The sequence below is a fragment of the Cornus florida genome, unplaced genomic scaffold (assembly GCF_030987335.1).
Source record: "Cornus florida cultivar Cherokee Brave unplaced genomic scaffold, ASM3098733v1 CherokeeBrave_3.0.0_Hap2_Chr11, whole genome shotgun sequence".
Taxonomy (NCBI): Eukaryota; Viridiplantae; Streptophyta; class Magnoliopsida; order Cornales; family Cornaceae; genus Cornus; species Cornus florida.
Genome location: NW_026775581.1, coordinates 84,805,581 through 84,877,669, shown reverse-complemented (window position 1 = coordinate 84,877,669; position 72,089 = coordinate 84,805,581). Strand labels below are relative to the sequence as shown.

Here is a 72,089-nt window from a genome sequence, read left to right as displayed (position 1 = left end):
TTTCTTGTCTTTTTCCTTTCTGATTTCTTAGCCATTTACCTTTTCTTTCCATTTGTAGGACTAACTTTGGGATTTAACAGCAGATCTTCACCTTCAAGGTCCAATCCTTGAAGGTTTGGCCTTCCGCCCATTTGCTTCCTCCCACCCTTAATTCAATTACATGAATTTTAATGTGTTAGTAGAATATATTACACATATGTATGTATATATAATTATATATGTGTGTGTGATTCTATCTGTGTAATATATACATATGAGATTTATTCTTAGATGTTATAAGTGGATTTTTACCGTACTTAGAATGATGATGCTTGTATATGGATGGTGGTGGTGATAGAAGATTTCACCACATTTTTCGCTGATTGATTTTTTATTTTTTATTTTTTTGCATGCAAGGGTATCTGGGTTTAATGAAATGAGTTGCAAAGGTTAAAAATGTAATTCGTCTGAATAGGTCAGTCAAAAGGCAATAATGTCGATTCACTGTGTTAATGTGGCGTGTCTTTGTTAACTTCTGAGAAGAAGAATTCATTGTTAAAAAAGAGGCCAACTTTCAATAAATTAAACTCGGGTGAGTGTAATTAACTCTTTAGATAAAATACTATCACAGGTCTAAATAACTACCAATGTACTACTGCAAGCTGAGGGTGCAGAAAAGTTTGGACATACAAAACTTGAGTGCAGTTATCATCCAGATGAAAAATTAAATAAGCCCCAATAATCAATAAATTATTTAGTGAAATAAAGATCATACAAAATTCTGTCGCTCTCTCAATAATTTAGTGAAACAATATCCCGGTGGAAGGTGGGAGGCTGCTGCTCAATTTGGCTAGTTTTACTATGCTACTAGACTACAACTTTTGATGGAGAAATGAACCGAACGAAAGCAATATATATCTATATATTTGTGTAAAACCTGCATCTTTGGTCCATATTCAAAGGATGTCAAGATTACCAAATCAACATTGGCTATTGTCAAAGCAAGTGATCTGGTGAAATGTCATAAGGTCCTTCCCCAGCTGCACATTGTTTTGGAAACAACTAGTTACTAGTTTGGCAATTGGGTGATGACGTCCGGAGAAAAGCCCAGTACAACAAAGAATTGTTGTTCACCTCGGAAGTCAAGCTTCATCATCCGAGTTGTCAAATGTTATTTTTGTAGCTTTTGGGGCATCTGCTGCAATCTCTCTAAAGTGAGCCCCATACAGCTTAGACTCTGCAATGAGGTAAAGATTCAAACGTTACAAAGTGGGGAAGTGGGAACTGAGTGGACTGCATGAATAGAATTGCTTTCAGATTCACTGACAATCTCAGGAAGACAACTAATTGAAGAAGATGGCAACCAAAGCTTCAGGCTTTAGGAATCTTGCACTTCATGCATACAGAGATCAGATCCAACACATAGAGACGCATAAAAAAACAGCACATGCATGAAAGACTTGCAAACACAAGCACAAATATATGCTCCCAAAAATAAAATTAAAAAAGAAGAAAAAAAAAAGGACGAGGAGAAGCAAATATGTAACTCATATTCCTACTAACCGTAACTGCACCAATATGAGGATAACAATTTAGACTAGTTCATGAACTCCAGACTTCTCATGCATCTAACACCGGATCATTAAAGTAAAGCTTAAAATCCTCAGTACAGTCTGACACTTGATTAAATGGAAGACACAAGCTCAATTAACTACACAATTAAGCTACAACTTTTCATAATAAAAATGAATTTAGAAAAGCTTGGCTTGCTCTTCGAAAGCTAGAAAATCAAATGTATCTTTGATCTGTGGACACATGGAAGAAATTCAATTTTCAAAATGAAAAGTGATTACCAAGAGTGGTTTTAGGAAATGACAATTCTTTTCTAAAAAAATATCTATCTACATCTCAGAAAAGTTTGTACGTCTATCTGTGAAATTTCAAAGTAGAAATCAAACAAATGATAGAATAATACGTTCCCTAACAACAGCATGATCCACACTATTCTGAACAGCCAAAGGATTTATATATTTTCTTAACTGGGGGAACACATAGGTGGACAAGCATGTCAAGTTATAATCAACTCTCAAGTTCCAACACACCAATTGTTAATTGGAAACATCCATGCAGAACCAGCAATTCAGTGGAGGATATCAAACACATTAGCAGAAACAAAATGTAGGACAAATGATGCATTTGAAGTTAGAAAAGAGTATGATTGTAAATCATTCTACTTTTGCCACTATTATAAAAAAAAAAATTGGCCCAATATTCAAATAGAAGCATCTTCATCATCAATGCTTTAATCAAATATGAATGTGGTTGGTCATGTGAATTCTCTTTTTTCATACTTTTCTATTGCAAGTCGTCTCAAATATTGTACTCTACTTTTGTAAAATCATTGTTAATAATTTCATCTTATTTTGATTGTGGTTGCCCTATGTCTCTTACCTTCCATGTAAACTAGTATTTCCCTTCTTATTTGTGCATTTATAGGTCTTCATTATATACGTCTATCACAGCTAAATCTACACTCCCTTATTCTATATCACTAATAGGAGCTACTCCTAATTTTTTTCCCATCTATTTTACTCACTCTACCAATCCATCTTAAAATCCTCATTCCTGCTACATGAACGTGTAGCTTCTGTTTCTTTTTTAAAACCCAACACTCTGCTGCATAACATAATTGTCCCAACAACTGTTTCTATAGAATTTCCTTTTAACTTACTTGTTATTCTTTTATTGCAAAAAATACCACTAACCTGTAACCATTTTGTCTAACCTATCTATCTCGCCATCCTTCTGTATTATTGATCCAAAATATCGAAAATAGGTATTTTGGATAATCTTTCGGCATGAAGTGTGATTATTATATTATTAATTTCTGATTACTTATTAAATTTATATTCCGTGTGTTGTGTTTTAGTTCTTTTAATGTCTAACCATGTTTAATCCAATGCGTTTCTCCACAGTTCTAATTATATTGCTGTGGTTTCTTTCGAAGTGTCTAATAGCATTGTCACCGGCAAAAAACATGCAGCATGAAATGTCACCTTTTACATCTTTTATTATTTCATCTAAAATTATTGTGAAATAAGTATTACACTTGGTAACGATTCTTGGTGTAATCCCAAGTTTACTGAAAATTCACTAATCTCACAACCTATACAGCGAACACCAATTTCTGTGTTCGTATACATATCCTAAAAAATCTTTAACATCTCTATAGGGATATGTTTTTGTAAAGCGCACAAAATTCTCTCTCAGAGGGATCCTATCATATGTTTTTTAAAGTACATAAAAATCAAATGTAGATCTTTTTGCTTACTCCTAGATTCTTCAACTGCTTGTGATTCCTTCATCATTGTTTTATCACTCTTTCCTATAGTTTAATTGAATCACTCATTTTTTTAATTTTCTATAATGGCTGCAATTTTGTATATCCTATTTATTTTTGTAAATTGATACTATCATGCTTTCCCTTTCACTCATTTGGCAACATGCTATCTTTTATAATTTGGCTGAAAAAATTTGATACCTACTAAGTTCCTACCTTGCACAGTTTTCCATGCCACCATAGATATGTTATCACAGCCACCCATTTTATTTTTGTCCATCTTTTAAGTGCATCAGCTACTTCCTTATTGTTGATTGTATTTATCATTCTTACATTAAGTTCATTTCCTTCCACCTCTTCTCTAGGGTGTTACTCATTTAGTAGGTTTTGGAAGTAATTTTTTCATATAACTAATATATCGTTCTCTTGAACGAAATTTTTTTTTTTCTACATCCTTAATACATTTAATTCGATCCATGCATTTACGTACCTAATATCTACACTCTGACCATATATATATTTTTTTTGATAAGTTACACTGCCAATATATAAATAGTTTTTTCACCCTCTTGTATACATTTTGTATATAAATCAGTTAATGGATTTTCTTCAGCTTTATTTACTATCTTCGTAGTTTCAATTTTAATTTTTTTATATTACAAATAGAGCAGCAAGATAATATCCAGGTTTTTAGAGGATAATCATGGTCAACAAAAAATGTTATCATATATAGCGCTAGACATATAAAAACATGTTCATCAAATGTTCTATCATTTCCGTATCTGTCAGTCGCCAAGTTATGAACTATCTCGAAAACATTTGGTTATTGTTTATATGAGTTCCAACTTGGATGAAGATTTGCATATATGTTTTGAACATGGGACTATTGAAAATAAATGCATTAGAAAAACTCTAGACTTCTTGTATATGGGTATGTGATGGAGCTTGTGATGTCGAATGTCTGATTATAGTCAATAGTTAGAACGACCAAGTGACTGTTGTAAGCGACTCACAACAATCACATGGATTACCTAGAAGGGATGCCTCCTATAAAAGGAATGCCTTCCAGGATCACATGACACATGCAAGGGAATGGTTGTTGATGAAAAAAAATATTTTGATTCAAAAAAATGGATATTGAATGAAAATGAGATTGGTTATGCAATCTATATTACTATACATTGTTTTATTTAACTGATAGTATGAATATCTATTTTATTGTACAAACTAGTATGAATTCGGAACGCAAGGTCTCTAACTAGGTTTCTCCAATCTCACCCTTCTCTACGTGCCTCACTACTTCAAAGTTTCTCATTTGTCTTGAAAGTCTTCACTTCTTCATTTACCAAAGAAATGGACAACTTTGATTGGAAGGAATACCAAGTGTCAAAATATTCCATAGAATTTCTTCCAGCCATGAGCCATGGTATAAAGCTCTTTATTTCTTTGAATGGTTAAGTATCAATATCAAAGCCTCGTTCGAGACAAAAAAAATATATAATAAGTGTGTTTATTTGAACTTTTGGAAGAAAAAAAAAATATCCCCAAATCTGCTCCACAATTTCTCCTTTTCGGGAAATGGTTCTCTGTACGACTATTATCTCAAGTCTTCTCATATTGTGCAAAACACTTAATTTTATGGTCAACTTGTCTCTAAAATTAGGTTGCAATATTAAGCCCAGTTGCAATGACAACTCGAGTGCATGTTCCCTATTGAAGGACCAGACAGAGAGGTTAGAGGCAATTTATGAATTTAGTAGAGTAGTGAGAGAATGAAAAAATTAATGGACTTCTAAGTACGTAATTTATGAATTTGGTAGAATAGTGCGAACATCTATAGCGAAAGGGAATATCATGGAGTGCATAGGTTTGTGGATAGGGTTCGGTGCTCGATATTTTCTATTATTGTAACATTTCAACACGAACAATATAGGTCGGGTTTGCTTTATTTCTTCCTGGTGAATCTTTTATCTTAATGAGCTTCTTAACAAATGTAATGACCCGGTCATTTTTCGTCCTTTCCTTTTTATCAAATTTTACGGATAAATTTTTTCCGTTTAATTTTCTTTTTCGAGTTCTGTTTCTCGTCACTTGGTATCGTCTCGAGTGCTTGGAAATAGTTTCCAAGACTCTTTCCTTTGGATTGACAACTTCCTTTAAGGACTGAGTCATTTCTACATTTTTACTTTTTGGACACTATTCACTTTTCGTCTTTTACCCCGTTTGTCACTTTTTGGCACAAACTCACTTTTCATGCTCAGAGTTAGTTTTTGACTTCACGTACCTTCATCCTAAGTGGTTTCCACGAAATACGTATCTTTATTTTTGTAGAAAAGTTCTGGTTGTTCTCAGTGTCCATAGGGGTATGGATGCAAAGTTCTTCAGAAACATTTTCTTTTCTTAGGGGATTTTTCATAAATATCTTTTGGAGATATTTTATTTCGGGGGTTTTTAAGAAAATATCTTTTGGAAGATATTTTCATTTGGACAGTTTTGCAGTTATCCCTTTTTGTAGGGACTGTTGTGCAAGTAATAAAAGTTATTACAAAATACCTCATTTTGAGCCTGGATCCTCATACAGGATTCATTTTCACATTTCTTCGAGTCGTAAACTCTTAGAATTTCCTCTCGGTCGTTTTCCCCCAATTTTAGGGATTCTGACCTCGGTTGCCACCAAACTTGTTCGGGGCATATCTCTCTATTCGGAACTCGGTTTTTGACGCCGTTTCTTTCATTTTTCATATTTTCTCATTTTGATTCTTTTTTGTTCACGGGGTTTTGCCATTTGAGAGCATTTGCTCAAATTTCACTTTTTCGGACTCGGCAAGACCCTTTCGAAGCACTTTTAAGGTTTTACTATAAATAGAATGACTTAAAGACAAAAATCACTTTTTCAGCCATCTTCTCCCTCTCTTAGCCGGCAACCATGGTAGCCCAAGGGGCTGCCACCATTCTTTCTTCTTCTCCGCTATTTTCCCTTGGTTATTTGCTTCGAGCCTTAATGTTTATCAAAGGCCTTAACAACGCGCCTTTCCCCCTTATTAGAATCCATTTCTGACCATTATTTAGCTCGAGTTTCGAGTTCGGATTTGGATTTTCTTGGTACCTCAAAGGTTAAAGTTGTTCCTCTCATTGTCCCCGACATAACCTGGGAGTATCGTCGGATTTGAGCATTTTTCTTTCGGTGGGGATTTGAGATTTCATCTCAAATTGAGGTAGGGGATGTCATAGGTTTATATTTGAGTTGTATTAATGATTTTAGAAGCTTACACAACTTGTATGCATGTCTTATATTAATTTGAGAAATTAATAATTAGTTAAAGCTTGCATATAACTCACTTTAGACTTGGTATATGTGATAACCCGAATTCTTCTGATTTTAAATTTATATTTACCAAATTTGTAACGAACCCAAAACTAATGCCAAGAATTTTTTTTTTTTTTTAAAAATTCGGCATAACCTCCCCTAAAAATGGACCTACCGCAACCTGTTTAAATGCATATTTAACCTGTCATGCAACTAATTTCTGAATTCACGGCAACAAAAGATAATGATACAACCTACTAATCTAGACAATGCTTCAAGCTAGGATTATCCTTCCATTCATCAACAAGTTACTTATCATCAAGTTCGCATCCCATATGTCATCAAGTATCATAAGTGTATTACATGATCATGGTTCTTCAAAAGAAATTTACATCATTACACCTTTGGAATTTTAAAAAAAATGAGGGATGAACAAAGGAGTAGTCTATTACAAAATAACAAGGAAAATGCTCCTCTAGCAACTTTCAAAGTTGGGGTGGATTGTCATCCACCGGTTCTTTTCCAAGACCTGAAAAAAAATATATAGATATAGGGGTGAGCATATAGCTCAGTAGGTGACACTTAAGACACAAATCTTGTGTCCTTGTGAATTCAAGCAAAGCATAGGCCAATGGGAGATAGGGATCATACAACGTAGGGGATCAAATACAACATACAATTCAATTCCAATTATAAACAATACAATGCAATGTAATGAAATGCAATGCATGTCAATGACACTCCCCATTTTCATTCTCAAACCATTACTTTCAAACGTTAATACAGCCCGCCCTTTGGTAACCCCGCCGCGACACGAGAGGATGATTGGCTAGTGTCCCTGATCCTTGGTAACCCTGCGGCGTCATTATGGGGCCCAGCTAGCTCAACCACACTAGGGCGACTCCCTAGTCCCCTCTAGGCTATATTAACCTCCGGCCCGTTGGTAAACCCGGTCGCTGCGGGTTTATCAAAACCATTTCACAAAAACTATCATCACCCAAAAATTCCTCATTTTCATTTCAAGACAAATTCTCCCATTTCATGCATCCCAATGACATGTCCATGAATGTACATATAATCTCAATATCATGACAATGTGAAATTTTGGCACAATACAATTAAGCATGGTCTCATACATCACTTTCAGCAAGTTTGCACATAGTAGACATAAACTCAACACATAGGCAAGCTTTTCACATAATACATCACATGTGCATAAACATACATTTCTCTAGACAACATTAAAATAATCATTAACACAATTAATCCCCAAGTAAAGCATGTTAGCACATAAAAGAGGTATAATTCATAAAAAAATACCACAAAGCCATCATCTATACATGCTTTTCACATAGACAAGTCATAACCCTAAGACATGAATTTTTTCTAAACATCACTTACACCTTATTGAAGCAATTAATTCCCAAATTTAGTATGTCTAGCACAACAAAAGAGCATAACTCACAATGGAATAAGAAGAGAGTGGATTAAGATGCCCCTACCTCAAGATTGCACCAAAACCCTAGAAATGGGTCTAAATTTTCGAGTTCCAAAGAAGGCTCAAAACTAGAAATTGCTTGCATCAACGCGTAGAGCTAGTCACACTCGTCGTTTTGCCTCAAACGGCACCTAAATCCGGCAAGTAATGAAGATGGAATCAAAGCTTGAAGATTGGAACCAAAAAAGAAAAAAAAAAAACAGGAGTTTCTGGACGAGAGAGATGACCTTGCGGGAATGAGAAAAAAAAAAAGAAAGCAAAGATGGTCTTATGACCATTTAAATGATTGTTGGTCCCACCCATTAACTTTTCTTTTCTCTTTTTTTGTTTAAATTACACCACACACACACACACACAAAAATATATATAATAACCACCATACCACAACTAAAAATAATTTATTAAAATAAATGCTAAAGAACAAAATATTAATAACCCAAAGTCACCAATAAAAATTAAATAATCAATCTCTAACAACTAAAAATTATGAGATAAATTATATTTATCTCATAATTTTTAGTTGTTAGAGATTGATTATTTAATTTTTATTGGTGACTTTGGGTTATTAATATTTTGTTCTTTAGCATATATTTTAATAAATTATTTTTAGTTGTGGTATGGTGGTTATTATATATATTTATGTGTGTGTGTGTGTGTGTGTGTGTGTGTTGATGGAAATGGGTGGCTGCCGAGAGTTGGGGGGTTGAGAAAGCAATTGTGACATGTGGGTTCTGATGGAGTAAGATTTTGGTATTGGAATGATGTGAAGATATGGAAGAAGCATTATTATTTTTGACTTATTATATTTGATATTATATATCTATATATATATATATATATATATATTGTATTCTGCCAAATGGAGCTTGAAGACTTTGTGGCCAATAAAGCTTTTGGACTTCATTTCCTTCACGTGGGCTTATTGGGTGAGATTGTATTCCTTGTCTGTGAAATGAAAAGAATTGAAAAGGGTGGGAAAGGTGATTGTGATGTGCACGCGGGTCCTACTAGGATTTGTTGGACAAAAATTTCTTAGGCTTTATTTTGTTCACGTGGGTGTGGTCAAGAAAAGAAAGAAACAGTTGGTGAAATGATGACAAAAGATAAGGATGGGGTGGTGGGGTCCACTATGATGATTTCTTTTGACTATTGCAATTTGATAATGGTACGGTGTAGTGTGAATTGTGTGTACAATTTGCCAATATATTGGGTGCATTCTTGTGACTTGGTGAGCAAACAGAGATAGTAAAGTTGAGACAGAGAGAGTGAGCCGAGAAGAGTGAGCAGACAGAGGGCCGCGAGTTGCAGATATGGCTGGAGCTTTGAGGCTTTGATGATTTAGTGAGGATATTATTTTACAGTGCAGGGTTCTCTATACCTTGAATGGCATGGGGAGGTTTTGATTAAATATTTTATGAAATGTTTTTATTAAATGCATATGTATTAAATGTATATGTTTATGTTGTGAAGCTGTTTTATTAAACCTCCATGAGATTCTTGTTATGGTTTTTTCTACTGGGACTTTTTGTCTCACCACCCTCTAGTTTCAGGTACCGAAGATGAACGGGAATGGCTAGAAACGGGCTTAGGATGAAGAGTCGGCGTGGAGGATTTATTTTTTTATTTGGAGATTTTTTTTTGTATTTTTGAGAAATCTGACTTTGTATAAAATAGGGCATTTTTTTATGTGATCCTGGATGTATTTTGATGTATTTGTATATGAATAAATGGAGGATTTTATTGGAATTATCGGGGCGTGACAAAATGGTATCAGAGCTGTACCCAGCCGAAAGTGTGAGTGTAGTGATGATGTAGACGGGTGTGAGTGGGCGAGTGTGTAGCACTGGGGAGCTACCACTCGTAGCCGGGTGTGTGTGGGCGGATGGCGTTCACCGGCAGCTACTGCGATGGTTGGTTAGTGTGGTTGGGCAGGTAGCCCAGATTTCTTATTTTTTTAGTGGGTGGGCGGGTGACGCATCGACGAGCTACCACAACGGTTACAGAGTGTGTGGGCGGGTGACTAGCACTGTCAGCTACCACAACGTCCTACATATCACTGTATCTCACATCGCCTGGGTTAAAGATTTATGGATTATTGGTGTTTTCGGGTTTACGGACTGTTAGATCTGAATTTCGAGGACGAAATTCTTTTTAAGTGGTGGAGATTGTGATAACCCGAATTCTTCTAATTTTAAATTTATATTTATCTCATAATTTTTAGTTGTTAGAGATTGATTATTTAATTTTTATTGGTGACTTTGGGTTATTAATATTTTGTTCTTTAGCATTATTTTAATAAATTATTTTTAGTTGTGGTATGGTGGTTATTATATATATATTTGTGTGTGTGTGTGTGTGTGTGTGTTGATGGAAATGGGTGGCTGCTGAGAGTTGGGGGGTTGAGAAAGCAATTGTGACATGTGGGTTCTGATGGAGTAAGATTTTGGTATTGGAATGATGTGAAGATATGGAAGAAGCATTATTATTTTTGACTTATTATATTTGATATTATATATCTATATATATATATATATTGTATTCTGCCAAAGGGAGCTTGAAGACTTTGTGGCCAATAAAGCTTTTGGACTTCATTTCCTTCACGTGGGCTTATTGGGTGAGATTGTATTCCTTGTCTGTGAAATGAAAAGAATTGAAAAGGGTGGGAAAGGTGATTGTGATGTGCACACGGGTCCTACTAGGATTTGTTGGACAAAAATTTCTTAGGCCTTATTTTGTTCACGTGGGTGTGGTCAAGAAAAGAAAGAAACAGTTGGTGAAATGATGACAAAAGATAAGGATGGGGTGGTGGGGTCCACTATGATGATTTCTTTTGACTATTGCAATTTGATAATGGTACGGTGTAGTGTGAATTGTATGTACAATTTGCCAATATATTGGGTGCATTCTTGTGACTTGGTGAGCAAACAGAGATAGTAAAGTTGAGACAGAGAGAGTGAGCCGAGAAGAGTGAGCAGACAGAGGGCCGCGAGTTGCAGATGTGGCTGGAGCTTTGAGTCTTTGATGATTTAGTGAGGATATTATTTTACAGTGTAGGGTTCTCTATACCTTGAATGGCATGGGGAGGTTTTGATTAAATATTTTATGAATTGTTTTTATTAAATGCATATGTATTAAATGTATATGTTTATGTTGTGAAGCTGTTTTATTAAACCTCCATGAGATTCTTGTTATGGTTTTTCCTACTGGGACTTTTTGTCTCACCACCCTCTAGTTTCAGGTACCAAAGATGAACGGGAATGGCTAGAAACGGGCTTAGGATGAAGAGTCGGCGTGGAGGATTTATTTTTTTATTTGGAGGTTTTTTTTTGTATTTTTGAGGAATCTGACTTTGTATAAAATAGGGCATTTTTTTATGTGATCCTGAGTGTATTTTGATGTATTTGTATATGAATAAATGGAGGATTTTGTTGGAATTATCGGGGCGTGACAGTATATGGCATGGCCATGAATTAATCTTTGCTATATGTTAATTTGGGATGATTTAAATAAGTTTTCAAATCTAGAGATTTAGTTAATTTAATTTGATTTAAATTATATATAATTGTACTTTGCTTGTATTCCATTTTAGACTTGATATATGGCATGACCATGACTTCATCTTTGTTATATATTAATTTGAGATCATTTGAATAACTTTTGAAATCTAGAGATTTAATTAATTTTAAATTAATTAAATTCTATATGATGATATCTTACTCATTTTGCACTTTTGATTTGATATATGCAATCACCATGGAATGGACATTGACATATATTAATTTGAGAATTTTTGGGTAACTATTAAAAATTAGTAATTTAATTATTTTTATGTTAATTAAATTTCACATGTTTATATCTTGATGTGATATTTGCAATCACCATAGATTGGACATTCACATATATTATTTTGAGAAATTTTGGAAAACCAAGATGGTGCACTCCGATTTGCCCAATAAATCACCCAAACTCTTGGATAAACTGAGAATTTCAGCACCATCTCCGTTTCAGGCCACCGATTTGTCACCGATGTACAATTCAGCGTACTCAGCTTACAAGCACAACAGCTTCTCACTCGAATTGCAGAGAGAATCGATTGCAGAGACTTAGAAAGAGCTTCAATAAATTGTTTCTTACTCGAAACGATTTGGAAACTTCTTGCTGAGATTAAAGATCTCCATTTGCTTATGGATCCAGACAATTTTCTCTGATTGAAGAACCAACTCGCCCTCAGTTAGTTCCGTCACCATTCCTCTCCGATGCCAACGTCGATGTCGCAGTCAAAGAGCACTCCGACTGCTTACGCTTCATCGTCTTCAGCTACAGGTGGGACTACACCATCGAAATTCATTACGGTGTGACCACGATTATAGTCAGAGGCGATAGCAGTGGCAGTGGCGATGGGATGAAATTGTTGTTGGATGAGCGAGTGGTTGATATGGGTGAGGATGTGAGACTGAGGAAGGCTGGGTGGGTAGATAAAAGAATGTTTAGAGATAGAAAAAATGCGGTGTATATTGAATAATGGTAGTTTGGTCATTTTAGGTGGCTAATATTTTTGAATGAAAATATAATATTTTATTGCGGGGCGTATTAGACATTTTATATCACTTAAGGCAATGTTTGGCTCCATATCTATAAAATGGGTGTCATTGTTCAAAATTGCAAACCTGAGAGAACAATTGGATCACACTCTCCCCTAAGTTATAGATGGGTGTCTTTAACCCAAACTTCGGGGGTGTGAGTGCAATTTACCTATAATATATTTAATAAAGGGTTAATTACAGTCACGCCCCTTAAATTTTTCCTATTAACAGCCAGATGAAAGTTGGCCTCTTTTTGAATATTCACACCCCCTGTCAAAAATTGCTGCCAAACATCCCTTAAAAAAATATAAAAAGATGTTAGAACCCTTCAATAAAAAACAATACTTGCCTTAGGCCGCATAAGAAGGAATATCCTTCTTATGATAAGGTGGCCCAATAAAACATCAAAAAATGTTAAAGTTTTAAAAGAAAAAAAAAAATTGATGACTACACAGAATAGAAACTAATCATTCCCTCTTTCTCTCTCACGCAAACAGAATTACTTCTGTCTTTTGAATCTAAAATCAAACAATCAAAATTTAGAGACAATAAATTCTAAACCTATAAATTAATTTACTGGTCTGCACCTGATAAATTACCCTTGGCAATATCACTACCCTACCACTACTCTCTTTCCATCATAGGCCCCTCACATGCTCCCTATATTTCTCTCTCCCCTGCCACTTCTCTCCACCACCACATCCTCTCTCTTCTACCACATCACCCCTCCCACTCTCTGTATTTCTCCCTTCCCTTTTGTTCAATCTCATTAAAAGACAATTTTACTGTAAGAATTCTGAAATCCAGAAACCCAACTTCGATAATTGACTTCCCCTCTCTCTCTCTCTCTCTCTAACTTTCAAGATGTTATCAATGAAGTTTTTTTTTTTTAGGAAAGGTAAAATGAAATAAAAAAGAAAAGAGATAAGGGGATCATTATCAATGAAGTTGTTTGATGGATTTGGAAGATCTCATGTTGAATGGTGTTCGTTGAACATATGCTTGTCCTTCACTCCTCATGTTGAATGGTGTTTATATGCTCGTCCTTCTCTAATGCGCGTACACACACTCATACATATTACATTATATATATATGCAATATTGATTATAAACACCCAGGATGAATAACTGATAATGAACTATGAGAGAAACAGGATATTGAAAAGGTTAAATAATCAACGAAATAAGTTAAATAATCAACGAAATAATATATGCAAGTTAACAACAGAACATGAATAACTTTGAAGAACTTTTGATTAAAATATGGAACTTACAACTTTGATCTTTGAATACAACACTTTTGTTCTGAGCCGAGCTCCTTGGATGAAGTAAAACTAAAGACTTAAACTTAAAATTTACAATTTGAACTGAGAACTTTTGAAACAGAAACTAAAATCTAAACTTGAGAATGAGCCTGCCTCCAATGTCTTGAGGAGCTGTTATTTATAGGGCCTCCAAGGAGCCTTAGGGAGCTTTGGATTCCTTGGAGAAAAGGATGCAGCAGGAGGCCATGTGCAAAGCCTGAAAGGCTGATTTGAGGTGATGTCTTCTGAATGATGCTGGAAGCCATGTGCAAAGCCTGAAAGGTTGAATTGAGGTGATGGCCACTGAATTGCCTTGGATTCCTTTTTTTGAAAAGCTTGTCTGTCATGAACACCGAAAGGTGCTAAAAGCCTGAAAATGGAGAATTGTTGAATAAAATTTTAAACTGTAGTTTTTGCCCTTTTTTTTTCTTTTTTTTTCTTTTTTTTTTTTTTTTTTTTGTCGCTATGCAGCGACATTGAATGACCGAGGTCAGAAACCTTTTTGAAATGAAATGATGATTTTTGAGAATATTCTTTACTGGCGCTGTTGGGTAAAAATACCAAAACAGTCATCTTTATTGGGTTGGGCCAGATCTGTTTGGGAACCATGGAAAGAACCTGAGCCTTCACTTCTGTTGGAGCCCAATTTTGAGAAAGCTATGGGAATGACTTGGGCTAGAGCTTCCATGAGGAAGGCTTCATACTCATCTTGGGATTTTGCTGAAGAAAGCTTTGCTTGGGCCTGGCTTTGGATAGGAGGAAAGCCGAAGACTCTCCTAAGCCTAAACATGATATTGCAGGGTGCTTTGAGAACCATTCAGAAATTGCTTCTGGAGTAACATCTCTGATAGAGAATTGGTTCCACCATTTGACTTTGAAAATCCTTCTTAGAAGAGGAAGATTAGAAGGGGTTTTGAGGATTTGGAATTGCCATAGAACTATCCATGACAATGCGAAATTTGCAAAAAATAAGAATGATTTGGGAAATTCGGAAAGCTCAGGAGGAGCATGGAATTTTTCATTGAAAATTGAAAATCCCTTGGACACCGTTTCAGGGATGATTTCTTGGCAGGGACCAAACATATGCCACCAGTCAATGAACCATCTGGGGACATTTAGATTGAAATTCTTTTGGAAAAGGATAAGCCAGGAATGGCTATAATCCTGATTTTGGAAATAAAAGATATTGTACCAGGCATCCTGATAGTCCCAGTAATTGAAAGTTTGAGGGTTGCGAGGCTGAGAAAATTGCCTCGGAGCATTGATGTTTTTACCCCAGGCTGCTGGAGTAAGGACTTTTTGAATGGTACATGTGGTGTGAGAAATGAAAGACTCATCACCTGGTTTTGAATGAGTTCGAATTTTGATGGAATCAGTGTCCACTAAAATAAACTCATAAAAATTTTGTGTTTTCCGAAAATCTGATGTTGGATAAAGAAAACCTTTGACAAAATGATTTTGAGAAAGTAAAACTGGGTTTTGGTTAAAAAGCTCTTTTTCAACCACACAAATGGTTAATGAATTTGGTTTTTGAAAATAACGAGATTTTTTTAGAGTGGGATTGTTGATCACCACTTGCTGTGAAACAGATCTTGAGGAAATTTGTTTATCTGATGCTGAAGAAATTGCAGCATAAGTTTTTTGAAGGGGAGGAAAAACTGGTTGTTGGGATTGTAAGTATTCTTGGATGGGGTTATACTGGATTGGGGACATCTTTATGACATGTTGGGGAATTGTGGTTAGGGCTGAAAACTGGTTTGTAATTAATGGAGGTGGACTAGCACACATAACTTCTTAATCTTTCTCGACTTTATCATACCAGGTTTTTTTTGGAAGGGTTCTGAGAAGAGGATGATTGAGCATATGCATCTTTTGTTTTGTGGGGTTTTGTGCTTGCCACTGAGGCTCCTCTACCTGTCTTGGGAGGCATAGTAACCACCCCTAAGCTCCTGTTTTTCCCTGCAAAAATTCCCTAGTGACAAAATCAGGAAGAGAATTGTTTTCTCCTTTTATATATTCAATATCAAAGTCAAATACAGAAAGAATAGCTTGCCATATGGCGAAAATTTGTTTTGAAGCTATGTTATGAACATCTTTCTTTAAAACAGTTTTTGCAGATTGGCAATCAACACGAACCAAAAATTTTTGATTTAGTAAGTCACTTTGAAATTCTGAAATGCATAAAACTATAGATAAAATTTCCTTTTTGACTGTAGAGTAATTTTGTTGTGCTTGGTTCCATGTACCAAAGGTGAACTGAACTAGTTGTTTCTTGTCACCTGTTTTCTGTTTTAGGATACCTCCATATCCTAATTCAGATGCATCAGTTTCCACAATTTTGAAGGCTTCTGGATCAGCAATAGATAGGCAAGAAAGGTTTTTTGCTTTACTTTTAAGGATTCTGACTGTTTTTGTATGCTCATCGGACCATGGGGGAGGGGATTTTTTAAATCTTTAGCGTAGTGGAGCACAAAGAAAGGAAAGATCCTTAAAAAACTCAGAGAGATAATTTAGGCACCCTAAAAATCTTTGAAGCTGGGTTTTGTCTTTAATTTCATCAGGGAATTTATCAGCAAATTTGATGGATCTGTTGATTGGGATGACAGTTCCTTGGTGGATCTGGAAACTTAAGAACCTAATCTTGGTCTGAAACAAAGTTAACTTTGATAAAGAAAGGACTAATCCATTATGCTTGATGGTTTGAGCAAAGACATTGAGATGTTTCCAATGAGCATCTATAAAAGAAGAAAATATTAGTTTATCATCAATATAAACACTTGAAAAATTCGTAAGATGAATAAAAATATCATTCATAATTTTTTGGAATTCTGAAGGGGCATTTTTTTATCCGAAAGGCATCACATTCCATTCGTAATGGCCAAAAGGAACCGTGAAAACTGTTTTGTATCTATCTTTTTCAGCAATTTGGATTTGCCAAAATCCTGACTTGAGATCAAACTTTGAAAAAACGGTTGCATGAACGAGACATTGGATTAGGTCCTTTTATTGGGCAGGGGATACCTGATCCATTGAAGAACTTCATTGAGGGGCTTGTAATTGATAACTAATCTGGGAACATCTCTTTCTATTTCAGCATTCTTTTGGACATAGAAAGCGGCACAACTCCATGGGGAACGGCTTTTTCGGATGAGGGATTTGTTTAATAATTCCTGTATTTCCTTCATACAGTAATTAAGAAGTTCTTGACTCATTTGGCTAGGACGGGCTTTGGTAGGGATATCCTTTTCATTGAAAGATTTTTCATAAGGTAATTCAACAATGTGTTGTCTTCTGTGCCAAAAAGCGTTTGGGAGATCAGAGCAAACCTGACTTTCAAGTCTTAATCTGAACCTTTGAATAGAGTCTTGGAGACTTTTTTGACTGAGTCGTTCATCAATCTGTGTGAAGATTAGTTCTTGTTTGAGAAAGTCTAAATGCTTTGTTTTGCTTTCAATCCTGTTGACAGCGGGGAGGACTTGAGTAACATAGGAATCCTTAATGGTATTGAGATCCTTGGTGTCTATAAGATGAGCAAAAGGAAAGCAAATTTCTTGTCCAACTAGACTTGTTGAAATGCCTTGGCTATCAACTTTGAATGGGTAAAGAAGAGAAATAAATGGAGTTCCCAAAATAACAGGGTTATTGAGGTCTTTGACAAGGATGAAAGGTGTTTTAATACAAAGACCCTGATTACAAACATGGCTTTGGTTAACTTGTACTGAACAGTGAGTCGTGAACCATTAGCACCTTGAAGCCGTTCTTTGGTTTTCTCAAAGTATTTCGTAGGGACAAGTCCTTCATTGATACAATTGAGATCAGCACCGGAGTCAATAAGAGCCACTGTATGAATGGTATAGCCTTTGTTGATGACAATTTTTAGATTAACATGCCATTTCTGAAATGTTATCTGGGTCAGAAGGTTGATGTAAGTTTCATTGTCCTTGGTGGGATTTTTAGAAACTTGTTGTTCAAGTTTTGCAAAGGACTTAGGTAGTAAGGCATCTATCTGGGATTGTTGAAAAAGGATTTGGCTTCTGAGGGTAAGAATATCATGAGCAGTGGAATCTTTCAAAGCCTTGCCCTCTTGCTTTAGGAGTGAAATCTCTTACTTGGTTTGTTTGATTTCTTTATGAAGATCTTGAATCGTAATTGGCACAGAAGACAACACATTGTTGAATTACCTTATGAAAAAATCTTTCAATGAAAAGGATATCCCTACCAAAATTAAAGGGTGATAAAGGTTAGATTTAACTTTAACAGGCCCAATAGACTTACTATCCAAGAAATAGAAAGATCTAGACCTTCTATCCAAGAAATATAAAGTTCTAGATCCTCTTTTTCTCATGCTACTCCCTCAAACTATTCAAAAGCCCCTTCCCGAAAATCATTTTCAGGAATGCCTACAAGGTATCCAAACCTCGTTGGTGTCAAAAACAAAGAAGTTGCTAACCCGGTTTACCAGGACAATGTTAGCATACAGACTGAGGAAGAAGACATCCATCCTCTTCGCAGCACTCCTTTACCTACACAAATTAGTTCTCAAAACAAAGGTCTACAAAACCCTCCCCTAAATGAAGATCATCATGATTCCCCTCCATCCCCAAATGATTCTCAATTTGAAGATCCCGTTCATCAGGTTCATCAGCTCTCCATGATAGAAAAGGTTTATGAGATCGATAAAGACTTTTTACGCAAAGATTTCTACTCTGCAATTAATGATTCGTAAAGACAATGGTATTTCCAAACCTTTTCAGCTCAAAAAACCATCCTTATTAGAGAAAAATTGTATGCTTTCTGCATACAACACAAGTTCTCAGCCCCTTTCTTCACATGGTTTGAAAAATATTGTCTCGACAACAATATTGATTTTCCTTTCTCCACAATCAAATCCTTAAATGTCACAACCAAATCCACCATTACCTGGCAAACATCACGTGGTGAGGCTCTTGAAGCCATCCATCCCCCAGCCGAGGCAATCGAATTCAAGACAAAGGCGTCAGGAGCAGTCACACTTACTGCTTCTCCTTTCAAAACAAAGGCAGGCGCCAATGACAATACCACATCCACGACCCGTGATGTCCGAAGCATCATGGAACAAAATAACTACACAAACCAACACCTCCAGACACTTGGCGATCAGCTTTCTCGTGTAGAAACCTTGCTTCAGAAAAAACAAATTATCCCCATTCAATCTGATAATGCTCCCCCTTTCATACCCTATGAAATCCCCTTACACTTGTCCAAACAACTATCAAAACGTAATGCCAATGAAGAAGCACACGACAGGATTAAGCGTATCGAATCTGATAGGTTGGTCAATTAAACATCAACCTTCGCAATAGCACGAATCATTGTAAAATAGGGCTATTGGTCGGGTAAGTCGAACCACTGGGACTGCGCTAGTCTATGGCAACCTAAGAGTCTAGATTACTTTTAGAATGATGAGGGGGTATATAGAGTTTTGTTGGTTTGTCACTTAGTCACTAGAATTGAAATGTGCTTAAAGAAATAAATGCAAGGAATTTAAGAGAAAGAAGTCTAGAAAAGGAGGTCTAGGGAAGTGAATTCACCACCAATCCTATAAACATACTAAATTTCTATTAACTTGGGAAACAATTTCACTACATGGCAATGATATGTAGCAATACTAGATTGCTACATTATCCTCAAGAAAATCATAGGATCAAGATTTAAGTATAATCCCTCAAAGAGCCACATGCTAGAACTACCTAGATTAGGGTATAACCATAACATGCTCACTAAGCTAGGGACCATCAAACCCCTCAATCACTATGGTAATAGCACATGAAGTCAAGATACAAGATTAATCCATCAAAAGGAAGTCTTAAGCTATGGATTAACAAATTTCTCATACAACATGCCTTTAAACCCATTTCACAATTTCATTTCCATTCTCACTATGAAGATGCAAGTTATATAATCATGAGAGGATAAAATCTAAGACAAGATAATGAATTCAACATGATCATTTATAGGCATTGAAATCCATTACAACAAGTGTAAGTGCTCTAAATCATGAAACTACCATGTACATGAATCATTCCCCAAATTAGATGAAATTAAAGCATGCTTACAAGAGAGAGCTTCATCACCTCCCTAGATGGAGATTTAGCTATCCATGGATACAAAAATGGAAGAAGGAAGCTTGGAAGAATAAGCCATTTTCGAGCTCCCTTCCTTTGGCTTCAAGAACACACCCTCCTTGCTCTCTTCTCTCTCCTCTATCTTGTAAAAATCAAAGATAGCAAATGTGTGGCCTTAGGTAGCTTTTTATTCTCCAACAACACCCTCTCTCTCTCCTCCAAGGAATACCTCCAACCACTTCATAAAGAAGGAAGATGGCATTGAGGAAACCAATGTGCAAGTGGCTGAAATTGAGCCATTTCCGAGTGCAATCTGCCTGATTTTCGAGCACTCGAAAAGTGATCTCGAGCACTCTAACTTAGTGCAATGTGCAACATGCTCCTCTTGCTCAGCGCTGACCTATTTTGGGAAAACTGCTATAACTTTGTGCTCCGAACTCCGAATGATGATCTGTTTGAAGATTTCGAGAGCTGATTCAGTGCTTTAAAAACTTCATGTTTTGATGAAGACCCAATTCTCAAGTCTGGTTGGTCGAAAATGAAGATCAAGGCAGAATTGCATTGCTGCCAGGCAGTTCTGTGCACCTCTGGTAACAAGGCCATAACTCTCTGCTCCGAGCTCCGAATGATAAACCGTTTGAAGATTTGGAAAGCTGATTCAGAGCTCTAAATCTTTCATGTTATGAGGGAAGTCCAGTTCTTGAGTTTTCTAGGTCGAAAATGGCAACAAAAGTCAGGATCACTGCTGCCAGAAATTCAGAAATGGCATCCTTTTTGTTCAAAATTCCACAAGGCATCATTTTTGCTTCCTTTTTGCACTTTAACCTGAAAATGCATAAAAACATGCAAATGGAGTTAATCTACATAAAATAATCAATTAATGGACTTTGTTAATGTACTTTAGGGCGCTTGAATATACAATATTCGGCGCTTATCAGAATCCCTTAAGACCTCCACAACTACGATTCCTGATACGCCTGATAGACCTCTTAGAGCCATCAATACTCTTGACCAAGAAATTGGTACTGATACTGATATTGATAAAATTACTGAGGTCTTCCAGAACCAACACGTCAATACTTTAGAACCAATTTTTTCCCGAAATTATTATCCCAGGCCAACTTTCCCTGACCTCCAGATCGAAGAACGAGGCCAGTTTTCCCAAGCTGCTTATCATGGTGGTACCATTTATGAATAGAACATAGATGGCAAAACTGAGTATCACATTCTCAATACACTTCAAGAAATGACAATGGTCAGCACTGCTTACAATACCAAGAATGACTCTTCTGATCATGCTATAGCACAACTCCTTGTAGGAGGATTCACAGGCCAACTCAAAGGATGGTGGGACAACATCCTCACTCCAGATAAACGACAAGCCATTCTTAACTCTGTCAAAACAACTTCTGAAGGAACAATTATCAAAGCAGAAGAAGGTGCAGATATAGAAGATGCAGTTGTTACTCTCATTTTCTCTATCGCCAAACAGTTCCTCGGTAACCTCTCAATTGTTAGAGACAAGACCTCAGAAATTCTAGCCAACCGTTGATGTCACAAACTTCAGGATTTCAGATGGTACAAGGATGTCTTCCTCTCAAAGGTCCTCACCAGGACTGATTGTTGTAATACCCCTAGTTTTCAAAAGGATAAAATGGGAATGGGAATTTAATTTTCAATTTTGATTTGTATTTCATTTTTTTTTATTTAATAATTGGACTTATTTGTTATTTGTTTAGCTTAATTGTTTTATTTGCTTAATTGGTAATTGTGTTTGTTTAAATTGATTGTAATTGTTTTAATTTAATTTTTGGTTAATTTAAATATTTGATTATTGTTTTAATTTCATTTTGGGTAGCTTATAAAATTATGTGTGTTGTATTTATAGTTTAGGGTTAGGGTTTTATTTCATATATTAGCCGACATATCATTAGGCTGGATCTAGGATTAGGGCTTCATAAAAGGCTATATATATATAAAGTTATAAGCAGACTTAGGATTGGGGACGGCAATTTATATATATATATATTCTTTTATGTCTGCAACCCTATTCTTGTAATATCTTGAAAAGGAAAAAAACAGAGGCTCTGGAATGTGAAGAGAGATACACAGTAAGGGTCTTGAGAGGTGAATTAAGGGGATTGTACGTGGGTTAAACCAAGACATAACAAAGGTAGAGAACAGTGATGAGAGGAGGGAACAGTCTTGGAGAATTTAGCAACGGCGTTGAAAGGTTTCGAACCGAAACCTAAAGGCAAGTTTCATTCTATCTCCTTCCTATAAACTTGTGTTCTGTGCATTCTCTATAGTCTCCAGGAATCTAATTTAATTATTAAAACGGATGTTTATGCGTGATAGAGTCTCTGTACAATTTTAAACCCCTGTTCGCTTTTGAAACTACGAACTGTTGTGTTTTTGTTTTAAATTTTTGTCATTAATTTCACAAGAGAATTTGAGGAGTTTCTAGGATTTAATGAACTTGAATTGAACCCTAGGAATATAAGAAAAATTCTAGAACGGAGGGTTGAACTTCGCCGAACGCGAAGAAGATAAACGGAGAAAACATAAACTGTTGCGTTCATGGTTTAAGCTTTTGCTAGGTAATTCATGCTGGAATTAAAGAAGTTTCTAGGCTTGTTAGGACTTAATCTGAACCTTAGAAATCTTTAACAAAAGGTGGGACAGAGGGCGGAGGCTTTGCCGGACACGAAGAAGGCAACACAGAGGAAGCAGAGAAGGAAAAACGGAGGCTGGGGAAGTGGAGGCGGCTCCATTGAAGTGGAGCCGGCTCCACAAAGAGTTGAGGCGACTCAACTTAAAATTGGAGCCGGCTCAACTTAAAATTGGAGGGGGCTCCAATTTTATAAAGTGCCCAGTACGTGAATTTTGTGATTTCAGGGCTCCAGTGTGTGTTTAAACTTGGTTTAATGGATTTGAATGATGTAATTAAATAGGATTATACCCAAGAATGATTAATTCTACCCATGAATAATTAATTCATGTTAGGAACTTGATCAACTTGGGATTTAAAATTAAATTCACATGCGGTTTACGGCTTGGAAGAAATTAAATTGCTTGTCGTGATGTTTAAGCAAATTTAATGGAGAGGTTTTAAAATGATGTATTTAATTTATTAAAAGACCTAGAATTATTGGTTGAGGCTATGGGAGTGGATGTCATGACTTTTAATTATTAATTAAGCATGCAGTTAAGGAGGGTGGAAGGGTTAATTTCTAGCGTGGTACTAGTAAATTAAACGGACTAAAATAAAAGTTGTTTTTGTGAGGTTATATAAATGAAATATATAATGTATGGGTCCCAGGAATGTTGGTTTCTACTACAGTTATAGACATCATGAAATTTAGATACTAAATTATATGCTGTCAGGAGCAGTGGAAGTTGTAATTGCTAGTCTTGCTTTAGAAAACTAAATGGACTAGCATGGAGGTGGTTTTGGCATTCAAAAAAAAATGTGTTCAGTTTTTATATCTGAGTATCATTAGATCATGCTTCGGACTTATAGTTGGGGATTAAATAGTCGCCATGAGAATTAAATATTAATTTACATACCGACAAGGATTGAGGAGGATTTATATGCTAGTCTTCGTTTTAATAATGTAAATGAACTAGTATGGATGTATTGGTTGGGAATTCTAGTATAATGTGCAGTTTATAATTCTGTTTTTCATTATATTATGTTATGGATGATAATTGCTGAACTGTTATAATTTATGTTCTGTCAATTATATGAAAATGGATGGCTTAAATTGTTTATCAGTACTTTAACAATTTAAAAGGAGGATCTATGATTATAATCATATACTGGATGCATAATAGGATCTTAATAATATCGGTTTTCTATTATGCTAGTTTCTGAATTTATTTGATGTTCTAATGAATGTGCATCGTTTATGGATCATTTGCATTATATGTACCGGTATGGGACGGTGACATATCAGGGATGGATTAGATCAAAAAACTAAATCCTACCCCTTCTTACATACGGAATGGATTAACTAAAATAGTTAACTCCTACATGGATACATGTCCTGTTAACTAAAACAGTTGAACGACATAATGGATGCTTGTTTTATCTTTTGGCATTAGGAAGGAATTTATATATATATTTATGGTACTGTGATACGAGCTTGAGTCTCCTGATCACGGTTAGGGTGCGTATATCGCAAAGGTTGAGTAGCTAGATATAGCAAATGTTCCCTGGTAGGTCTAGGTACTTGGCCGCTGAAAAGCGTATTTTATAGGTCACCTTCTACCCAGGCTGAACTATGTTATAGGCTAGTGAGCATCCTATAGTGTGTATTTATATATCTATGGACTATTGTAGATATTGCCGAGCTATCTAGGATGTATCTGCGTATCGGGTTTATGTACGGATTGTAGTAGGATGGAACTTGCATGTGGGCCTGACCCACCTTTATTTTTTTCAGGTGTTCGTGAGTACCAGGCTTAGGGTTTGATCGTGGTGATGCAGATACAATCACTCACTCTTCCGACTACATAGGATTTTCTTTCTTATTTTGGTTTTGGATTTTAATTCTGTAAATGTTTTACCAGTTGGAAATATTAGGGGTCCACTAGATGGATTCCCGAGTTGTACGGATTGGAAAGTTAGTTTATATTAAAACTTTTGTTTTGGAGGAGGTTTTACAATTAGAATTCTTTTCAGCATATCATTATTTTATTCTTAATTCAGTTTTATTCCTGCTTGTTTACATATTAATTGTCTGGTATCCCTCGGGTCTGTGCTCGGACTTGATCACCCGTGGCTCTAGAATCGAGGGGTATCACAATTGTAACCAAGCCTTTTGGAAAGAAAAGTTCAATGCTGGACTCCCCAATCTTTTTGCTGAGAGAATTCGCAAGCATTTCAGATCAAAACACAATGGCCATATTCCTTATGACTCCCTCACCTATGGTGACATCATTAGTACCATCACAGCTGAAGGAATTGCTCTCTACACCAATTTCAAACTCTAACAGCAAATCAAGCATGAGAATGCCACTAGCCGAAAAGAATTAGGAACTTTCTGCCAACAATTCGGCTTCGAAAACCTAACCCCTCCTTCCAAACGAAAAAGTCACACCCGCTATAGCAAGCCTTTTCCCAAGAGATACGAAAATAGGTCACGGTATAACAAGGGCAAACCCTCATTTGCAGATAAATATCTCTCCTCTGAGAAAAATAGACAGAAAAATGCCCCTCCTCCAAAACATTTTCAAAAGAAACCTGCCACCTCAAAAGCAGATATAAAATGCTTCAAGTGTGGCAAGATGGGTCACTACAAACGCGATTGTAGAGCCAAACAGAAGATCAATGAGCTCGATCTCCCTGAAACCGTTAGGAGCCAACTGATGCAAATTCTTTTAAACTCTTCTGATGACGAATCCGAACATGATATCAATGGTATTCAAGAAGATGACTATCATGCTGATACAGATTATGATTCTGATTCTTCCAACCCATCTTTGGATGACCAACCTATCAAAACCAAATGCATCTGTATGATTACTAAGGACCAAGAATTCATGTTGGAACTCATTGACAAAATAGAAGATCTTGATCAACGCAAGGAATGCTTGATTAAATTCACCAACAGCATTGGCCAAAGAAATGACAAAGTTCCCGTTGTTATACCAAATACTTACAACCTTACTGATATCTTTGAAAGATTTGGTACACAACCCCAGATGCCAATTACGATTCAAGATCTCCATAAAGAAATCAAACAAACCAAGTAAGAGATTTCACTCCTAAAGCAAGAGGGCAAGGCTATGAAAGATTCCACTGCTTATGATATTCTTACCCTCAGAAGCCAAATCCTTTTTCAACAATCCCAGATAGATGCCTTACTACCTAAGTCCTCTGCAAAACTTGAACAACAAGTTTTTGAAAATCCCACCAAGAACAATGAAACTTACATCAACCTTCTGACCCAGATAACATTTCAGAAATGGCATGTTAATCTAAAAATTGTCATCAACAAAGACTATACCATTCATACAGTGGCTCTCATTGACTCCGCTGCTGATCTCAATTGTATCAATGAAGGACTTGTCCATACGAAATACTTTGAGAAAACCAAAGAACAGCTTCAAGGTGCTAATGGTTCACGACTCACTGTTCAATACAAGTTAACCAAAGCCCATGTTTGTAATCAGGGTCTTTGTATTAAAACACCTTTCATCCTTGTCAAAGACCTCAATACCCCTGTTATTTTGCGAACTCCATTTATTTCTCTTCTTTACCCATTCAAAGTTGAAAGCCAAGGCATTTCAACAAGTCTAGTTGGATAAGAAATTTGCTTTCCTTTTGCTCATCCTATAGACACCAAGGATCTCAATACCATTAAGGATTCCTATGTTACTCAAGTCCTCCCCGCTGTCAACAGGATTGAAAGCAAAACAAAGCATTTAGACTTTCTCAAACAAGAACTAATCTTCACACAGATTGATGAACGACTCGGTCAAAAAAGTCTCTAAGACCCTATTCAAAGGTTCAGATTAAGACTTGAAAGTTAGGTTTGCTCTGATCTCCCAAACGCTTTTTGGCACAGAAGACAACACATTGTTGAATTACCTTATGAAAAATCTTTCAATGAAAAGGATATCCCTACCAAAGCCCGTCCTAGCCAAATGAGTCAAGAACTTCTTAATTACTGTATGAAGGAAATACAGGAATTATTAAACAAATCCCTCATCCGAAAATGCCGTTCCCCATGGAGCTGTGCCCCTTTCTATGTCCAAAAGAATGCTGAAATAGAAAGAGATGTTCCCAGATTAGTTATCAATTACAAGCCCCTCAATAAAGTTCTTCAATGGATCAGGTATCCCCTGCCCAATAAAAAGGACCTAATCCAATGTCTCGTTCATGCAACCGTTTTTTCAAAGTTTGATCTCAAGTCAGGATTTTGGCAAATCTAAATTGCTGAAAAAGATAGATACAAAACAGCTTTCACGGTTCCTTTTGGCCATTACGAATGGAATGTGATGCCTTTCGGATAAAAAAATGCCCCTTCAGAATTCCAAAAAATTATGAATGATATTTCTATTCATCTTACGAATTTTTCAATTATTTATATTGATGATATACTAATATTTTCTTCTTCTATAGATGCTCATTGGAAACATCTCAATGTCTTTGCTCAAACCATCAAGCATAATGGATTAGTCCTTTCTTTATCAAAGTTAACTTTGTTTCAGACCAAGATTAGGTTCTTAGGTTTCCAGATCCACCAAGGAACTGTCATCCCAATCAACAGATCCATCCAATTTGCTGATAAATTCCCTAATGAAATTAAAGACAAAACCCAGCTTCAAAGATTTTTAGGGTGCCTAAATTATCTCTCTGAGTTTTTTAAGGATCTTTCCCTTCTTTGTGCTCCACTACGCCAAAGATTAAAAAAGTCCCCTCCCCCATGGTCCGATGAGCATACAAAAACAGTCAGAATCCTTAAAAGCAAAGCAAAAAACCTTCCTTGCCTATCTATTGCTGATCCAGAAGCCTTCAAAATTGTGGAAACTGATGCATCTGAATTAAGATATGGAGGTATCCTAAAACAAAAAACAGGTGACAAGGAACAACTAGTTCAGTTCGCTTCTGGCACATGGAACCAAGCACAACAAAATTACTCTACAGTCAAAAAGAAAATTTTATCTATAGTTTTATGCATTTCAAAATTTCAAAGTGACTTACTAAATCAAAAAAATTTGCTTCATGTTGATTGTCAATCTGCAAAAACTGTTTTAAAGAAAGATGTTCATAACATAGCCTCAAAACAAATTTTCACCAGATGGCAAGCTATTCTTTCTGTATTTCACTTTGATATTGAATATATAAAAAGAGAAAACAATTCTCTTCCTAATTTTCTCACCAGGGAATTTTTGCAGGGAAAAGCAGGAGCTTAGGGGTGGTTACTATGCCTCCCAAGACAGGTAGAGGAGTCTCAGTGGCAAGCACAAAACCCCACAAAACAAAAGATGCATATGCTCAATCATCCTCTTCTCAGAACCCTTCCAAAAAAAACCTGGTATGATAAAGTCGAGGAAGATGAAGAAGTTATGTGTGCTAGTCCACCTCCATTAATTACAAACCAGTTTTCAGCCCTAACCACAATTCCCCAACATGTCATAGACATGTCCCCAATCCAGTATGACCCCATCCAAGCATACTTACAATCCCAACAACCAGTTTTTCCTACCCTTCAAAAAACTTATGCTGCAATTTCTTCAGCATCAGATAAACAAATTTCCTCAAGATCTGTTTCACAACAAGTGGTGGTCAACAATCCCACTCTCAAAAAATCTCGTTATTTTCAAAAACCAAATTCATCAACCATTTATGTGGTTGAAAAAGAGCTTTTTAACCAAAACCCAGTTTTACTTTCTCAAAATCATTTTGTCAAAGGTTTTCATTATCCAACATCAAATTTCGGAAAACACAAAATTTTTATGAGTTTATTTTAGTGGACACTGATTCCATCAAAATTTGAACTCATTCAAAACCAGGTGATGAGTCTTTTATTTCTCACACCACATGTACCATTCAAAAAGTCCTTACTCCAGCAGCCTGGGGTAAAAACATCAATACTCCGAGGCAATTTTCTCAGCCTCACACCCCTCAAACTTTCAATTATTTGGACTATCAGGATGCCTGGTACAATACCTTTTATTTCCAAAATCAGGATTATAGCCATTCCTGGCTTATCCTTTTCCAAAAGAATTTCAATCTAAATGTCCCCAGATGGTTCATTGACTGGTGGCATATGTTTGGTCCCTGCCAAGAAATCATCCTTGAAACGATGTCCAAGGGATTTTCAATTTTCAATGAAAAATTCCATGCTCCTCCTGAGCTTTCCGAATTTCCCAAATCATTCTTATTTTTTGCAAATTTCGCATTGTCATAGATAGTTCTATGGCAATTCCAAATCCTCAAAACCCCTTCTAATCTTCCTCTTCTAGGAAGGATTTTCAAAGTCAAATAGTGGGACCAATTCTTTATCAAAGATGTTACTCCAGAAGCAATTTCTGAATGGTTCTCAAAGCACCCTGCAATATTATGTTCTGGCTTAGGAGAGTCTTCGGCTTTCCTCCTATCCAAAAGCCAGGCCCAAGCAAAACTTTCTTCAGCAAAATCCCAAGATCAGTATGAAGCCTTCCTCATGGAAGCTCTAGCCCAAGTCAATCCCATAGCCTTCTCAAAATTGGGCTCCAACAGAAGTGAAGGCTCAGGTTCTTTCCATGGTTCCCAAACAGATCTGGCCCAACCCAATGAAGATGACTGTTTTGGTGTTTTTACCCAACAGCTCCAGTAAACAATATTCTCAAAAATCATCATTTCATTTCAAAAAAGTTTCTGACCTCGGTCATTCAATGCGGCTGCATAGCGACAAAAAAAAAATAATAATAAAAATAAAAATAAAAAATAAAAAATAAATAAAGGCAAAAACTACAGTTTAAAATTTTATTCAACAGTTCTCCATTTTCAGGCTTTTAACACCTTTCGATGTTCATGACAGACAAGCTTTTCAAAAAAAAGGAATCCAAGGCAAGTCAGTGGCCATCACCTCAATTCAGCCTTTCAGACTTTGCATATGGCTTCCAGCATCATTTAGAAGACATCACCTCAAATCAGCCTTTCAGGCTTTGCACATGGCCTCCTGCTGCATCCTTATCTCCAAGTAATCCAAAGCTCCACAAGGCTCCTTAGAGGCCCTATAAATAACAGCTCCTCAAGACATTGGAGGCATGCTCATTTTCAAGTTTAGATTTTAGTTTCCGTTTCAAAAGTTCTCAGTTCAAATTGTAATTTTTAAGTTTAAGTCTTTAACTTCATCCAAGGAGCTTGGCTCAGAACAAAAGTGTTGTATTCAAAAATTAAAGTTGTAAGTTCCATATTTTAATCAAAAGTTCTTCAAAGTTATTCATGTTCTGTTGTTAACTTGCATATATTATTTCGTTGATTATTTAACTTATTTTGTTGATTATTTAACCTTTTCAATATCCTATTTCTCTCATATTATTGTTTCTCTCATATTATTTCGTTGATTATTTAATCTGGTGGCAGTGACCAGATTATTGTATTATATAACACTGTATTATTTTGAATTGTGTATATACTGTATTAAATATCAATACTTTGTGAATTTTATGATGGTGGTGATGTACAAAAAAAATTTTTAAAAAAATTATTATTTGATTTTAAATTTAAAACAGAGAAGTGATATATATTATTGCGTGAAAAAGAAAGAGGGAAGAATTAATTTATATTCCTGTAGTAATCATTTTTTTTTTTTTAACTAATATTTTATTAGAACACTTCATCATAAGATTCCGTTTTATGCTACCTAAAATAAGCATTATTTTTTAATAAAATAATAATTTTTAATTTAAAATATTTAAATAACCAAAATACCCCAATATTGACCACATTTTGGTCCTCACCATACGTACCACCACCGCTCCCAAAAACATGGCCACCACTACCGCCGCCTCTCAACCTCCTACACACCGTCACCGACCATGGTCACTGCCACCTCCTCCCACTATGCCACTATCTGAAACCGCCACACCTTGAGAGTAATCAGAGTAAATCGTCGTGGTGGTCGGTGTTGAAGATGTGCAACAAGGCGCGTATGATGCGGAGTTCCAGATTGTCATTGTCGAGGGGAAGGGGATGGCACTGTGGGGTCGGATCACTCCTTTTTCGGCCCCAACTGCCACCGGAAGGAGCCTCACGCGCCCCCACCGTCACCGCGCGTAGGTTGAACCACTTGTGCACTTTATCTTCTTCCCTAGCAAACATAGAACAAGCTCTGTTTCTTTTTCGCGACCAGCAACCAACATCGTCATCTTCTTCACGGGCGTCGTCGGAATATTATTACAGCGCTTATTCCACAACATGTGATTCGCAATCAGCATTCTTCCCGGCCATACCATCCTTGGTCAATTCCCACCACTTCCACCACCACCACTGCTGCCACTCAACCACTCCCACCCCGAGACCACAGAAATTCAAACAATTCATGCTGAACCACACCACCAAACCCAATTTAACCCCACAACCCACTGCCATCACCATAACCACCACCTCAACGTTAACCAATCCAACCATGAATTTCTCTCCAACGTCTAAAAAACTCAAGCAATTCATAGAATTATCAAATTGCAGATCTACATATATACAGAAACACACGTACCCATTCCTCGATTGGGATAAACACCCTCAGATATTGGAGAGGAATTTTACACACATTGCCAACAAAACCAAAATTTTAAAAAATTGTGACTTGGTATAATTTCTTGTCTTTTTCCTTTCTGATTTCTTAGCCATTTACCTTTTCTTTCCAATTGTAGGACAAACTTCGGGATTTAACTTCATGAATATTCCCTTTGCTCAATTGAACTCACAGGGCTTCGAAGCAGAAGATCTTCACCTTCAAGTCCAATCCTTGAAGGTTTGGCCTTCCGCCCATTTGCTTCCTTCCACCCTTAATTCAATTACATGAATTTTGATGTGTTAGTAGAATATATTACACATATGTATGTATATATAATTATATATGCGTGTGTGATTCTATCTTTGTAATATATATATATATATATATATGAGATTTATTCTTAGACGTTATAAGTGGATTTTTACGGTACTTAGACTAATGATGGTTGTATATGGATGGTGGTGGTGATAGAAGATTTCACCACATTTTTCACTGATTGATTTTTGATTTTTTATTTCTTTGCATGCAAGGGTATCTGGGTTTAATGAAATGACTTGTAAAGGTTAAAAATGTAATTCGTCTGAATAGGTCAGGTAATGTCAATTCACTGTGTCAGATGTGGTTTGTTAACTTTATCACACTGAGAAGAGGTCATTGTTCAAAAGGAGGCCAACTTTCAATAGATTGAACTCTGGTGCTGAGTGTAATTAACCCTTCAAATAAAATACTATCACAGTTATAAATAACAACCAATGTACTACTGCAAGCTGAGGGTGCAGAAAAGTTTGGACATACAAAACTTGAGTGCAGTTATCATCCAGATGAAAAATTAAATAAGCCCCAATAATCAATAAATTATTTAGTGAAAGAAAGATCATACAAAATTCTGTTGCTCTCTCAATAATTTAGTGAAACAATATCCCGGTGGAAGGTGGGAGGCTGCTGCTCAAGTTGGCTAGTTTTACTATGCTACCAGACTACAACTTTTGATGGAGAAATGAACCGAACGAAGGCAATATATATCTATATATTTGTGTAAAACCTGCATCTTTGGTCCATATTCAAAGGATGTCAAGATTACCAAATCAACATTGGCTATTGTCAAAGCAAGTGATCTGGTGAAATGTCATAAGGTCCTTCCCCAGCTGCACATTGTTTTGGAAACAACTAGTACTAGTTTGGCAATTGGGTGATGACGTCTGGAAAAAAGCCCAGTACAACAAAGAATTGTCCACCTCAGAAGTCAATCTTCATCATCCGAGTTGACAAATGTTATTTTTGTAGCTTTTGGGGCATCTGCTGCAATCTCTCTAAAGTGAGCCCCATATAGCTTAGACTCCTGCAATGGGGTAAAGATTCAAACGTTACAAAGTGGGAAGTGGTAACTGAGTGGACTGCATGAATAGAATTGCTTTCAGATTCTCTGACAATCTCAGGAAGACAACTAATTGAAGAGATGGCAACCAAAGCTTCAAGCTTTAGGAATCTTGCACTTCATGTATACAGAGATCAGATCCAACACATAGAGACGCATTAAAAAAAACAGCACATGCATGAAAGACTTGCAAACACAATTACAAATATATGCTCCCAAAAATAAAATAAATAAATAAAGGACGAGGAGAAGCAAATTTGTAACTCAAATTCCTAACCGTAACTGCACCAATATGAGGCATAACAATTTAGACTAGTTCATGAACTTCAGACGTCTCATGCATCTAACACCGGATCATTAAAGTAAAGCTTAAAATCCTCAGTGCAGTCTGACACTTGATTATATGGAAGACACAAGCTCAATTAACTACACAATTAAGCTACAACTTTTCATAATAAAAATGAATTTAGAAAAGCTTGGCTTGCTCTTCGAAAGCTAGAAAATCAAATTTATCTTTGATCTGTGGACACAAGGAAGAGATTCAATTTTCAAAACGAAAAGTGATTACCAAGAGTGGTTTTAGGAAATGACAATCCTTTCCAAAAAAATATCTATCTACATCTCAGAAAAGTTTGTACGTCTATCTGTGAAATTTCAAAATAAAAATCAAACAAATGATAGAAAAATACGATCCCTAACAACAGCATGATCCACACTATTCTGAACAGCCAAAGGATTTATATATTTTCTTAACTGGGGGAACACATAGGTGGACAAGCATGTCAAGTTAATCAACTCTAAGTTCCAACACACCAATTGTTAATTGGAAACATCCATGCAGAACCAGCAATTCAGTGGAGGATATCAAACACATTAGCAGAAACAAAATGTAGGACAAATGATGCATTTGAAGTTAGAAAAGAGTATGATTGTAAATCACCACTATTATAAAAAATTTGGGCCAATATTCAAATAGAAGCATCATCATCATCATCAATGCTTTAATTAAATATGAATGTGGTTGGTCACGTGAATTCTCTTTTTCCATTCTTTTCTATTGCAAGTCATCTCAAATATTGTACTTTAATTTTGTAAAATCATTGTTAATAATTTCATCTTATTTTGATTGTGGTTGCCCATTGCCCTATGTCTCTTACCTTCTATGTAAACTAGTATTTCCCTTCTTATTTTTGCATTTATAGGTCTTCATTATATACGTCTATCACAGCTAAATCTACTCTCTCTTATTCTATATCACTAATAGGAGCTACTCCTAATTTTTTTCCCATCTATTCTACTCACTCTAAGAATCCGTCTTGAAATCCTCATTCCTGCTACATGACGGTGTAGCTTCTGTTTCTTTTTTAAAACCCAACACTCTGCTGCATAACATAATTGTCCCAACAACTGTTTCTATAGAATTTCCTTTTTAACTTGCTTGTTATTCTTTTATTGCAAAAAATACCACTAACCTGTAACCATTTTGTCTAACCAAATCCAACTCTACAAATTATATCATCATCTATCTCGCCATCTTTCTGTATTATTGATCCAAAATATCGAAAATACGTATTTTGGATAATCTTTTGGTATGAAGTGTGATTATTATATTATTAATTTCTGACTACTTATTAAATTTATATTCCATGTGTTGTGTTTTAGTTCTTATAATGTCTAACCATGTTTAATCCAATGCGTTTCTCCACATTTCTAATTATATTGCTGTCGTTTCTTTTGAAGTATCTAATAGCATTGTCACCACAAAAAACATGCAGCATGAAATGTCACCTTTTACATCTTTTATTATTTCATCTAAAATTATTGTGAAATAAGTATTACACTTGGTAATGATTCTTGGTGTAATCCTAAGTTTACTGAAAACTCACTAATCTCACAACCTATATAGCGAACACCAGTTTCTGTGTTCGTATACATATCCTAAAAAATCTTTAACATCTCTATAGGGATATGTTTTTGTAAAGCGCACCAAATTCTCTCTCTCAGGGATCCTATCATATGTTTTTTTAAGTACATAAAAATCAAATGTAGATCTTTTTGCTTACTCCTAGATTCTTCAACTGCTTGTGATTCCTTCATCTTTGTTTTATCACTGTTTCCTATAGTTTAATTGAATCACTCATTATTTTAATCTTCTATAATGGCTGCAATTTTGTATGTCCTTTTTATTTTTGTAAATTGGTACTCTCATGCTTTCCCTTCACTCGGCAACATGCTATCTTTTATAATTTGGCTGAATAAATTTCTTACCTACTTAGTTCCTACCTTACACAGTTTTCCATGCCACCATAGATATGTTATCACAGCCACCCATTTTATTTTTCTCCATCTTTTAAGTGCATCAGCTACTTCCTTATTGTTGATTGTATTTATCATTCTTATATTAAGTTCATTTCCTTCCACCTCTTCTCTAGGGTGTTACTCATTTAGTAGGTTTTGGAAGTAATTATTTCATATAACTAATATATCGTTCTCTTGAACGAATTTTTTTTTTTTTTTTTTTTTTCTACATCCTTAATACATTTAATTCGACCCATGCATTTACGTACCTAATATCTACACTCTGCCAATGTATATATTTTTTTTTGATAAGTTACACTCTGCCCATATATAAATAGTTTTTTCACCCTCTTGTATACATTTTGTCATATAAATCAGTTAATGGATTTTCTTCAGCTTTATTTACTATCTTCGTAGTTTCAATTTTAATTTTTTTATATTACAAATAGAGCAGCAAGATAATATCCAGGTTTTTAGAGGATAATCATAGTCAACAAAAAATGTTAACATATATAGCGCTAGACATATAAAAAAATGTTCATCAAATGTTCTATCATTTCAGTATCTGTCAGTCGCCAAGTTATGGAAGTATCTCGAAAACATTTGGTTATTGTTTATATGAGTTCCAACTTGGATGAAGAATTGCATATATGTTTTGAGCATGGGACTATTGAAAATAAATGGATTAGAAAAACTCTAGACTTCTCGTATGTGGGTATGTGATAGAGCCTGTGATGTCGAATGTCTGATTATAGTCAATAGTTAGAACGACCAAGTGACTGTTGTAAGCGACTCACAACAATCACATGGATTTCCTAGAAGGGATGCCTCCTATAAAAGGAATGCCTTCCAGGATCACATGACACATGCAAGGGAATGGTTGTTGATGAAAAAATATATTTTGATTCAAAAAAATGGATAATGAATGAAAATGAGATTGGTTATGCAATCTATATTACTATACATTGTTTTATTTAACTGATAGTATGAATATCTATTTTATTGTACAAACTAGTATGAATTCGGAACAAAAGGTCTCTAACTAGGTTTCTCCAATCTCACCCTTCTCTCGGTGCCTCACTACTACTCGGGTTATGGAATTGAAGGAACGTGGAATTAGGAATATGTTCAGTGACATGGAGAAACTACAAGTTTAGACTTTTGAGATTTCCAGTCACTGCGTATGTAATTTTTTTTGTGAAGTTGGATATTCTGAAATGTAAAAATATTGAAGTGTAAATTAAAAAGGGTTGGTAAAGATTTGGAAAAGAATAAATTACATACTAATCTATTGGAAGAATATTAGCATGATTGCATATTTTTCAAGGATTCAGAATCGTACCTCAAATGTACAGTTGATTTTTGTATGGTTTTAAGTAATGAGGTTCGGGCGTGACAGGCACACACGTAAACAGACAAGAGAAAATCACAGAAGATTGTACAGAAAAGCAATACAGACCTTTTTCTTAACATGAGTGCCAAAGTTTAAAAGCGCAGTAGGTACAACCTGGCCTGCTTCTCTGAGAACATTTACCAGCTCCCCCGCAAGGCCCTGCAGTGATACCCATTGTCCAACATCAGAATTGGTCAACACATGAACCAACGTAGCTCAATTTAGAAATTCAAGCCTGAATGATCCATTACAATTTCAAAATCAGTACCTTGTTTTCTTTAGTGAAAAATGTGTGGGCAACACCCTTTTTACCAGCCCGTCCTGTCCTTCCTATTCTGTGAACATAATCCTCTGTGGTAAGTGGGAAACTGTAGTTTATCACTACTTCAACATCGGGAATATCCAATCCTCGAGCAGCCACATCAGTTGCTATCTGCAGAAATTAAGAATTAAGGAAAACCAAGTTTTTGAAGATCAGTAAAAATGCCAAAGATAAATCAATACTATTGAGGGCATACTACATGAATTTTTCTCACATATTACCTGTGGTGACGGGACAGAAAAATTAGAGATTTTAATACTACTAAGACGATCAAAAGTGAGGATCAAAATAGATTTTAATACCCATAGTGTCCGCACCCTATGTTTCTAGGATAAGTCATAATGGTATGTCCAAGTCATATATCATTTGTGACCCAAGTTTGTAACCATCCTTGGTCAAAAAGAATAAAATAAAATAAAAAGCCCAAAAGTGATGGGAGTGTATCATATCTTAATTCAGAGCATGAAATACTGTCTCTATGATTTTGAATTACTGGGACCTTGTCCTTTTGAAGACTCTTTGATCATATATTGTTTTCTTAAACCAAATCATTGAACCACGTCGAAGAAAACATGTAGAGATGTATTGTTTCTTAAATCACAAAAACTTTACAGGAATGCAAAGACCAGAAAATTGAAATTTATGCACCGAAAAGCTGCTTAGCATAAGTGTCACCAATAATCATCCAAAACAACCACATACCATTAAAGGAGAGCTTCCCTCCTTGAATAGTGATAGCGCCTTCGTACGTGCATGTTGTGCTTTGTCACCACTTATAGATACAGCTTTCCAACCCCTAGAAACCAAAAGGAGATGAGAATCAGAGCGGAAAAAATTTAAACAAACAAGATCCTGTATTATGGTTTTCACGAATATATGTTTTTATCTGGAAATTCAATAGCAACAACTCATTAACTTGCTTCGACCCAACCAGAAATTGTGTGGGGGGAAAAAATAACAAGTCACCTTTTTTGCAGCATATTTTCTACACGAGCTGCTTCCTTCTTGTACAAAACAAAAACCAATACCCTATTCCTGCTCAAAAGAAAAAGCATGATATCAGCATTGAGTATACAACCAAACTCAAAAGGACATGGTCAAGATTTTTTGAGAAAAGAAAACCACATAAATCATAATATAGGCCACTCAACACCATTCACTGTTGACTAAAACAATGGATTTGATATGAGTTCCAAGTATGACAGGTTACAACATAAAAAACAAAATAAAATAGAACAAAAAAGTGACATGTTCGCCAATAACAATGTTGCTGCTTGCCGTATCCAAATAATAAAAAATTAAAACTGAGAATAGAAAAACGTAATTATGACGGAAAACATGGCATATGAAGACACTTAAATTAATCAATATTTTCAAGTAATTTGTTGACCACAAGAAGAAATATTGGATAAAAATCCTCCATGAGGTTATAAATATCTGTCAATGATTAACAACATATATATATATATACCTTCGGGACTTGTGGTACTTCTCTAGCAAACAGAGTAAACGTTCATCACGGGATCGATCATCCAAGACCTGCAAAAGTGAAAATTAAATCCGAAACAGTGTGATGCTTACTTAGTTACTCAAGTCCTTCATTATCTAGGCTGCTGACTAAACATACCTCTATTATCTGCATGACATCATGGTTAGCAGCTAAATCCTCTGAACCAACAACCACCTGAAATGAAAAGTTCATTTTATTATACAAAGAAGTAAGAGAAGTTAGATAAAGTTGTTACAATATAAAATATTCACACCTTAACTGGATGGCGATCCATGAATTCTTGAGCTAATTGATGAACAGGTAGAGGCCATGTTGCACTGAACATTACCATCTGGCGATCTGCAAAGATTCGGTAGTTTTGAACCTCCCAAAAAATATAAATTTGCCAGATTGCTATGCTAATTCAAATATTAACTATATATATATATATATTTATTTATATATGCTTGAAAATAGAAAATAGGAAACTAACTGTTAAATAACAAAATGCTGTATCAGTCCACTTTAAAGCTATGGAAAGAATTTTGGGAAGCATGCTTATTAATTAGTTAAATGTTGTACTTGTACCAAATAGAGACATTATCTTGTCCTACAACAGCATAAACAAAACAAAAACAAAGCCTTTTCACAACTACTTGGGGTCAGCTATGAGACATTATAATGGCCTACCATGAAAAAAAAACCACACAAGATGGAAAGAAGAGCCAGCTTCTATTTCGAAAAACAGTAAATTTCCATTACCGTAAATGAAATACAAATATACAAGATAGAGATTGGCGCGATAAAAGAAGCGTCGGGACAGAAGCGAGAACGATAATTACAACTCTAATAGGGTAAGTGCATAAAGAAGCTAAAAGCCATTAGATTCCTCATGCAAGATATGTTACAATAAGAAGTCAATGACCAACGAATACAAGAAAAATTCATTGAAACCCATCCAGAACCAAAGATATTATCGAAAACATATTCTGAAAAAGAAATGAGGCATAGGCAAGGGTGCAATGGAGGACGTGTATCAGATTCTGACAGAACTCAGTTAGTGCAAAAAATAAAGCCAAATGTTAGATTCTTCTTCAGTCTCTCTCACCCAGCAACCCGCGTAGGCGTGAGCACACAGGGTATGACACGTGTTTATTTTCGATTTTTCACAAACAATTATTCAGATATGATATCAAGGAGATACTTATGATGTTAGGAGTAATCCAAGCGTTCAATTGGCAACTGAGCTGAGATACTTAAAGGGCGACATTAAGGTTTGGAATAAGGATGTGTTTGGTAAGTTGGAGTGGAGGAAAAATCAGCTACTTTTGGAAATTTCAGAGTTGGATAGAAAGGAAGGGGCTGAGGGGATTTCAGTGTTGGAGAGGAGTAGACGGGAGGAGTGCAAGGCTGAGTTTGAAGAGATTGCAGTGATGGAGGAAGTTTCGTGGAGACAGAAGTCGAGAGCCCTGTAGCTTAAAGAAGGTGATCGAAATACTCAGTTTTTTCACCGATTAGCTAATGCTCATAGAAGAGGGAACAGCATTGGGAGGATAAGTTTTGATGGTGTCATGGCTGAAACTGAAGAGGAGATCCCATAGTTGTTAAAGGTGCCGAAGGCGCACGCCTGAGGCACAAGGCGCCACCTTGGCGCCTATATTGACTTAAGGCGAGTGGTTTGGGATAGGCGCGCGCCTCTTAGACAAAGGCACAAGGCTACAGGCGAGATGCAGGCGCGCCTGTGTGAAAAATGGGTTTTTTTTTTTTTTTTTTTAATTATCTTGGTTGTGTTACTTGTATATGTTTATTATTTGTTTATTTGTAGTTTTTATTTGTTTATTACAAAATCTATACAACTTGCAAGTTACAAAGCATAAAAATAAATAAATAAATAAATAAAAGTAAAAGTGGAAAGAAGAGAGTCAAGACTCAAGAGACAGAAGTACGAGTGATCTGCGAAGCGCCGAAGACTGGATCTGCCGGATCTGCATCTGCGCCGAAGCCTGATAAGTTCTCCTTCCCTCTCTTCTTCTTCTCTCCTTCTCTCCTTCTTGCTTCTTCTTCTCTTCTCAGTTCTCGGTATTTTCTTTTTTTTTCTCTTTTCTTCTTCTTTTCTTCAGTTCTTCTTCTTCTCTCGGCTCTAGTGACTCTAGTTTCTTGCTCTTCTTTTTATTTTTTTATTTTATTTTATTCTTCTTTGAGCCGAGTCTAGGCTCTTCTTTTTTTTCTTTTTTTTTTTCTCTATTCTTCCTTGAGCCGAGTCTAGGCTCATTTTTTTTTTTTTTTTTTTTTTTCCTTCTTTGAGCCGAGTCTAGGCTCTTCGTTTTTATTTTTATTTTTATTTTTTTCTCTATTCTTCTTCTCTTGGCTCTCTCTAGTCTCTTCTCTTCTTTTATTTATTTATTTATTTTCCCTCTATTCTTCTTCTCTCGGCTCTCTCTAATTTAACTTTCCTATTTCTAATTTTGTGGATTTAATAGGATATATTCCAAATGAGATATGCGTGTAACTGATATTTTTAATTTGTTGATTTAATGGATTCTAGTAATCTAGTTCGTTGATTCAACTTAATTGTGTCGCAATTTATTTTGCCTCATCTTTCTAATATGCCGATAATTAGTGAATAATGATAATTAGTGAGATAATGATGTGTTGGCAGTTGGCTTACTCACCTAAATTTGTCAAAAAAATAATCCGAATCTCTTTACTTCATACTTTATATAGAACAATCAATGCGTTTCTGCTTTGTGCATGAAATTTCTTTAGTTGAACACACTTGGATCATCACATCACCCATTCCTTGTAATCCCAATTGCACAGTCTTTCACACACACAACTGCAGGTCTTCATTGCATCATTAAATTAACCTTGTCACCAATATAAGATCAAGGTTGAAGGTACATCAGTCTACACTTACCAAATTAACCTTGTCACCAATTTAGTTGACTTTTGCATCTTTATATATACTATTGCATCTTTAAAACTTTATTGGGTAGGTTTTTTTTTTTTTTTTTTTTTCAACGTGCGCTTTAATTCAGTCAGGCGCGTGCCTCGCCTTGCGCCTTGCGCCTCAGGCTCCAGGAGGCATTTGCGCTTTTGTGCGCCTTGAGCCTTTAACAACTATGGGAGATCCGGACAGGGTTTGTGGCATTTTATCAGGAGCGGTTCACAGAGTCTGTCTCTTGGAGGCCGGGGTTGGATGACATTGAGTTTGATATAATTTCTGATGAGGATAGAGTGGTTTTGGAGAGGCCGTTTAGGGAGGAGGAAGTGCTGGAAGCTCTTAGGAGCTGTGATGGAGATAAAGCTCTGGGGCTGGATGGGTCTACAATTGCGTTCTTCGAAAAGAATTGGGAGGTGGTGGAGCGGTTGAAGCTAAGGATTTCAGACCAATTAGTTTGGTGGGCTCTGTTTATAAGATTATTGCGAAGATTCTGGCTATTAGGTTAAGGAAAGTGTTGGATGGGATCATTTCGGAGTCTCAAAATGCATTTGTTTAGGAAGGCAAATTCTCGACCTGGTTCTTATTGCTAGTGAATGTTTTGATGCTAGAGTCAAGAGTGGTGAACCGGGGATTGTGTGTAAAATGGACATAGAAAAGCATATGACCATGTGAATTGGGTGCTTTTATTGTATGTGTTGGAGAGGATGGGGTTTGGAACCAAATGGAGAGGGTGGATTCATCAATGTATTTCGATGGCTCGGTTTTCTATCTTAGTGAATGGGTCACCAGCAGGCTTCTTTGCAAGTTCGAGAGGTTTATGTCAAGGGGACCCATTGTCCCCTTTTCTATTCATTATTGTAATGGAAGCCTTTAGTAGACTCATGAAAAGGACAGAGGTACTGGACTTTATTCAAGGTTTTTTGGTGAGGCGTGTGCCAAATCAGATTGTTACATCTCACTTGCTGTTTGCTAACGACACTACTGTTTTTTGTGATGTGAGTGTGAATCAAGTGAGACACTTGAGGTGTGTTTTGGCATGTTTTCAAGTGGTTTCGAGGCTGAAGATTAATATTGGGAAGAGTGTGATTGTTCCAGTAAGGGATTTGGATCATATTCATGAGTTGGCAGCTATTTTGGGTTGCGGAGTGGAGGCTTGTCCATTTTCTTATTTGGGGCTACCATTGGGTGCTTCCACAAGGAGATTTGCCGTTTGGGATCCAGTGGTGGAACGTTTTCAAAAGAGGTTATCTGGGTAGAAGAAGCAATACTTGTCAAAAGGGGGTAACCTTACATTGCTGAAGAGTACCCTCTCTAATCTTCCTACTTATTTCATGTCTTTGTTTCCAATCCCTATAACAGTGATTAGTAGACTTAATAAGATTTAGGGGAACTTTTTGTGTGTTTTTTTTTTTTTTTTTTTTTTTTGTTGGGGGGGGGGGGGGGGGGGGGGGGGGGTATCACCTTGTGAAATGGGAGAAAGCGTGCACCTCGATTCAAAGAGGAGGCTCGGGGATTCGCAGGTTAGAAATGTTTAACAAAGCTCTATTAGGGAAATGGCTTTGGAGATTTGGGTGTGAAAGGTCAGTGCTTTGGAGGTGTATTATTGCTTGTCAGTTTGGGGAAGAGGAGGGAGGTTGGATGTCTAGAGGTGTGACTTCATCAGCAGGTATGGGTTCATGGAAAGGTATTAGGAGGGGTTGGGACGAATTCTCTAAGCAGATATGGTTTAGAGTTAGGAATGGTCGTTATGTGAGGTTTTGGACGGATGTTTGGTGTGGGGATGTGGTGTTGGCTCGTAGGTTTCCTAGACTCTTTAGGATGGTTGAGAAGAAGCATACAGTGGTGGCAGATTATTTTAGGCTAGAGAATCGGAGAGCTAGTTGGGATGTGAGATTTCGCAGAAATTTTAATGATTGGGAGTTGTTGGAGTTTACCGAATTAATGGGATTAATTTATAGTCAAGTGGTGGAGGGGGAAAGAAGGGATGAGATGGTGTGGATGGGGGATTCTAGAGGGGTGTTTAAGGTGAGGTTGTTTTAGCAAAGTCTTAGGAATTCGATAAGCAACGGTTTCCCTTGGAAGGCTGTATGGAGGACTTCAGCTCCACTGAAGGTGGCTTTCTTCACGTGGATAGTGGTGCTTGGCAGCATTCTTACTCTTGACAATCTCAGAAAAAGGCGCCAAATAACAGTTAATTGGTGTTGCATGTGTAAGAAGGCGGGCAAGTCGATTAATCATCTCTTGCTGCACTATAAAGTGGCAGCGGATGTTTGGAGTTTGGTCTTGAATGTTTTTGGGGTAGACTGGGTGGTGTCAAGTAACAGGATGGATATGTTAGAAGCTTGGAGAGGGAGGCAAGTGGGAAGTCGAGTTGGGAAGGCGTGGAGGGTTGCACCTCTTTGTATTTGGTGGGAGCTGTGGCACAAGTGGAACAAGAGATCTTTCGAGGGAAAGGAGTCGCTAGTTTGGGTTATTAAGGCGAATACTTTGCATTCTCTTTATTCTTGGGTTAATGGGAAAAATTGCCCATCTGTAGATAGCTTTTTGGAGTTTGTTGACAACTTATCGTTGTAATGGCGCATTTTGCGTATTTTGTTTGCTTTGTTAAGGGTTTGCTCCCCTCTGAGCATTTTTGTTAATATATTTTTACTTATCAAAAAAAAAAAAAAAAAAAAAAATATGATATCAAGAAGAATTGTAAAAAAAAAAAAAAAAACACCCATGTAATATAGAAATAGAGCGTGTATCCCTTCCATCACCTTTGGGACTAACACCATCCCTTGAAAACTAATCGCAACTTGCACTATTCTTCGCAAAAAGCCTCCTATAATATAGAAATAATTCATATCACCCCCAATATCTATTACGGTAACACGTTAGAAGCCTTGCACTATTCCTGACAAAAGACTACCTATAATATTGAAATATTGCGTATTGCCCCCTTGTATCTGTTTGGTAATGGTGTTAAAAACCTCCATGTAATATGGATTAGTGCATGTAAACCCATGTGATATGATATTGTGCAAATAACCATCTTGTAGTATACAGTGTGTGACACCTTTTTTTTTCTTTTTCAAGGCATAAAGTGTTAGAAGTTAAATTAATAGATGCAGAGAGTCAAAGCTTGGCACTCCAAAGTCCATCGGAGGCACTAACCCACTGGGCTATCGAGTCATCTGCTTAAAGGAGGGTTACTTCCACTTAACCCAAATAGTAATTATTGTCCCCAAAAAAAAATAGGGAGAAAATATTACATAGTAAGAAATATAACTAAAAAGATAACAATAAATTATATGTCATACCGCGACATGTTTGGCTTAGTATAGAGCGAACTTCTGGTTCAAATCCCATATCAAGCATTCGATCAGCTTCATCTAGAACCTACATGGAAGAATCATAGTTGTGAGAAAATGTTGGAGAGGGCTGAAATAGCATGCACGCAATCTATTTATCAAAATAGCCATATCAAAGCAACAAACATAGAGGTAAGTCTCTAAAAGCTACCAACTGCAAGAAATTGAAGTACCTGTTTTGGGATCCGCTTGGAATGTGTTTAAAAGTTGTATACTATCCAAGTACATAGATACAACTTGCATATCTCGATACATTACAAGTTCAATGTACAACGCTATTGTTCTTTAAGGATATACTTGTAAGAATTTAAATTAAATATAATGTGGTATAGGATGGAGTTTTTATCTATCTCTCTGTAAAAGAACTAGGACACTCTCTCTAACTATAAGTTCCTGTATCACACACATACCCCATACTCACACTCATGTCATGTGGACATTGAACCTTAGAAGAAAACTGGAGAATATCCATGTATCACAAACTAGCAGGTGCCAACAAAAAAGGATCCCTACCCAAGCGGCAGAGACCTATATATTATAAAAAATCAAAAAAAAAAAAAAAAGTTAAAGGGTATTAAGTATTAACCAGTTATTTGCCCTCTCTGGTTTTGGTGCTTGTTGCTTCAAGAAGTTGGATTACTCTATCATCACAGCTTAGAAACTACTCTCTCTCTTCAAAAATATAGGTTAAAGTAAATGTGTTTTATTCATACTTATGAAAAAAAAAAATTGTGTTTTATCCTTGTTCTGTTTGATAACTCAATTCAACGCTTATTCAATTAAGTGCATTTGATAACGCAATTTGAATATTACTGAAAATGCTAAGCACAACTTAAAATGGAGTATAAGTTTTAAGTGACAAAGACATCACGTATCACTGAATGTTGAACGCTTGACATTTTAAAAAATATTTGTTTTTTAGTTACCACTTGAAAACTTCAGTACTTAAAAATTAAAATTCAGCTCTTAAAATTTTCAACCCTTAATTTTCAGTTTTATCAAACAACACCTTAATGGGCTAGGATTTGAATTTGCTTAATATGTCAAATAAGTTAATCTAAGGAGTTGTAACTTGTAATCAGTTTTTTTTTTTTTTGACCAACGTCAATGGTCTAGCAGTAATAGCCTCTTACACTTCCCAAAGGGAGGTCAGAGGTTCAAGTCTCGAAAAAGACGTGTGCGTGAGTACCAACTAGGAAAAAAAAATTTTAATCAGTTTTTGCAAAAGTTAAAGGTTATTCTTTATGCTTCGTTCGGTTGGAGGGATGGAAAAATGGATGGAACGGAGAGGGGGAGGGATGGATGAGGCATCCCTAGGGAAGGGAAGGTGTCCCCCTCATTTTTTGTTTGGTTGGATGGAATGGATAGTAGAAATGATGGATGTGGTGACACTTTTTTATTTTTTATTTTTGGGTTGGAAGAGTTTTATTTTGTTTTTACTAAGATACCCTAATTATATAAAATTATAAAAAAAATATATCCATTCTAAATTATGCAACAACAAGGTTAAAAATTGAATTTAAAACTTGGTTATTATCCTGCTTTCTCTCTCCTCTTCCCCCAAATTTGGGCGGATAGAAAATCACAAAGCAAGGAGAGATTTGGGGGATATAAAATTACAAATCAAGGAGGGATGATTTTCTATTTGCCCAAATTTGGGGGAAGAGGAGAGAGAGAGCTCCTTGCTTCCTCCCTCTTTTCCCTTCCTTTCAACCAAACACAAAAAACTTATTTTATCGCCCCTCACATCCATCCATCCTCAATCCTTCCCTCCAACCAAACATAGCATTAAGGAAGAAAATTCCCCTTCATTCCCATCCCCCCAAATCAAAAGACAAATCTTTTGACCATATTTTTCATCTTTGTTACTCTATCTACAAATCTTTAACATCCTTTACCGAAGCAGACCCGCCTACCTCTGATTTTATTGACTATTCTGCATCACATTTACCGTCAAATACATCCCAAGCAAGACTAGCCACTGAAGAATTAAAGAACAAAAATCTCGTTAACTTAAAGTTTCATATTAGCTACGAGTGTCGGTACTGATGTTGAAGAAGCGGTTACAGAATATTCATTTTACTCCACAGTAATGATGAATATAAATTATTCATAGTGGTAATCCAGGCACGTCTCCATATCAGAAGATTAAAGGATTACACATACCAAACACCTAAACACACTTGCATTCCAGCATGCTTCGTTGAGTCAGTCCAACCATAAGCCTTCCTTCTTTAGCCACCTAAGGTCATTAGGACCGACTTCCATTAACCCGACCAGCCATTCCTTCAATTCCTAAATGCAACACCAGTATATAGTGAATTCATAACACATCACAATGGTTCTCTAATTCTCCATACATGCATATATAAGGCTGGAAGCACCATCTGCTGCATCAAAACCTTGCAAGACATTTACATCATCTCTGGTATCCTTCCAACAACTCTATCTAGTGGATAGTCCTTCAACACCTCCTTTCAAACTAGAGAACGTAAGCACAAAAAATTAACTAATGTCTTTTATGTAGCCAAAATACAGTTAGCAGAAGTGGAAAATCAATAACGAAAACAGAAACTTAAAATGAGGAGCTTCGGAAACACTTCCGCAGTACTACCAAAATTTTCTAGAAGTTTTCATTGCTGCCTACAGAAAGGGTAATGGTAAACGGGGTTGTTGCCTCAAATCAAGTTTCATGCACATGATCTAACTACAGATGAATAGAGAAGCCCACCACTTTGTATCATATTTGTTAAAGAGGTGGCTCACCGATAACTCAACTAAGAAAAGACTATATATCTAGTAATAGCGCACCATAATTTTTCATCCACTAATAGCTCACAGCCTCACATTAATTAATTCGTCCAGATACCCTACATCAGACCTACTTCTCCAAATGGGGAATGCTAAATCTGGACTGTTGAGTAAATAATAAAATAAATCATTTTCAGGACGTTGCTAACTAAATTAACAGTTTTGTCTCCATGATATGAACCATGGCACCATAATTACTTCATAAACATATCAATTAATCGTAATAATACATAAAGTTATTAAAAGTATGATAAATTACAAAAATTGAAATTTTTATAATTTGTTCACCTTCCTTAAATATTCAATAAATCTAGAGAAATGTAGGGCCTGTATGGCTCAATTTTAGGGGAATAGTTTTCTACTCTGCAAGAACTAGAAAAACATAGAATAAAAAAATAAAAAACAAAAAAAGTTCGAAAAATCATTTGGTTGATAGTTTCCTGAAATACTGTATGTTATCTTGAAAATACTAACCACTCAATTTGCTATTTATGCAGCTCCTGCAAAACTATGAAATGAATAACCAAACTCAATTCTGACAACTTTCTCTTTTGGGATTTTCTTCTGTTAAGAGGTGTAATAAAGTGTTATCAGCCATCTACTCGAAGCTTCAAATGTAAGAGAGGGTGTAACTTTAATATTTAAATCCTTCAACACAATTTCTCACATGTGGCTTTCCTTTGGTCAACGCGTGTTCCAATTTCAATTATCAGGGTGTCGGTGAGGTTTCAACACAGGACCTTGAGGGCTCTAATACCATGTTAACAACCATCTACTCTAAAATCTTAAGCTGTTTAGAGAGGGTGTAACTTTAATATTTAAATTGTTTAACCTGAAGTAATCACATTTCTCAAGCTACAAACTCGTCATCACCATTAAATACATATTGTGAATCTCAAAACCCAATGTATAACCTCCCTTCTCCGAATCAGCTATAACATGTCATTTCTCTGGGTGTAGTATACTCAAACACATGTTTTTGGCTCCTGTTTCTAGAGAGAACTGTTTTGTGCTTCAAGCATTTCCATGCAACCCTAAACTTCCAAATAGTCATATATTAATATCACACTCCAAAAACAAATTGTGAACAACGATTCCAACCTATTCGCTACCTAAAAGAGAGTATTAGAACTATCCCATTACTTTGTTGCTCAACAATGAAGGAAAAAACTGAAAATAATCCATTAATACCTAAAGCATACAGATAGCTTTTTTTCTATTTCATCAGTAAAATAAAAAGGAGCACTGACAGTCTGACAGTAACAATTTATAAAGAAAAGAAATTAAGTTCAAATAACCACTTGGCAGCCCTTGTACCAAGAATATACTTACCACAAAAGACACCTCCTTTAGGTAGCATACACCCATTTCAATCAAGTCCTTCAAACGGCCAGGAGTTGCAATAACAATATCCTGAGAGAGAGAGAGAGAGAGTATTACATGTGCGATAAAGGTAAGCACCTAAAGCAAAACCAAAATGTATGAAATACACATTATACACATATTAAGACACTTTATAAATGGAAGTACAAATCTATTGCATTGCAAAACACGCGGGAATTACTCGTCTCTATAGATTTTTGTAAAGAAAGAGAATTCGAACAGTCCAAAGTTCCAAACAGACATGGTAATAAGCAGTATATTTACTGTTAAAAATACTATTTTTAATTCAGAAGGCAGAGTTTGATCTTAATCTTCCACAGAAAGTTGCATATTGCACCAAATTACCAAGGATATAGTGAAAAGGAATGTGATTTGCATAACCATCAAGGTCAACAGCCAGGATAGTATTATAGATCAGGAAAAGTAAACTTACAACACCAGATTTTAGAGAAGATATCTGTGGTGCTTTAGAAGTTCCTCCATATATACAAACTGACTTCACGCCACAATGTTTTCCAGCATCACATAGGACATCTGAAATCTGCAACCAGTATTTACTGTCACCATTAGGCACCTCTCTCAGTAATAAATTTTGAATTTACCAATAAGCAAAATTCGCAAACACAGTTCTCAGAGTTTTAGGTGTCTCTGTCAGGTATCAAATACTCCACACCAAAAACTGAATTAGTACTCATATCTAATGACAAGTCAAATAAATATGCATTAGGTCCTGATTTGTGAATGATGTGAGAACGGCTGGAAGGAGTTCTTGAGATAAGGTTATGGAACACAAACTATACCATATTCTGCATCATTAAATTTACAATTCAAATTATGGACATATGTAGCAAATTCATAAATTTTACTACTCAAAACAACTAGTCGTCACATATCAGCACGAAAATCATGAACAAGTTGAACAAAAAAATCAAAAAAATGAAACAAACACAAACTTGGAGGCGAAGGAATATGACCAATGGACTAGCACGGGTAAATATTATGGTCAATCTAGAAAGAACAGTTACTGGTAGACTAACTGATCAAACTAGTACAAGCATACTCCATTATAAAAATATAAAAAATAAAAAGTATAAGCAAACTCGATTAGGTCATCAATCCGAGTCATTCCATAGGGTTGAGGATGGGGTTTAGGTTGAAATTTCATTCTAGCGACACCTGAATTTGAAACTGTGATTATAAAACTTCCTCCGTCAATACTCATTTTATAGAACTGTATCTCCACATTTGAGATATGTGCAAAATATGTTATAAACATCTAGTCATCTTTTCCAATAAGGGTAGGTAGCATGCATATTGTGTCATTATTGCAAGTCTCATCCTTCATCTGAATTTTCATGCATTCAAGGAATGGTCCAATTTCAACCAGGTCATCTAGTACTCAAATGGATAACTGCAAATTTCTTAGTAGGATTTTGACCTAGACTTTTCCTAAGGTTGGTGTCTTGCACCTGATGGCCTTGAGATTGTATGGGTTTGCAAAGAAGTCCACGATGGAGTATATTGGCTTCAAAGGATGATGATAACTAACACTGTCAACAAGATGTTTTCCCAAACATGTGTGCAAACTTCTCATAAAGTTGGTGTATTGAATCATTTACGACACCCATGACATGTTCTGTTGTTTCAGTTTTCAGTTCCATTGTAAATTTGGACTTGGACATGTCTCATATGATGGCCTAATGGAATCGGTGGGTGTGAAAATGGTTAAGAACAACATGCCAATATTTGACAAATTGAATGAAGTACACAAAATTGTGATTTACCACAATGAAGAAGCAAGGATATACAATGAAATGAAAGTGACTGGACCAAGATTCAAGCACTGGTTGCAGGTGTTTAGTTGCAAAATTCAAAATGAAAATAGAAAGTAAAAAATAAAAGTGGGTGTGGTGATAGCAGAGACACAGCATGATGGGTAATGAAAAGAAGTAAGGACTAAACGAAGCAAATAAATGGTACAGTGACTAAGTGTGTCAATTAGGACCTTCTGCAAATTTCATTACAATTTTTGAGTGAAGTGCATGTACGTTCACCAAAGTCCAAAGCATTAATTACATTTTTTTTTTTTTTTTTTTTTTTTTGGTATTGGGGGGGTGGCCGCAGGCTGAGTGAGGAGTAGGAGTGTGAACAATGAGAGAGTGCTTGGACCTTTTGCTCTCATATACTCAGTGTTATTAAAGGCTCAAGGCGCTAAAGGTCCTTTGGAGCCTAGGCATGCGCCTGAGTCATGTGAGGCGCACAATTGAAATTCTAAATTACCGTAAAAGCACTCATATCTCATAAGTCATATCAATATAAAAAAATTAAATCCATCAACCCTATAAGCATTCTAGAACCATAAAACAGAGCACAAATTTGTTTTCTTGAAAGGCAAAATAGAATTTGTTTTTTTGAAAGGCAAAACAGAGAGCAAAAGGAATAAATCTATTTATATAAAAAAAAAAAAAAAAAAAAAAAAAAAAAAAAAAAAAACTATTAACAAGAGAAGGAAGAAAAAAAAGAGCCAAGAAAAAAAGTGGCAGAGGCAAAAGAAGTAGATGAAGAGAGAGAGTAAATGAGAAGAGAGAGGGAGTATTAAAGAAGAAAAAGGAGAAAAAACAGAGCCCAAACAAAAAAAGGACAGAGAGAGAAGAGAACTAGACGAAGAGAGAAGTAAACAAAGATGAGAAGAGAGGAGTAGAGGAGAAAAGAGAGAAGAAAAAGAAAGGACTGACATGGATTCGTCGTTCATTCGTCTCTACAACTAGGGCTTCGTTGTTGGTCTCACAGTCTCGCTCTTTCTATGTTCGGTTAACACTGACTCTTGGACTTTCTTATTTCTTTTGAACAAAAGTTCCTTCGCTCATATGCTTAGGCTTTTCTTATTTGGTTATTAAGTTGCCAAAAACACCCTTTTTGGCTTAAGAAATAGAATAATCATTTAAAAAAAAAAAAAAAGGCGCCTGACAAATAAGACGAGGCGCTACCAAGGCGCGTGCCTAGTAAACATAAGTGAGCCTGGGATGACAACAGGCGCTGCCTTTAACAACACTCGATATAATTTGATCATTGCGCTCAGAATAAAATTGGATCCTTCATTCTGATACCACCTAAAGCAAGACAGGTGGGGCTGTTTGAATACTAATTCGATGCAGAAGAGAATGAGAAAGAGAAGACGAGAGAAGAGAGGAGAAAGAGGGAGAATATGAGGGATGAAGAAATAGGGAGACAAATCTACGTAATCAACTCAATTTTTATATTCAATTATCACAAGTAACTATCTACTCAATGTATCAAGCCCTACATATTTTTTTATTCAAAAAATCAAGCCCTATGTATATAGGAAGGGAAATAAACCCTAATCAAACTCTACTACCAAATAAACCCTAAAAACTCAATTTTATATTCAATTATCGTAATAAAAAAATATAAATAAATAAAAATAAAAACTGTCCAACTCAATGTATCAAGCCCTATATATATAGGCAGTGAAATAAAACCTAATCAAACTCTACTACTGGATAAACCCTCATAAATTACTAAAACAACCCTAACTTGAATAGTCTAAATTAAAAATAAAGATAAAATCACATTAATTTTATCAAAATTCCTAATTTTATCTTGCCTTGCCCCTTCTCCAAAAGTGAAGGCAAATCAAATGGGGCTCATGCTTTCACATTTCACATCTTGTTTTTCATCATAGGCCTAAAACACTTTCCACGGCATTATTTTTCAAGTTATAATGATTTCAGAAACAGCCCATCAGAATAAGAAAAAATCACTTGTCACTGTCCTCAAATCAAACTTTCCAGCTTATCTTTTATCATGGAACTCGATAGGGTTTCCTCAAACAAGATAATTAGAATGCCCAATTACATATCATGTCACTCTAAGACCCCCTTATTTTACCATGAATCTGATATTCAAATTAGAGTCAACTATTTACAAGGAACTCCAGGCTTCTTTAAAAAAAATATCCTTCCAGATTGCACTATTGCCTTCAGTCATAAACCTCATCGACCATGTAAAATAGAACCCTAAGTATGGGAAATATCGAAATGGAAGAACTCCTAGGCCCTAACGTCACATCCCAAAGCCCAGTGAATTTATCTTCTAACTGTTTATTCCAAAGATACTTTTTACAATATATATGAACACTTGTCTAAGATGTGTCCATGAATGAGTCCATCAATACCCCCAATATTTTCCAAACCATCAAACTTTACTGAAGTAATTGCTTCCACTCCTGGTCCAATTTGCATGACAATTCTAACTTCATGCTTTGGTTTCACACTTAGTGCTCCTCATTTATTTACACAGTTCAACACTCTTTTTTCTTTTCTTTTTTTTTGATCAGGTAAGTACTCACACTTTTGCCCACACCCATGTTCGAACCACTAGTTATACCATTGGACTAGAGGCCCTTTTGGTACGGTTCTCTACCATAAACTAAGAGTTTTTCTTTTGTATAGAAAGAGAAGCCATTCTTCTTTACTTCCTTCATCCTTTTTCCATGACAAGTTGCTCTTTTTCTTTTTTGGATAAGTGACAAGTTACAATTTTGAAAAACCGAAAGACATAAAAATAAGAAAGACTGTGGTCTGAAAAAAGAAATATTACAACAACTGAAAAGAACATGAGATCTCAAGGCTTCCTTCACCTAAACAATAAAAATGGGAATTAAAACTACAAAAGGAATAAGCATTGGTCAATCGATTTGATAGAATTATGACAACTAACTTAATACTTCTCAAAAACCAAATCAAGAGTAGCATCTTATGAAGGCATTTACTCTAAATTTGCAACGAATAAATGAATAAGAGCAAAAGAATTAGAGCGCTCTCAAATTCATTTGCTACGGACCTTTTATAGAAGACATCGCCTAATATTTGAATAAATAAATGTGAAGTCAACAGAATGCAGGATCTTTGAAAACAATTATTATGTAAACCATTAATACATATACAATAATCTCAACTATGATGAAGTAATTAACCCCTTCAATATAATTTATTTTCTTTCCTATGGCCAAGGAGGTGAAAAGGGTGCTCACCCCTTAAGAGAAAACACGGATACATTTTACAATTACTTCCTTCCACAGCCTACCAACTATGCTAGACAGCATCATCCTCTGCACAAGTTGCTTTCTTCTTTAAAATTTTGCAATTAGAATCATGAACTACACTTTATTTGAACCACCCCCAAGTACAAAATTTTAGGTAGAAAAAGAAAAGAAAAGCAGGACATGTTAAACCTTAAGAATAAATTCAAACGGAAAAAGAAAAATCATATACAATTAACAAGTTATTTACACTAGAATTCAATTTAAGAACAGAACAGAGAATTCCATACTTGTTGGGCTAGCTCCCTTGTAGGTGAAAGCACAAGGCAAAGTGGATTCACTCTCTTCAATGTGTTATGCTTTCGCTTATCCAAAATATGCACAAGAGCCGGAACACCAAAGGCCAATGTCTTACCTGATCAGAAAAAAGTAAATACACAATACCCCTAAACAGCAAAATTATACTTGCAGCATTATGGAAATTAAAAAAGACACCATGACAATACCTGATCCAGTAGCTGCAATCCCAATAAAATCACGACCCTGCAAGAGGAAAGGCCAAGAATGGGACTGAATTGGTGACGGCTTTTCGAAATTTTTGCAGCATTCAAGCACATCCTCAGCAAGCCCTGACTCGGTAAACGATTTTAATGCCCCATATTTCGAATCGTTTACATCCATCCCAGACACCACTACACCCCCATCACTTTCTCTCTCCTCCACATCAACAAAGGCAACATTTTTCTTGTATTCATCACATTTTGGTACTGATTTATCAGAGTTTTGAGCATCATCAAGCACCAACCCATTGTTCAAACTCTCTTCTTCTCTATCTCCCTTGTGTTTCTTCTTCTTCTTCTTCCTGCCAATCTCATCGGACCCATTAATTGCTTCACTTGTCTTACCACAATCAACCACCAACCCATTATTCAAAGACTCCTGTTCTTTCTCTCTCTTCTCTTTCTTCCTCTTCTTCTTTTCCGTCTTGGTCTCTATATCAACCTTAGACTCAGTCTCTTGAAGCTTCCTCTCATGCTTAGCTTCAGCTTTGTTCTTGCTCTTCTTCTGAGGACTGATTTCATGGTTGTCTGTGATGTCTAGGGCTTGTGGTTCGCTGGGAAGAGCAGTTGCTTTGTGTTTTCGACCCATCACAGCTAAACTAAAAGATTCAAGACGGTGGAGAGGACGGAGTAACATATTTCTAGGGTTTAAGGTTCTCTAGAGTTGCAAAACTGCCCCTTTATCGAAAGTAAATTACACATATGGCATCTCTAAGGGCAAGGCTATGATTGGTAAGGTGGGTTTGATTGGTAAGGTGGGTTTGAAAGGAATGATAAGATTAGTTATGAAGGAGAGGGAGAGGGAGAGAGAGGGAGAGGGAAGAGAATGGAAGGATAATTTTAATCATCAATAGTGTTTGGTTAATTAATAAAGGAAAAGAAAGGGAAGGATAATAACCATGTTTGAGAAAAGAAAGAAAATGGAAGGATAATTATAAATTTACTATTATACCCTTTTTATATTTTAAAAGATAAATTTTGAGATTTAAATATACAACAAAATTTTTGCCCCAAGATTCGGTTCTAAGCAAATTCTACATTCATCATCTATTTCCAAATCAATATTGAAAAACTCATTGTCTCTTTTCAGTCTCATTTTGCTTATTATCTCTAGCTCAACTGAGTCCCAATGGAGCTGCCAAAGAGATGGCAATATAATAGCTGTAAATTTGGTTTTTGTAAAACAAACACGCAAGTACATGCATAATAGGCCAACCAGAACTTTTCCCTCAAAATCAGTTAACAAGTACATGATCCACAAATTATAGAAGACACTAATAGTTGCCTTCCTTCCATTTATACATGTGTTTGGGCTTCCATTGAACACTTTGTAAAAAGAATAGAGGAAACAAAGTTTTCACTAAATTTAGGGACCTGTGGTTTCATTACTCAGTAAACCCAATCTATAATAATGACACTTATTTTTAAAAGCTATAACAATATATTTAAATGAAAATAATGTAATGTATGGACATTAATTTGCATTCTGTACAATGCCTATAATCAAGCCACCTCCATAATCTGCGCAATACATAGAAATTGATAAAAACATTATTAGAACAAATTAATTAACCCTCAAAAAGTTGTGTTTTTTCAGACGTATAGAAAAACCGGTGTACTTCCATCATCTCTCATCTCCTTGTGAGCACTTGCACCAAAAAAACGAACAAAAACTCGATGGCAGAAGAAGAACAATGCCCCTCACAAAGCACCCACTTCTTGGGTTTTCAGGAGCCTCCTTTACAAAGTTGAGTCGAGCTTGCTTAGTTCACTTGCTAGGAACTGGAGAAAGCAAATGAGAAATAAGAATCAGTTATAGTGTCATTGCGGCAATGGTAAAATGCAGGTAAGAAAGAAGGAAAGAGCTTTACCACCTTTTGCTTTGCTTTTGTATATGCACAACAAGTGTGATGCTTGTGGGTGACTAGGACTAGTTGTTCAATACAGCACAACACTTATGCTGTAACCTAGAAGATTCAAGTGTCGAATTGAGTTTCCGAGTGTCAACTAATTCATGACACGCAGTATCGCTTATTTCAAATAGGGAACAAATATATACGACATTGAGGTTTCTAGAATGACAGAGCAATTGGATGCCATTTTCAGACAGCTTTCTAAGCAAACACGAGGACATCAAATCCAAAACCTAATTTTAAATTCAATTATTTTACATTTCTTTTAGTATTTTAAATACAATTACCCACCACGTTCTTCAGGTAAAGACTCCATTGCATTCAAGTATAAACCCCTCAACAATGCATGATGAATATTAAATAGGTGGCAACAGAAATTAAGCACTTGGCTTACTTCAAATTTAGCATGTTCAGTATCAGGTCTCTATAACTTAAATCTACATCGTTACTTCCTTTAAAATTCAAAGAAAATCACAAATGCTTCAATTTCACCTATCGAATTGTATAAATTCAAGAATCACAGAACCGGTGTTAGATAGTCTCTAGGGCCTGTGACAGCTTATATGCCCAATACATCTAAGCAAAAAACTAGTATAAAGGCAAATTTAATGATTAGGACTCAAATATACTGCTGTAAATTGCCTATAGGCATCATCATAAAAATCATACCAATATTAAATAAGAAGTGATAAGTAAAAATATACACCTATGGCTTATCAGCCAACATCAAATAGCAATTTTGAAGGCAGAAACACACAAATTCTTGCTTTATTTGTACACCCACTTGTCAACACTATCAAGCTGGTGCCAAATTGCTAATACATATAGTCCACTAAAAAAGAAACCAAATTTTGGAAGAGTAACAAACCAATTGCAATTTACCTGGTAATTAATTGCTCTTTTCTGAAGATCATGAGGCAACAGTGGATGTTGAGGATACTTTTCTTCTGGATACTATACAACACAATGCACATACAATAATCCTTTTGGTGAAGTTCAAGACATTTTAGAGTCAAATTCACATCAAAGGACAACGAGAATAAAAGTCTTTTCACCATTAAGATCGCAAAAGAGTCAGCAACTATAATGTCTTCATCTACCAGCACCGGTACATAACCAATAGGATTGAGCTTTGTAAATTCTGTACTAAAAAAAAAAATTGAGAACATGTTAAAAAGCCATATGAAGACTAAAAAATAAGTGTATGTCTAGTCCCTAAAAAAACATGGAGCTAGCATCCAAAAACTTTTGGGCCAACTTTTTAAAAATTGTGACAATGATTCAAGACTCAATTTTGTAAAGCCAAACTGAACATATAAAAGATTACAAGCAATAGATCAGAATTAAGTTATACATATTTTCTCTTATAATGGTGGAAGCCTCGTGCACTTGGCTGCCCCCCTCCCCCCTTCCTCCTTTTTCATAAAATTTCTCTTATAGAGGTGTATAAAATAAACCAAAATCAAAAAATGTATTTTATGAAGACAAGCACATATCCAATTAGTGTTGCGTTTCCAAATTCACCTTTTAAAATTCATGTCTATTTCCAGCTCAAGGTAACTTTCTTTGATAATTATACGTCATGAAAAGAAAGTTATTGATTGTAATTTATGAACAAGAAAAAATAAAAATAAAAATAATTGAAGTTAGAATGTCTATGGTATAACATTAAAGCCGGACACCCAATATGTTTATTATTATTAATGTCATATTTCATCATCATAGTATCATATAATTAAGCCGAAATACTATAATAAATCTCATAAGCCACTATATGCATATATATACACGTATATATATTATTCTCACCAGGACTAAGAGCTCTTATTTCAGCAAATTAACTGGTTTGTACTCATATTTGAGACCTGGTTTAAAAAGGAAAAAACCCAATGGTCAATACTTAACAAAATAAAAAATCAGGGAGAGAGTAGTAAAGTGAAAAACCTTTCAAGTTGAGATTCATGAGATTGCAGGTTGCAGCAAAAAATGTTGTCATAGAGGTTTTAATCTTGTCAGAGAACAATATTCTTAAATGTAATGCCAACAAGTATATAAAAAATCAGATTGTATGTTAATCACTAGTTTTCGGGGAAAAAAAGGACCAATTGACCTCTAGAACTTTCACATATTTCTTAGGGCATACAACCGTACTTGTGTGAGCATGAAAGTATAACAATTGTAATCACATAAAATGGAACACGTACTTGTTCCATCAACAACACTGGGTTGAAAATCATGCCCAACAATGCTTTCCAGCACTGAAGACTTCCCATAACTCTATACACCACATTAATAAGAAGTAGAGAAATCAATAGTATATGTTGTAATTCGAAGCATAATTTCCTATTTCGCTCTGCTTTGATAGTCTACTAACACAACCCCAATTTCAATGAAAAATGAATGCTACGGAACCAACAAAAGAAACCCCAATAAACACAAACATCACCTGCTATATAGAACCAAGAGACCAAAAGTATAATCATTATAAAATTTCATAACCAAAAGAGTAGATAATAATAATTACATCATAGTAAAAATGTTCCAATACATAATTTTTCCATAATATAGCATCACAAAGTTTCACCAAAAAAAAAAAGGAATTCATAGCATTCCCAGAAGTGTTTCTCAAAAAAGGAACCCATACCCAACAAAAAGAAAGACTACCCATCATCAATCAGCATCATTTTGAACCATACATCCTACCCATCATCAATCAGCATCATGTTGAACCATCCATCATTTTCTCCAAAATATTCTTCCATACATCATTTTCTCCAAAATGTTCTTACGCCTTGCAACTGGAACACCAAGGAATATCCTCGTTTGATCAGGATGGTTAGTAAGACAAAAGTAAGTATCATCAATTAAAAATGGCTTAAGTCCAATTGATTCCAGCTCATTATAGATTTCCTCCTTTGAATGCACCTTACGATTATATTTTCCATAAAAAGCATTTCCCTCTTTAATGGATTCTGCAACAGAGGAAATTGCATTTGTTATTTCTTAGGTATCATTAGAGACACCACGTAAAGTCCGTTTCCTCTTTCCTTTTGCACTTAAAGATGCAATAGAAGTTGCCTCAGGGGACATTGTCCTTTCAATCTCATCAGCCACATGCTCAGCATTCTCCAAAGTCACCTCATTTTCTGCTACTAGCTGATCAATACCATCAATGCTTCCCATTAACTCGTCATTGGTTAAGCTAGCCCATTGAAAACGTTTCTCATTAGCAGTTGCAGCCCATCACCAGTTGTTCTATCTTTTACAAACAACTCTAGCAACTTATCATAGTTGTTAATAGGTGTAGTTCTCCGTTTCTCCGCTTGCGGTTTTGCTTATTACAAGCATATAAAAAATATATATATATGCTAAACATTTCATAGTGTTTGAAGTAAAAATAACTCCAAAATTGAAGAAACATGAAAGAAGAAATTAAAACTATCATATATTAAAATTTTATATAGAATGCCCAACTCATGATTTGTCACTTTCCAACTAATTACACAAGGCAACTCAAGGAACATGGTATAAACTAATGAATGTGTAAACTGAACAAAATAAAGAAACCCCGGTATTAGTAATTAAAGAATATAGGAGCAAAAAGTGAAGTCCAGATAAGTCCAGTGTGGTAGAAAGTGATTGTAATGGAATGAAAAGAAAAATTGGAGCTTTTAACAAAGCTAGCTAATTAAGGTACTGCATTACCAACAAAGAAGAATTACATATATTTTTCAGTATTATTAACACATAACGACATGAATTTGGGTAAAGCAAGGACACTAGAACAACAAAGAAAAAACATTTCAAAAGTACCCATATGAATTAGGCCTTAAACATACTTTAATAGTAAAAATAACTCCAAATTAATAAAAAAAAAATAGTACCTCAATTAATGAACTCCAAACCTCTGGCTCTGCACTCCACATCTTTGTCTCGCGGCTCCAAGCAAATCCGCTCAATCCATTCTTAAACAAGTCATACCACTCATTGAAATGAGTCTTTATAGTCTTCAATTGATTCTTAATCCTATATTTGGTAAAATCCATTTCAAGTTTTGCACACAATTCTTTAACCATTTCATCATATGCTTTACTAGTAAAAGTTCCTTCAACCCTATTCCCCTTAATATGTTGGTAATACAACACATCAATGAATGCATCTTCCATTTGTTGTGTCCAAACAAATCTATCTTTCTTGCTCTCTTCATTTTTGTTTGTTGTGTTACTCATTTTCTTATCTACATAACAAATTAGCAAATGAGCAGAATCCAATGCAAAATTTCAAAATAAAGTGTGACAAAAAAAAAAATTAATAACATCATAACAAACAAATTAACATGAGTAATATAAGATACCGACTATGCTTTTTCTTCTTTAACAATATATCATCAAATAAAACTTGAGCTATCAATAAATTTTTAGTAAAGACTAAGTACTTGTCATAAAAGAAAATAAATAAAACTTAGGTTTTAAGCATTTATCAAACGAGCAAAAGATTTAGATTTATAACACACATAACATTAGTCATATTTGATTTGCTACATAGTCATTCCACATGTTCATTGCAATGGTGTCCTTTATATGTTCTCCTTCAGCAATATCCCTTGGAGTTCGATCATCATCTACATCTTCATCTTCATCTTTAACTTGAACTTCAACTTGGTTTAAGAGCTCCCGATCTACTTCATCAATATGTCTTTCATCAGGATCAATGCCCATTAATAATTATTGTGATACCCCCGGATTTTCAGATGCAGGTTGGCTAAGCCCACGCTAGATTACCCAAGGATATCAAACCAATTAGCAAGAAACGAATACAGAATACAATTAAGGAAACATGAATAAATAAAACTGTTGAAAAGAAAGTAGAATAATAATCCAAAACTGAAAACCTCAGAATAAAATTTTATAAATAAAGTATTAATCTGATACATCCAACTTTTTCAATTTTAATACAACTCAGGAATCCATCTGGTGGACCCCTAATCAAAACAAATACTGGAAAGCGAACAACTGAAAAGAAGTCCACTGCTAAACCATGAAGAAACCTCATACGTCGTCGGTAGAATGAGTAGTCGTCTTTGCTCAGCACGAACCAGCTTTAAGACCTGGAACCGTCCGTTATCTGAAAAATAATAGTGGGTCAGGCCCACGAACAAGTTCTATCCTAACTACAATCCAAACAGAGACCCGATACATAGATACATCCTAGATGTCTTAACCATATCTATATAGTCCGTAATAGATAAATATATATCCACACTACAGGACTCTCACTAAACTATGCTGAGGGTCTCAACCTGAATAGAAGGCAACATGCAATACACACCTGAGAGGGCATGACTACCTAAGCCTAACAGGGTACACCTTAACCAACATAGCTAGCTACGCATCCTACTGCATATACACACCCTAACCGTCGACTATGAGACTCAAGTTCAGATCGCGGTATCATAATTTATATATATAAATTCCCATCCAAACCAATGTAATGCCGCTCAACTGTTCGTCGCTTGAGACACAACATTTAATCAGGATTTAAATGTTTTAATTAAATCCCTATCCTTCCTAATACAGAAATATAAACAACCACCCAGTATGTCGTTCAACTGTTTTAGTTGACAGGACATGAAACCATGTAGGATTTAACTATTTTAGTTAATCTATTCCATATGTATGAATGGGTAGGAATTAGCGTTGTGACCTAATCCGCCCCTCCGTATGACACCATCCCATACCGGTGCATACAGGCAAATGATCCGTAAATAATGTAACATTTTATACTGTACACCAAATAAAGTCCACATTATCCATATAGTTGATAAACACAGCATTTGAAACAAGTCATCAACTAAAAATCCAGAATCCATCCATGTAATTAAACGAGACAAAGTTTACTAATTCGTCAAGTTAAATTCTAGCATCCATCCAGGTAATTGACAGAAAATATATATTTAATTCTTCAATTAATTCTAAGCCAACATCCAATTAGATTGATAACTAGGATCTGTCAATCTAATGCCAAACCCTAATCCAAGTAATTGCAGTGTAATGCTTAATATTACAACAATTAAAATTCCAAGCTTAAATCCATGCATTGCAGAAAGGAATTTAGCATTTCAACCATTAATATCCAATTATGCACAGACCAAACTTGTTAATTAAATAATCCAAGTGTGCAACCAAAATAAGATTTAAAAATATAAACATATTCCGTTAAATTGCTAAAATTAAATTAGGCAATTGAACTCCTTCCATCCGTTAACCACCTGTACCGTGGTACACTTTCCTACGGTTAAATCCATGAGTATTAAGACCTTAATTTATTAAAAGTGGCTCTAATACATCATGATATAATGTTTGGAATCCATGTTCCAACCCTTCTTGGTCGTTAGACACAGTTTGCACAATTACATCCTTCTGGCCCGTTAAGTCCGTAACCTGCCTCCGGCTTGCTTTAGATTTTCCTATGGTTTACAACATTAGTATATAGATAGATTAATGCATCCTAGGCCCTTAATACTCCATGACTTAAGGTTTAAAACCATCACAGTAACCCAAACACAGCTGAAAACAACCCAGTTTGAACCAACAGTGCGTAATTAAACTTCTGTAATGCACAAAACCACAGAGCCTTCTCTAAAAAAAACTGGAGAAGGCTCTAAGCTACCTAGAGACGTCTCCAACTAAGGGAGAGCCTTCTCTAAGTTTTCAAGAGCCTTCTCTAAGTGGATTGAGCCTTCTTTAAGTTTTCAAGAGCCTTCTCTAAGTTTTTTTAAGCTTCTGTAACACACGCTGTAACACCCAAAACCACATAGCCTGTGTAATGCCCCGATATTTTTAAAGGATTTATTAATTAGGACTAATTATTTTATTTTATTTTTCAATGATTTATTTTATTTTATTGAGTGCTAGATTAATTATCTTATTTTAATTAAGTTATATTTCGTGATTATGTATGATGATTAATTGTTTGTGTGGTTGATTATTGATTGAATTATTGGTGTGTTGATTTTATTGGTATTGTGTTACTTAGTTGTAAATTCTTATTTGTTTATGTGCTTCATGTAATTAGTTATTTTAATTTCAGTATTTAATTAATTATCTTATTTATTTAAATTAATTGGATTGGGTTTAAGGAAAGTTGGACCAAAAGATGTGGTCTTGGGCTTGTATGAAACCTTATTGGGTTAATTAATGAAGGCCCGTGGTTATTTAATTATTTAAATGATCACTTTTGTATTAATTATAAATATATATATATATATATATATATATATATAATTATATATAATTATATATAAATATAATTAATTAATAATTGTTATGAAAAGATATATATAGATATATATTTATTGATATATATATGTATATATGATTTAATTAACTAATGGGTTAATTATGGAAGGAAAATATATTTATATATATATATGTAATATAATATATGTTTATAGATATAAATTATTTAAAGGTTATTATTTTAATTCATAATACTAGTTGGAATAGGATTTGGAATTTAAGGTGTATAAAAATACACATAAAGCTTTAGGGTTAAAGGTTTTACACGTTAGAAAAATAAAACAGACAGAGGGAGAGGAAGAAGAAGGGCTATCAAGGAGGAGGTCGGATCTGAAAAGGAGGACGTCGGAATTGGAAGAGATAATTAAAGCTTGAAGCGTCGGTTTCGTTTCGAAACCTTCAGGCGAGTTTTCTCTAACTTTCCTCTTAGAACTCATAATGATTTCACCTTGAGTATCAAGGCTTTAATTAAATTTATTTGTTTAAAAATTATGGTCAGATCGGAATAATTAAAAAGTATAAACTATTCTATTTGTTTTTTAGATTATTGGATTTTAATTGATATATATAGGTGTTATATGTATATTTTAAAATCAATCTATAGGTGGATTTGTGACCCAAGAGAGTTAATTATGGTTTCTTTATTTTCTAGAATTGTTCTGTAATTTTCTGGAATTTTTCTGATATTTTTAGGAATTTATTAGGATTTATTTTCCTATTATTTGTTAGGAAAATAATTATATATATATATATATATATATACTACGTAACTGGCGCATGTGGAGCGGCGGCACAATAAGGAATTGATCCAGCGCGGCGCGGTGTAGGATAATAGTGTGTATACGCCAATTAGGGCCATTTGATTAATTAAACTTATGTGAATTGATATGGTGCATCGCGGCGCATAGAAGTTTGGTGCGTATGTGTATCTGGACCATAGAAGTGGTCTGGTCAACTATGGGATTATTTGGTGTATCGCAGACCATGAGAAGATGGTGCACTAGCTGATCTGGACCTTAGATCTATTATAGTTAATAGAAAATAATCCAGTGTGAGCGTGTTCATTTGCGCACTGATTTGTGACCATTGGATGCGGCATAAAGGAAGTGATGGATTCAGTGTGGTGAGCTCACGGTAGTTGAAAGAGCTTAGCCAATACCAGCACACAAGGAGGCTTGAATCCAGCGCGTGCAAGTGCATAGTAAGCGCGTGGGCGCGCATGGGAAACCACTGTTGGCCTGTTTCGACACTATAAATTAAAACGGTCATAACTTAGTCATTTTAAATCGAAATTGGGTCATTCTTGAGCTCAAATTCGAGAATTTTTCGTCCTCTTTCCAATGATACCAATTTCATTATCAGATTCCTATCCTACTAGAAGATATTTATATTTTAGTGAGACGGTGTTGGAAAACTATTTAAACTGATATGGAGTATTTAGGGGAAACTATCTCAGACATATTAAGAAGCATTAATTTGTGTAATATAGTAAATTAATAATTGGTTATGGATGGATGATATATATATATATATATATATATATATATATTTATTTATTTATATATTTGTATATATGGTTTATTTAATTTATGAGTTGTATGGATAGTTGTACATATATATATATAATTATTGATATATATGTATATGTGATCTGAAATAATTATGGATTATTAAGGAAGGATTATACACATATATATTATAAAATATGTGTATATATATGTAAATTAAGATATTTAGTGTTATTATTCTTACTTAGTATATATGGCTGGACTGATTATTAAATTAATGATATGCGTATAATATGCATGAGATGGCTATGTATGATTTAGCGTATTGTTAATTTTAAAATTAATTCATGGTTAAAGTGTAGGCATGGATGAATTGTCAAAGGATTAAATATATTACCTAAATATTTGTATGAATAGAATACATAGATGGAAAGTATGGATGAATTGCTAATTAAATGTATGAATAAATATACCTGTGGAGGCATGGTTGAATTGCCAATGTATAAATATACATACACGGAGGCATGGTTGAATTGCCAATGTATAATAAATATACTTGTGGAGGCATGGTTGATTTGCTAAAGCGTAATTAAATTGTTATGTGTTAGATGATTAAAATATCATCTATGGTTATTGTATGTATAGACTGGATTAGGATTATATATTCTTAAATTAGAATAATCTAGTACTTACTGGTTAGTGTATTATTTCAAATTAATAAAATAATATACCTGTGAAGACATGGATGATTTGTCAATGCTGAGATTTTGGATATGTGATTTAGTTAAAATCATCATCGGGTTTTGAGATTAATTATAATATGCCTTTTATTATAATTTATTATTTAAATGATTAAACAACTGACTAGGATGGGATTAAGGTCAAAGGAGTTTTTTTTTTAAAAATGAAATGGTAGACTGGTCTAGGTATGAATAGTATTTTAATAATTATTTAATAGGTATGAAAATTTAATAAACCTATTAACGGATGTGATTAATATGATATATATAATTATATATAGACATGTATATCGTGCTTTATTAAAGTTAAAATTTTATTAGGTTTGGTTTGATCAGAGATGATCTACTTATTGGTTTTCAGAGGTCTGGTAGAGTGAACTTGCTCGTAGGGTTTAACCCACGATTTATTTTTCAGGTTAATAGAGGTTCCAGTCTCGAGGTTGAGGATCCGCAGCTGGGAGACTGTCATTCATCTATTCATCTTGTGTACTTTTAAATAGTATTGGATTATTGGATAATGTTTTAAGGGGTCCTTGAGTTAAGGGATTTCCGAGTTGTAATTGTTGGAGAATCATTAAGTAATATTTATTTATTAGTTTTCTTCAGCGCATTATTTATTCTTTTATTTCATTTTGTCTTCTGTGTTTGTTTGAAATACTTTAATTATTTTGATATTTCCTTAATTTTGTGTGCGGACTTGATCAACCCGTGTTCCGAAATCAGGGGGTATCACAGCCTGCTCTAAAATCTTTGAGCAGGCTCAAATCAGCCTAGAGCCGGCTCTCCCACAAGGTGGAGCCGGCTCTCCTTGCCTAGAGCCGGCTCTCTCTCATTTGAGAGCCTCGATTTGTTTCTTCGCCGTTTTCGATGATCTGCTCCATCTCCGACCTTTTCCTACCCCTCTGTTGCTTCTTAAACCTGGTCTTAAGAGTCTTAGAAACATCCAATAACATCCCTATGACTTGTTCACAATAGTTCAATTCAATTACAGTGATTAAAGTCGTTACCGATTTAACATGTTTTTAACGCAGACTAAAACACAGAGATACAAGAACTATAACAGAACAATTCCATGCATATAGATATCTGAATTGACATATAACAAGCATGTAAACTTTAATTAGTGATCCATTAAAACCCCAGAGATAGTCTAAGGATGCACAGAACACAGGCAACGGGAGAGAGAAAGGAAAGAACTTGCCTTAACCGTCTCTGAATTTTCCGATGAACTTTCCGACGACTGTTCCACCTCTGTTGCTCTTGGTTTTATCCACGAGCCAACCACTGCTCCTCCTCCTCCTTGGTTCAACCCTAGCCTAAGGCAAAACCCTAGACTTCCTCCCTTTAGCTCTCTCTGTAATTCTCCCGATAACTCTCTGTTATTCTCTCTGTACGTGCATAGGTTCTCAACCCTTTTTGAAGACATATTACAATGTATATATAGGCACTAATCAAAACCCTAATCCACCATGGAAAACCTAATTGAGGCCCAGTTTAGTAGGCATGAGGTAGTAAAAGACTAAACCCTAAATAACATTACAATTTAAATGCACTAATAATTTAAACCTAACTAACTTATTTAACTAAACTCACAAAACATTTAAACAATTACAAATGTATTTAATTCAATTACAGAAAAATAAATAAACACATAAATCATTTAAAATCACTTAACAAATAAATTTAATTCATAAACATTTAAATTAACCCAACACTTAATTTAATGCACAAAAACACCTAACCACGTAAATACCAAAAACAAATAAAATAAATAATGAAAACAATAAAATAAATATTAAAATTCCAATTATAACCCTTTTAAAACTAGGGGTATTACAATAATGCAGAATGCAACATGCAATGATAATCTCTGTTTGTGTTTCGATTGAGTAAGTGGGCTCAGTTGTGCTTCCTATAATTGGAAATCGTTTCTTTACTACACCAAATGCTTTCTCGATCACATTACGTAATGACGCATGTCGTAAGTTAAACAATTCTCGAGGATTTTAAGGTCGACGTAAACCAAATTCTTTCAAGTGATATCGAACACCTCTATAAGGCATGATAAGTCCACCTCGTAGCATATATCCACCATCAACAAGATAATATTTACCTATTAAGAATAAAAGTTGTTATCATTAAATAACTATAAATCAAAAAATAATATTTTATAAATTTTATATAGAAATTACCTTTAGGGATTCTCAACTTATCCTTTCTTTCAAATGCACTCTTAATTACTCTTGAGTCTGATGCAGTCCCTTCCCATCCAGACAAGACATATGTGAACCTCAAGTCAAATGAACAAGTAGCCAACACATTTGTGGTTGGAAAATTCTTTCGACCACGATACCTTGGTGCGTCTTCAGTAGGTACTCTCACACGAACATGTGTTCCATCAATCGCACCCACACAATTCTCATATAAATTTATTTTATAATTTTTTTATATCAACATGTGTATTAAAAATTTTAAATTAAAATGATCTATTTACCTTGAAATATGGATAGAACCTACTAGTGCTAAGTATCTCCGGAGGGACTTCTAAATCATCAGGTTGTCAGAGAAATTTTTCTTCTAACGAGATTATTGACCTTAGCACACTATGGAAATGGCGACTTGTAGTATCACCGGAGCGACGAAAAAAAAACGGAATCATGCGATTCCTCACATTGTGTGATAATATGTGAAAAATTTTTGTAACTTGTTCTTCAACTGATGCATTTTTTGTTGCCTTAAGACCAGCATCCCTTTTAAGAATCTCACATAAATTTTGGAAAGCCTCTGGTCCCATTCGAGTTATAGCACGACATCTTTGATTTGTCCTAAGTTGGTTCATAAGTTCATTTCGTACCATTTCTCTTTCAAAACTTGATTGTCCACGAGTCGATTAACATAGTTTCTCCTTTGAAACTTTTTCCGTAAAAGCCAATACACAACCATACAAATAACTTGAGTTGCAGCCAAACGCATTCTTTATTCCCACAAAAACCATTCATTTGTTGCCATATTATTTCGCCTCTCCATCTACCGTTTCAAAACTTATTGTCACCCTCAAAATTCAATAAGTGTAGATTAATAAAATAAGAGTATAAGACACACTCAACAAATATATGATGTTCTGATAATATACATACATACATATATATATAAGAATGCCCACCCAAACATCAAATCTAACATGAATAATACAACAATTTTCTGAATGTTATAACCTAAAAATATAGAGCAATAACAGAGGAAAATAAAATTAACAAATAATGAAAATATCCTCCCAAAAATGAAATTATAATCTTATCTTTTAACTTTATGCCTATTTGTTGTTGAAGTTTTTAACTATCCTCCAAACGAACACAATGGGATGCATATAAAAAACTGAAAAAAGTTTAAAAGAATCATAACACAATTGGCAAACTTACATTTCAAAATTTTGAGATGTCATTTATTAGCTATCTCTTTGTCATGCAGAGCCTACGAAAATCCACACACAGAACTGCATATAGAAAGTGGGATTCCCTCTCCATGAAAACAACTTATTCCATCACAGAAAAATGTTAAGTGCAGATACCAGAGAATCCTAAAGGGCAATTCATTCTAAATCTTTAGGGTATGTTGTCTCCATAACAGCGATCACCCAAACACCAGGACTGAAGTTAATTTAACTCAACAAAACTTACTAATAACTTAGGTTAGGCCAATCAAACGTTAGTTGATCAAATGCAAAAGTTGTGATAGAATTTGATAGAAGGGACAAAATGCGTATAAGATACAACATGGAAGGAGAGAATGATCTTTTCTTTTTCTTTTTCTTTTTTATATTTTTTATTTTTTATACTTCTGAACAAACAAAAGATGGATGCGTTCGTAAGTTGACATACTCAAACTTTCATTATCAAAGCAGAACACACATAAAATTTTGTCATTCAAATTGTGAAGAACATAAAATAAATTAAAATTGGGCAAGCAATGAAGATGTATAGGAATTGATTATTTGATTAATAAACGCTGCTTTAAGGAAACAAATTATAACTAGGAGTCAAAATGACTCAAATCTTTTTGAAGACATTTCAAATGGATATTTTGCAATAGTAGACTTTGTCCCCTAGTTTGATCATCTAACCCTCAGAAGGTATACCATAGCAAATCCTTCAATATTTTGTAATGATTAAGCATCTACACATATACCATTCTCATATGACATCTCATGTACATATGGCCCTAAAATCAGTATAATTTGAGAAGCCTCCCAAATATGGAAAAGTAGAAAAGGAGGGGTATAATATCCATGTAATTATTGCCTAAATCTCTCTTCTAACTTCTCTTTTTATTTTCTCCATTTTCTAGCATTAGGAAATCTCCTGTTCTTTCCGAAATAATTACACAAATGCAAATGAGTATTTTACTTACTTTAGGATTAGGTTCATAATCTATAATAAGTCAGGCTTGGCAAACATTATGATAACACCATTTTTTCCCTTCTTGTCACCCACTTCTTCTTATCTTTAATTCTTGCCTGTTTTACTTTACTTAGGGAAATTAGCAATATGGTCGGATTTTCCTTGTAACTTGTGGGATGAACCCTTTAGGTAGAAAGATATTTCAAGTGTGCCGTGAGTCATCAAGCTTTTGACACTGAAATAAGGAAATTGACCACTCATTTTATATCAATTATGTTGTTCCTAGGGGACAAAAGCTTCAATTTCAATTACTGGCTTGTATATACTGATGATGGTAAAACTAAGGGGGGGGGGGGGAAAAAAAGATAGAAAATGGAGGAGCAAGATCCATAAATACGGAATAATAATGGTGACATTTACAAATTTGATATAAGAAAAATTAAAATGAAAAAAAAAAAAAACTTATTCAAAACACCCAAAATCAAGAGATGCTGCAGAAGCACAAACATATAAGAAAAGAAGTCATATGCACAAACATATAAGAAAAGAAGCCATATGCATCAAATAGCTCAAAAACTGGGACAAAGCCCTCATTTTTAATGCCACACATAGAACTGCATATATAAGAAGTTGGAGAGAGAGCCCCCAAATTTTAACCTCACGTTGACAAAATATGAAACAAAATCTCATAAACCATACTCCAAAAAGCATAGAAACACCAAAACTAAGCACCAGATAGATCAATTCATATCTTAACAAATTGAAACAACATTATGTTTTTAGATCTGTAACAAAAACAATTCTTACAGTTTCAGCTTCCGAACTGTCAGAGAAGATCTGTATACTTCCTCCTCCGGGACTGAGACCACAATGTGAACCCACTTCCCCTTCTCTCTCTCCTATACGTGAACCCACTTCCCTCTTTTTTCTTTCCTATTTCTTCTTATAGCAGTGAATTTTGGCACTTTTGTTCCCGCGCTGAATACATGCCTGCCTTTATTCCTGTGCTGAATACATGCCCTAATATCAAGTGTAATTTTGAGGGTAAAATTGGCATCACAATTATTATATGAGCCATTGCCTTCCCTTTCCCTCCTTATCCTCCCATTTTTGGAAGGACAACAAAATTACTGTACATTGCTATAAATAACCCTCCAAACCCTTCCCTCTCCTTTCCTTCCACCTATTTTACCCAAACACAATTTTATAATTACCCTCCATCACCTTCCCATCCCTTTCCTCTCTTTTCCATTCTACCAAACTGAGCCTAAGGGTACCACTTAACCCGAAATACATAGAAACAGTTGGGTTTCAATTTGATAAAGAATTAATTCATGTTAGCTTGTACCCAAATATATGTACTCCATATATATATATATATAATTAATATATATTCACCTTCGCTTGACCCAACCTAGTGTAATAGTAAACAGGGTTAAATGCAAAAAACTCCCTTGAACTATAAGGATTTTGCAACTAACCTCCCTGAACTACAAGAAACCCTCTTGAACTATGAATTTGTTGCAATATGCCCACTCAGGCCACCAGAAAAGAAAAAAGACGAAACTGTCCTTCTAATATTCTTATAATCTCAATATAACCAAACCCCTAACCCAACCAGAAAAGGAAGGAGTGGCAGCAGCGACGGTGGGGAAGAAATGCAGCGGTGAGCTCGGCAGGCTGGTTCGACTGTGGATGACTCGATGGTGAGCCCGTCTACATCGCTACATGGTAACATGTCACCACTGATGGGACTTCAGGCGGTAGGGATGGGATTTTAGGCGGGGAGTTCTCATGGTGCTCAATTGGTGATCCGTGAACCTGATCATCAACTCGTGGTTCAACTCGAAAAAACCACCAGTCAACCCACGACGTCAAGCTCAAGGTTGCC

General features: G+C 35.3%; 1 protein-coding gene across 1 annotated transcript; it reads right to left on the bottom strand.

Moving 5' to 3' along the window:
- Positions 1–32,181: 32,181 nt before the first annotated feature.
- On the bottom strand, positions 32,182–54,990 carry LOC132284145 (DEAD-box ATP-dependent RNA helicase 5). The gene is made up of 13 exons (XM_059786218.1): positions 54,289–54,990; positions 54,073–54,197; positions 49,154–49,261; positions 48,670–48,750; positions 44,476–44,554; positions 38,504–38,589; positions 38,368–38,424; positions 38,212–38,279; positions 37,707–37,775; positions 37,443–37,536; positions 36,687–36,851; positions 36,485–36,577; positions 32,182–32,691 (listed from the first exon to the last, which is right to left on the bottom strand). The coding sequence occupies exons 1-13, from the start codon at positions 54,977–54,979 to the stop codon at positions 32,596–32,598; spliced, it is 1,812 nt and encodes a 603-aa protein (XP_059642201.1). The 5' UTR covers positions 54,980–54,990; the 3' UTR covers positions 32,182–32,595.
- Between the last annotated feature and the right edge of the window lie 17,099 nt (positions 54,991–72,089).

What these genes read in the sequence shown, in the direction of transcription:
- LOC132284145 (XM_059786218.1), bottom strand. Translation starts at nt 54,979, where the DNA reads ATGTTACTCCGTCCTCTCCACCGTCTTGAATCTTTTAGTTTAGCTGTG. An exon ending in GAAAATATGCTGCAAAAAAG is followed by an intron (nt 37,537 to 37,706) that starts GTGACTTGTTAT and finishes TTTGGTTTCTAG; the next exon opens with GGGTTGGAAAGCTGTATCTA. An exon ending in TTTTCACTAAAGAAAACAAG is followed by an intron (nt 36,578 to 36,686) that starts GTACTGATTTTG and finishes GTATCACTGCAG; the next exon opens with GGCCTTGCGGGGGAGCTGGT.